This window comes from Primulina eburnea, chromosome 3, assembly GCF_022965805.1.
Source record: "Primulina eburnea isolate SZY01 chromosome 3, ASM2296580v1, whole genome shotgun sequence".
Taxonomy (NCBI): domain Eukaryota; kingdom Viridiplantae; phylum Streptophyta; class Magnoliopsida; order Lamiales; family Gesneriaceae; genus Primulina; species Primulina eburnea.
The window spans coordinates 47,780,971-47,853,059 of record NC_133103.1 but is presented as its reverse complement, the minus strand read 5'-3'; the positions used below and the strand labels follow the sequence as shown (position 1 = coordinate 47,853,059).

General features: G+C 33.7%; 2 protein-coding genes across 3 annotated transcripts; both read right to left on the bottom strand.

The window, feature by feature from the left end:
• Positions 1-15,051: 15,051 nt before the first annotated feature.
• On the bottom strand, positions 15,052-30,777 carry LOC140827737 (aspartic proteinase 36). Of its 2 annotated transcripts, none has more exons than XM_073190539.1 (10): positions 30,481-30,777; positions 27,782-27,911; positions 27,408-27,655; positions 26,049-26,273; positions 25,151-25,313; positions 24,988-25,061; positions 19,613-19,700; positions 17,975-18,038; positions 17,183-17,270; positions 15,052-15,455 (listed from the first exon to the last, which is right to left on the bottom strand). In XM_073190539.1, the coding sequence occupies exons 1-9, from the start codon at positions 30,714-30,716 to the stop codon at positions 17,188-17,190; spliced, it is 1,311 nt and encodes a 436-aa protein (XP_073046640.1). In that variant the 5' UTR covers positions 30,717-30,777; the 3' UTR covers positions 15,052-15,455; positions 17,183-17,187. The 2 variants fall into 2 exon arrangements, with proteins under 2 accessions (XP_073046640.1, XP_073046639.1); XM_073190538.1 differs by having other exon boundaries at positions 17,199-17,270.
• Positions 30,778-31,675: 898 nt separating this feature from the next.
• On the bottom strand, positions 31,676-35,324 carry LOC140827736 (putative disease resistance protein At1g50180). The gene is given in 6 exon segments (XM_073190537.1): positions 31,676-32,080; positions 32,082-33,446; positions 33,448-33,498; positions 33,500-33,585; positions 34,230-34,325; positions 34,328-35,324. Coding segments are annotated over 6 exon segments (2,790 nt in total). The 5' UTR covers positions 35,283-35,324; the 3' UTR covers positions 31,676-31,843.
• Between the last annotated feature and the right edge of the window lie 36,765 nt (positions 35,325-72,089).

Sequence of the window (72,089 nt, the reverse complement as noted above, 5' to 3'; positions counted from 1 at the left end):
GTATACGATGGGTGTTAAGCATATCAAAACTGATTATATATATGTGTGTGCAATTTTATATATATATTTAAGTAGTTGGATGGTAGTATTTTTTTAATTAATTATTGTTAGTTAGTTGATTTTTATTAATTCTTAGAACTTTCCATAATTCTCATGATTATGATTCACATTAAATGTGAGAATGTTAAGAGAATGAATCAAATATCTAAAATATAATAAAAATAATAATTTCAAGTAATTCAAAATTTTAAATATGACAACAGTTTTAGTAACTTTGAAGTAACATACTACTAAAATATTTTTTTTATTAATATTATTGATAGATTATGTTTTGATGTAAAAAAAAACACATAATCTATACTATCTATAAATATGTGAGTTTGAATTGTGAATTTACTTAGTTATTCTTTCACTCATAATTACTTCATTAATGTTTTACTTAGTTACCCTTTCACTCGCCATTACTTCATTGATGTTTTATTTATTTATTTAGGTGAGATATGACTTTGAATTGTTAATTTACTTAGTTTTCATTTCACTAATCATTAATTCATTAATGTTTTACAAATGATCCATTCTGATATAAAATTAACTATCTATAATATGTATTTTTAAAAAAACAAAGAAAGTTAAACAAAATCCGCAAGGGGTTAAAAGTTAGCATATCTATATACCTATAAATATATGAATTTGATTTGTGAATTTTCTTAGTTACACTTTTACACAAACATTACTTAATTATTGTTTCATTTATCTATTTTGGTGAATTTTTAATTTTCCGATTTAAGAGTTGAGATAGAAAATGAGAATAACATTATTTCATTATTTTAGTTGAATTGACGAAAAATATTACAAATACATTAGTATAATACTTTTTTATATTTTTAATTTAATAAATTGTGATATTAATTAATGTCTCAATATATATCTCAAGCTTACACTTTTCTACAAGTGTTATAAAAACTATGCGAGAAAAAATCATTTTTCTTATTGTTTTTTTCCAATTAAAATGGATATTGAGAGCATGCAAATTCTATATGCTCTTTTGCAAAATTTTCTAATATTTTATTTGCAATATAATTTAATTATTTTGATTTATTTCAACTTTATTCATAGAAAAAGAAATTAGTGAGAAATTATAAAGAATGAAAATTACTTTATACTTTTGTATTAAATTTATGAGATAATCTTTATAATTTTTTTAATTAAGATAATCCTTAGGGCATCCACAATGGTGGATATAATTCAATCCACGTCATCCAAATATCCGTTCCATCTAAATATTCACTACTGCACAGCATTGAATGGTGTGCCACGACAATATCCGGTTACAAATTTGTAACCGGGTATTGCTATTTTTTTTAAATTTTATTTTTTGGGTCGTGGTGGGTCGAGGTGGGTCGAGTGTCGTGTTTTTTTTTTGCCTAGCACGACCCAATCACGACCCAAGCACAAAAGCGAGACCCAAACTCTTCACTATTTTTAGTGAAGAGTTTGCTCGACCCAAGCTCTTCACTGTGAAGAGCTTGGGTCGAGTAGGGTAGTTTTTTATTTTTTATTTTTTTTTCACTTTTATTTAATATTTATTTAATTATATATAATTATTAAACTTTTAATTTTACATTTCAATAAAAAAATATAATATTAAATAATAGATAAAAATAATTAAAGTGGTGAAATGATTTTATTTAAATCAAAATAAAATATTAATTAAATTGATAGTGGGACCCATAAATATTTGGTTGGTGTGAGATATTTGATTGTGAAATATGAAATATTTGAGTAGAGAAATATTTGATTGATGATGTGGAGTAGGGGGTCCACAAATATTTGTAGGAAATATCTTTATTATTGTGGATGGCCTTATAATAAATATGAATTATAGTACTAATTTATTATCATTTTTTAGAAATTAAATTTTTTATATATTATATTTTAAAACTAAATGTTACATATATATATGTTTTACTACACATATTTATTTGATTGATGCTATTTTAAAATTTTATTTAACGTGAAATTATTAATCATCATTATTAATTTTCAAATGATCTATTATGATATAAATTAACTATGTACAATATATATTTTAAAAAAATGAGAGAGTTAAACAAAATTCGCAAGGAATTAAAGTTAGAAAAAACAAAATTGTTATTTAATTTAATAACAAGTTTAGGGGTTTTATTTTAATATCATTATGATAATTTAGTTGATTAAGAGAATTTTATTTGACAATCACTATATGCACTTCATTTAAAAATATTGTGATTTTGGTTTTAGTAATATTCATTATTCTATTAATTTTATTTTTATTGTTTTCCATTGTGAATAATATTTGGATGAAAAATATCTTTGTTAATTTGATAGAGCTATCATTATGTTATAATCACACGAACTGAAAAATGTTATATAAATAAATGAATATATTTGATTTATCGTCAGCATGTATTTTTATTTATTGTGTTTTGATATATTTAGATTAATAAATACTTATAAACAAGATGTTATTCAAATGATTTTAAAAATTATGTAATCTTTATTTTTCATTATTAGTCACCTACGTGCATCGCACGTGATCATTCTTAGTAAATCATAAATATGTCAAAGACAAGTCATTGGGTTCCAAGTTAAATAACAAAATCATTTATTGCGGCTACAATCCAAGGAGAAAGGGTATCATCTTTTAACAGACAACAATAGAAAGTCTTGAGAAGATAAAATAATAGTTGAAAGCGATTGTTATGAAAGAGATGAATCATGAAGAAAAAAAGGGTGATCGAGAACAAAAAAAAACTTATCTACATGATCAGGAATGCATCAACGTTCTCGAATCACATCGTTTTCTTAGAAATGGCTATGAATCCGCAACTTATCAATAAAGAAAAAACAGGGGCCATGCAAATATGGAAGGAGATCTCGTTATGGAAGAGGGAATTCATTGACTCGGCACCAAAAATTTCCATGCGAAATAAAGGACACCTGCCCAAATAACAAATACGCCGAAAAAACCCTGAACAAATAGGTCCTTCGATTGCAAGCTGCACATTTGCCTTTTCCCTTGCTGTACCAAAATAGTGGGGATAATCTCTCAAGCAAAAAGCATCCACATATATGCTCATACCTCATCGCCATATCTACTCAACCAAAGATCACATTCGAGCGTTAGAGCACAAATTCAATGTCTATATCAAATCATAAAGTATCAATGTGCTCTCTCTACAACTTCTTGTTGCACCCAGACTCAAATTTCAAGACCGGCTCTATTTAAAAAGAGAACAAGAACGGTTGAAGAAGCTAAATTCGATCACCAATATTGTCATCTGATTGATTGGTAACAGATCACTAGTCATTCTGATTCACTGAGTATACTAGAAGTTCTAACTAATAATGTGACTTCAATCTGAGTGGACATACTTGTATAAATCAAAATCTTCTAGTGGAACTTTCCAAGAAGAGGAATGGGTTCATCGAACTTCCAGCAACAAATTCATGTATTCATTTATCTGGTTTTACACAATCATTTATGATACATACACGTTTAAATCTAATTCTATGTTCTATTATTAGTTTGACCAAAATATGCATTCTATCAACTCGAATTATTTATACACTTTAACTTAAAATATGAAACATCGTTGTTATTTAATAAATGAGAGACCTCTTATCAACACACGCATAAATAATTTAGGCAAAAACTTGTGCGATACGGTATCACATGTCGTATTTTGTGAGACGGATATCTTATTTGGGTCCTCCATGAAAAACAAAAACATTACTTTTTATGTTAAGAGTATTACTTTTTATTGTGAATATCGATAGGGTTGCAACCCGTCTCATATATAAATATTCGTGAACTCATCTCACAATAGACTTACTCAATAATTTATTGGCTCGACACTTGTAAACAAGATAAATCAGTCCTATCTAATCATCAATACCCAAATGTCATAAAACTAGTTATGTCGATAATATTTTTTAAAAAAACAAAACAAAACAAAACAAAAACAAAACGATAGTTATATCTCGACAAATGCATGCATACTATGCGACAAGAACTTGAAATCATCATACACCACCAAACGTTACCAAATCCATAATTTCGAATTCTTTACAATATTTTAATATTATTTTGTTAATCTTTAAATGGTTTTTCTATTTAGCAAATTCTGGTTCAAAACTACTCAAATGGATTATTTCGAATCGATTAATTGGACCCGCAAATAAGGCAAGACACGAGCAACATAATGCTCTCTCCATCCCAATTTTAATATCAATAAAGCAGCCATAATCAACCAAATAATTTAGTCAATTTTCAAAATATAATTTTAAAAAACTGAGTTAAATATTATTATAATTCTAAATTATTAAATTATATTATTACATATAAATATATAAGATTTGAAACAGAGTTCTGTAAAAAAATTCCAAATAACCACATAAACATTATGATATCATTTGATTCGTGAAATAAAACATAATGAATCTTGATATAAGGATAATAATTTAAAATATATATGATAGTAGAAAGATGTATAACTTCATTCATTATAAAACTCGAGCAAAATGTTGAAAAAAAAAACAAAGATACATGCATACATACATAGAAGATTAACACTGCAGAGATGACACCGATTGGAAATAAATTTTATTTATAATTAATTTAGAGATACAACTTTCTTCTCCCTTTTTTTGTGCCTAAAGATTTCATTCAACAATAACAAGTTATTACAATCCAATCGAGCATGTATCATAGTCAATAAAGGAGTGTACAAGAATGGCAACCTATAAAAACAAAGTGATTTTTAGATTATTTTTTAAAAAAAAATTGCAAAGAAAAATCAAATAATTTTTTTAGAGGTTGTAAATATTCTATAAGAAACCATGTATGATCCACATATCCACTTACATATAAATATATCACTTCCGGTTGTCAATTTTCATGTTCGTCATTCTCTATTTATTTAAATTAGCAGGTTTTTTTTTATATATATAGGTTAACCTGTAATTTCTTTGTTTTATCTTAAATAGTTAATAACTAATTATTAATATATGAGCATTAATATTCATTGAATTGAAATTATTCCTACTTCCCTTCTTGCAGTTCTACATGTGTGGGGACCCGGACGCTAATCAAGTTCTTAATCATAATTGAGACTAATTACTCAATTAAAAACAGGGTCTAAATTTTTTTTTAAAATGCGGAACGTAGTGAAATAAAACTCATATACATATCAGTATAAAATACAATACAAGTCCTGTACTGCATGCATTCAAAATAAACTAAGGTTTAACAACTAATGTCAAGTGTCCAACCCTATCTCTAATCCAAGTCCCGAGCCTCCACTCTAATCACGATCTTTCCTCATCTCCTGGACCCTGATCCTGTCCCACCTGTTGTCATGTACACATACAGACAAGACAACAGCCGGATAACTCCGGTGAGAATATAATCCCAGTATAAATCAACGAAACATGCAATCATATAAAACAATATAAAGCATGTAATCAGGTAACAGATATATGTATCCAAATCTGAAACATAATCAATATCAATCTGTCGACATGATTCTATAATTCAGACTAGACTCAATCATAGTCTAGGGATCCCGGTTTCCAGATGTGGTATTCCTATATCGAATTCCGTAAAGGATGGAACCATAATCTCTATTACTCGATATAACCAGTGCCCTGATATTCCTATATCGAATTCCGTAATAGAAGAATTCCAATACCCTTTACTCGATATAACCAAATATGGTGTTCCTATATCGAATTCCGTAATAGATTCCATTACTCGATATAACCAAATATGGTGTTCCTATATCGAATTCCGTAATAGATTCCATTACTCGATATAACCAAACATCCGGTGTCCTGACCTATCCGTCATGGACTGCAGTTCTATCTTTAATATCCTATCTTGAGACATCGTGCAATGTGCCGTGGCGATACCACCACTATCCGGCACTTATGTCACAAGATAAATCGTCTAATACCTGTCATCTAAAATCAAGAGAACAAGTATATCATCAATTCAATGCAAATATCAATGCAATAAAGTAAAGTATGTGATTTAGGGAAACCCAAGTCCAAACCGACTCAAGTCCATCTCCCAATACCACATTGACTTATACCTTTGCCTTCTCCGTCTGACGAAGACGATGATCTGTCCATATCAAATGTTCAGTTGTAGCCTGTGTTGATAGGAACACAGAACTAAAGTCGGATTCAAAATCAGACGGGCGGATTTCTCACAAAAGGCGTAAGGATTTTCAACCCTATTCCGGAAACTTTCTCGAATCCTTCGTTCTTCTTTCTCAAGAAATCTCGAAGTATACATATATATATATATATATATATACACACACACATACGATGCATGCAAGAAGGCAAGTGGCGAAATCTCGTTTTGCATGATTCGCGCTTGAGCGGTCAATCTTTACCGCTCGAGCGCGGAGCCTTCTGTCCAAGCCTCGGCGATGTACACACTGGCGCTCGAGCGGTAACTTTCTGCCGCTCGAGCGCCAGACATTCTGTCCGAACAATACTTTGCGATGCATTGGCGCTCGATCTCGGCATAATGGTTCATTTGAGTTCTTATAACCTTAATCATGCCAATTAATCACGTCTGATTATAATCATTAAATCTCGGGCATTACATTTCTCTCCCTCTTAGATCTGAGTTCGTCCTCGAACTCTAAGCAATCAATTCAGATATCTCAGAAGAAATGTATATTAGAGTTTAAACCAAAGTCATCTCAATGAACCCGTTCTGAAATCTCTTTCTTGTATCAACCTCTGATTTCAAATCTGGAATGAAACTTCATAAAGTATACTATTCTAATACTTCTTACACTAACTCTGACAGAATCCATCTTGCCATGTTGGTTATACAACATCCGTATAAACCAATCACAGTTCATAACAAAACAATACTAGCAGTTGTTATCAAACATGTTAATCCCAATCAAGGACATATGAAATCTTCAGTTTCAAATACCAAGCATCATCATCCGATGTTGGTTTATTAATTCTATCCATTCTGAATTATCTTACTAGCTATTGTCATGCAGTAAGTCATACAGTGACAATAAATCATAGCAACTAGTGCTAACATCCAGCACCAAAATTCTACCCATATCTGGATAATACCCTCTGACTATCTGTCAATCTGTGAAAAATCTGCGAAAGAGCTCATGATATCTTCTATCACAAGTACAAACTCAATCAAAATCACAATCTGGTATAATCTACTTAAATTTTCTGTTCCATCTGAACATTTCTTTGACATCGATCTACGTCATCTAGTTCTGTTTGTACGTAGTCTGGTACAAACTGATAGATATGGATTGAGTAATTTGTCAATCATAATCATATCATATCTCAATCTGGAGAAAATGACGGTACTTTCATTACGAAAGCCATAGAAATGTACTCCCATTTCTATTCAGAAATATACAAAATCTGTAATAATCTTCTGATTTCTATCTTTCTGTCTTTTCTGTTAGCGATTCAGACATATCAGTACAATTTCTGCCAACATTTCAAGACAAATTCTGTTACGACTGATCTAATTTGTCTATATCAAACCTATCGGTTCGAATACAATACATTCTCAGACGTCAGAATGAAAACTGAATCCACTACTGTGCATTTCTGACACTATCTGTGATTTCAGATTCGAACCATTCGACATAAACAATTCAGTTCATAACATAAAGTAAAGAAGAAACACCTACCTGGTATTCGGCTCTGACTATCGATATCAATTCTGTTATACAATTCTGAAACATTCTGATACCACCAAATAATCAGTTTCACACAAAACACAGAATCACATATTTATTATTCTGACTGAGGCTTTGTTCTGATTATCAAAATACAGTTCTGAACATTCTGGTCATATTTCTGAACCACTGTAACTCTCGAAATCAACTCTGATACAACTGTACCGTATACAATCTCAACGGTTCACCACAATCTGTATCACATACGGATTCAAAACAACAGTAATAACAAATCAGAAACGAAATATCAATATCCTATACAGATCTAGTGAGTTCAATGAACTCATAAAATAAGGATTTCTGGTAAATATCTTTATGTCCTTCTGATCAACTGCTATATCTCATATGAAATTAAAAGATGCTCCCAACACAATATAAGATGTCTCAAATACTGATTTAGAACAATAATAATACTCAGCAGATATGAAGCAACAGTCGAATAAAATAATCTGCCAAATCAGACAATAAATTCCTGACAATTCTGACATTTCTGATCTTTCTGACATCGATATCATTTTCTGTCACTGATCCTACTTTCAACTGTATCGCAGTCAATTTGTATACTAACTTCAGATATAATCTGAATACCATCTGTTTCAAGCAAAATTCTTATCTGAACAATTTCTGTATACACTAATCATAGTTCTCAGAATATTCAATACAATCTTCTAATATTCTATTCAGTCAATCATATGCTGCAAATATATCAAAATTTCATAGATATAATGAGCATATAATTCATCAGAATATCTCTGAATATACTGATACGTGCCAAAGAGTATCACAAAATCAGATGTACTCCTGGTCGGTACTCTTTTACTGATCTTTCAATTTATTCTGTATCATTCTGTACATTTAGTATAATTATGTACTGAATTCTAACATACAATCAATGTCTGATCTTAATTCAATTCTGCAATCTATCTTTCTGATATAAAGCAATCTGAAATCTTATCTGGCAATATTAGCCAACTCGTACAATACTGGCAGATCTGCCAATATTAGGCTCGATTTCAGTATATCTACTGAATACATAAGGATACCATCTGTTCCTTTCTGTATCAATCGATTCATAAACAACACAGGTATCAAAGGAATTCTAAATCTAGAATCCTTATCGTGGTATCTCCACGGATCAGTCATCTCTGGTCTGACTCTTACCATTTCTGGAAAAATTCTACAATATGTCTGTACTTATTCAGCATATGCTTATCAATAATGCGTTCAAATCAGGAACACAAATACATCATAAGCTATTTCTATTTCATTCTCATCTTACTGTAGTATACAATATATACAGAAATCTCTGATATCAACACTTCCTCAACAAGCAAGGACATCAATACTACAGTACATACAAACCCAACAGATACAGCATATCTCCATGCAACTCAGTCAAAGATATTCTTAACAAATGCATTAGTATATATCAATACATATGCAATAGAATCATAAAGAATAGTACCTGTTGTGAATTCTGAATCTGTGGTTTCAAGTGAACTCTGTTCCCTACGATCTTCGGGAACGCTTCTGGGGACAAACTTTAGCAAAGTGTCCCGGCTGTCCACAAATATTGCATCTACCAGTTACTCCCTGGCATTGTTCAGTGGAATGTCTTCCTCCGCAACTTCTGCAATACACTCCAGTATAACTTGGACCAGAAACACTAGAGCTAGATGAATCGCTTCCTAGCTTCTTGAATGGCTTCTTTCGAGCTTTCAGCACATCTTGCTTCCCACTCGTACTGCCGTGATCATATCGAAGAGGGGATTGCTGTGTCTGAAGTGGCTTCACACACAACCTTGTCAATTGTCTAATCAGACTCGCCTCAGCTCTCTTCGCTCTACTCAGGATGTCAGCAAAATGGTAAGGTCGCTGCAAATTCATAAGTGCAACTACCTCTGAGTTCAACCCTCTGATGAACTGATTTACTATAGCTTCATCATTTCCAGCTAAATGAGGAGCAAAATGCAGTAGAGTAGAGAATTTAGCAATATATTGGTCAATATTCAGCGGCCCTTGGCTCAAATTCTCAAACTCTAATTTCTTGTCCTCTCGGTACAAAGCTGAGAAAAATCTTCGATAGAATTCAGTTTTGAATATTTCCCACGACATCACTGTACCTCTCTGTGCCCACATTCTTCTACTGGTAATCCACCAACTCCTGGCGGCTTCTCGTAACTGATAAGGCACCATTTGAACCCTCTGTTCATCTGTACAGTCATGTAAATCGAACAAGATTTCTATATCATCAAACAAGTTCTGACAATCTTAAGATGTCTCGGTACCATTCAGAACCGGTGGCTGTAATAACTCAAATTCCTTCATCTTTTCTTCTAACTGAGTTTCTGATACATCTCTCTGTTCAGACGAAGTACTGCCCTTTTCTGAAATTCTTCGAGGCGGTATATCTGAATATCAAACAGATTAGTACACCATCTATACAATCTGTCTCAGCCCTCCTCTGATCATATACCTCTGATTCAGACTCGGTTCTGATCCAGGCTTAGTAATTACATGCTGCAAACAACTCAGATAACAAGCAACATGTAATAGGGAAAGCAATAAATCATGCTAGCACACACAATGTAGTCAACATTGAAATAAATCTCATGCTAGCAATCACATGCAAGGAAGACAGTTCAATCTACCCCGCTCATTCTTTACTATCTCAGTCTAAAAGATCTATCAACTCTGACTATCTCAATCTAAAGGATCTATCGCTCTGATACCACCTGTTGTGGGGACCCGGACGCTAATCAAGTTCTTAATCATAATTGGGACTAATTACTCAATTAAAAACAGAGTCTAATTTTTTTTTTAAAATGCGGAACGTAGTGAAATAAAACTCATATACATATCAATATAAAATACAATACAAGTCCTGTACTGCATGCATTCAAAATAAACTAAGATTTAACAACTAATGTCAAGTGTCCAACCCTATCTCTAATCCAAGTCCGGAGCCTCCACTCTAATCACGATCTTTCCTCATCTCCTGGACCCTGATCCTGTCCCACCTGTTGTCATGTACACATACAGACAAGACAACAGCCGGATAACTCCGGTGAGAATATAATCCCAGTATAAATCAACGAAACATGCAATCATATAAAACAATATAAAGCATGTAATCAGGTAACAGATATATGTATCCAAATCTGAAACATAATCAATATCAATCTGTAGACATGATTCTATAATTCAGACTAGACTCAATCCTAGTCTAGGGATCCCGGTTTCCAGATGTGGTATTCCTATATCGAATTCCGTAAAGGATGGAACCATAATCTCTATTACTCGATATAACCAGTGCCCTGGTATTCCTATATCGAATTCCGTAATAGAAGAATTCCAATACCCTTTACTCGATATAAGCAAATATGGTGTTCCTATATCGAATTCCGTAATAGATTCCATTACTCGATATAACCACCCTTTACTCGATATAACCAAATATGGTGTTCCTATATCGAATTCCGTAATAGATTCCATTACTCGATATAACCAAACATCCGGTGTCCTGACCTATCCGTCATGGACTGCAGTTCTATCTTTAATATCCTATCTTGAGACATCGTGCAATGTGCCGTGGCGATACCACCACTATCCGGCACTTCTGTCACAAGATAAATCGTCTAATACCTGTCATCTAAAATCAATTCAATGCAAATATCAATGCAATAAAGTAAAGTATGTGATTTAGGGAAACCCAAGTCCAAACCGACTCAAGTCCATCTCCCAATACCACATTGACTTGTACCTTTGCCTTCTCCGTCTGACGAAGACGATGATCTGTCCATATCAAATGTCCAGTTGTAGCCTGTGTTGATAGGAACACAGAACTAAAGTCGGATTCAAAATCAGACGGGCGGATTTCTCACAAAAGGCGTAAGGATTTTCAACCCTATTCCGGAACCTTTCTCGAATCCTTCGTTCTTCTTTCTCAAGAAATCTCGAAGTATACATATATATATATATATATACACACACATACGATGCATGCAAGAAGGCAAGTGGCGAAATCTCGTTTTGCATGATTCGCCTGTCCAAGCCTCGGCGATTTACACACTGGCGCTCGAGCGGTAACTTTCTGCCGCTCGAGCGCCAGACATTCTGTCCGAACAATACTTTGTGATGCATTGGCGCTCGATCTCGGCATAATGGTTCATTTGAGTTCTTATAACCTTAATCATGCCAATTAATCACGTCTGATTATAATCATTAAATCTCGGGCATTACAACATGCTTCTTCTTGTTTTTTCTTCCGGAGTTTGATTATTTAATTAGTAAAATATATTTATTAATTTTCACAAAATTTGAAGATCACGTCTATGTCTCTAATGATTTATTTTTATGGTTATTTTGAATTCCACTCGTCTAAACTATATTTTAGTTTATATTTATTTTAGTTTTATTACATTAATTTGTTTAATACATTGGATCTTTTAGGGCTTCATTTTATTTTTGTGATTATCTATTTTTATTTTTTATTTAACTATTTGACGTTACGTTGGTTTTATTTAATTATTTAATTTAATTTATCGATGGTTCGTGTTTTGTTTCCATTTATTTTTCTTAATCTTTTTTTATGGTTCGTTTAATCTATATAAAATACTTATCATTTTCAAAAAAAAATTATGAGATTAAATTAGTTTTCAAAAATTTATTTTGATAGTCATTTTGGTTTTCTCATCTTCCAAATTTATATATATGAGCAGTAATATTCATTGAATACATATAATTTATTCTTACTTTTTCCCACCTTGCGGTTCTACATGGGTTCTTCTTCTTTTTTTAAGAGTTTAGTTAATTAATTAGTAAAATATATTTGACACTTTTCACAAAATTTGAACACTACATCTCGATCTCTAAGGATTTATTTTGATGTTTATTTTGAACTCCCCTCATACAAACTATATACTAGTCTATATTTATTTTATTTTTATTACATTAATTTTTTTACTGCATTGGATCTTTTAGGGGTTCATTTTATTTTAGTGATTATCTATTTATCTCCTTCTATGAGCTTTTTACTTAATTATTTGGTGTTACGTTGGTTTCCTTGATTTAACTAGTTTAATTTATCGTTGGTAAGTGTTTTGAATCTATTTATTTTTTAATCGATTTTTACGGGTCAGTTAATATATATAATATATTTCACATTTTCACAAAATCTCATAAAAAAATTTGTGTTATTTTATTTATATATGTGTTTTACTATACATATATATTTGAGTGATATTATTTTAAAATTTTATTTCACAAAAAATTATTAATAATCAGTATTAATTTTCAAACGATTCATTCTGAATTAAAATTAACTATGTATAAAATGTATTCTAAAAACAAACAGAGAAAGATAAACAAAATCCGTAAAAGATTAAAAGTTAGCAAAATCACAGTTGATATTTAATCTAATAACAAGATTGGTGCTTTTATTTAATATTATTATGATAATTTAGTTAATTAAGATAATGATATTTGACAATCATTTTTCTAAATATACTTTATTTTAGTACATTGTGGTTTTGATTATTATTCTGTTATTTTTATTTTTATTGCTTTTCATTGTGAATTATATTTGAATGAAAGATATATTTGTTAATTTGAAAGACTGTCATTATATTATAATCATACGTACATATAGAAAAATGCCATATGAACAAGTGAATATATGATTTATGATATATTTTATCTATTATGTTTTGATATATTTAGATTCACTAGCAAAGTGCATGTTCGTTATACGTGGTTGACTAACGATCGAAACATAATTACGAAATATAGATACTATTTAAATTCGTTTGAATAACATCATGCTGACAAAAACTTGTGTGAGACGGTTTCACAAATCGTATTTGTGAGACGGATCTCTTATTTGGGTCATTCATAAAAAAATATTACTTTTTATGCTAAGAGTATTACTTTTTACTTTGAATATAGGTAGAGTTGACCCGTCTCACAGATTAAGATCCGTAAGACGGTCTCACATGAGACCCACTCCATCATGTTTAAGTGTATTTGTCAATCTAAACAGATCAAAACACAATAGATAAAATAGCATAATGACCATAAACATTTATGTCCACTAGTTCATATGACAACCTTTTCAATCAACGTGATTAAGACATAATAACAACTCTATCAAAGCAAAAAAGATTTTTTTTATCCAAATATCATTCATAAAAGAAAAACAATAAAAATAAATTAACAGAGTAATGGATTTTACCAAGGCTCAAACCACAATGTATTTAAATTAAGTACACAAAAGATAATACTAAAGGTTACAAGAATATAATAAACACACAATAAATAAATGCATAAGACGTCAAATTCTACCAACATAAATACAATTGAATGATAACTACTAAAATGAATTAAATCCTATTAACTTTAACATGGACAATTACTCAAATAACCCCATCAACTATGTCAAAATGCAAAACAAGATGTCATACTAGTGATCACAAATAGAACTCATATATTTATAGATATAGGTATGTATAGATAAATTCTGATAAACAAGATGTTTTTCAAACTATTTTAAACATTATCTAAATCTAGTAATTAAATTTTTTTTATTATTAGTCACCCACGTGTATCGCACGTGAACATTCCTAATTGGTAGAAATACATAAGATGCAACATAATGGTCACGATAAAATCCACAAGCCAAAACACTGACAAACCAAATGAAACACACGGCGGAAAAAATAAAACGAGAAGCCGAAAAACAAAGGTATTAGCCTCCAGTATCACCATGCAATTATACCACACGACAAACAAGATCTAGACATACCATACAAACCAGAAATCACATACAAACAATAATGGTAGCTTCTGATACTCGGATTTACTAATTTTATGATTTATTTTGGCTTTACACAGAAGAAAGAAAAACGAAAAGAAGACAAAGACTCATCCTCTTTGCCCGTGGCTATGAATTCACCAACCTATGCAGGGTACGGAAGATTTCAGAACAAAATGACAGAAATTCAAGCCAGAAAGTGAATATGAAATTTAAAAAAATATGTTGAAGTTTATACTAACTTGTTCTGGAGTAATATTTGGTCCACCAAGTATCATACATTCGACTACACTGGTAAGATATTCTCTACGTGCACCACAACCATTATCCGGCTCGAATAGGTGTGTTAGGCTAACACTCAACAAATGATTTGAACTGTCCTTGATTACCCCGAAAAAATCAAATACACATAATGTAAAACTAGAAAAATTGAAATATGCAGCAGCCAATGGATGATGCGAAAACGTGCCTTTTGACAGTATGTGAGAGTGAATATATATACAAGGAACTATCTATATCATCCCATTGTAGAGATTCCTACAAAACTGGAAACTGTATGAAGTTTGAAATGAGTTATGATACTGTGAGCTTTACCAGTTGTGAAATTATGCACATCTTAATGTAATCTAAGGATTATATTCATCATGAATTCCTTCCTCTTCAATAGCTTTTATACAACGAGCTACTTTAAGTCGATTATGACTATAATATCGGAGGAAAGAGCAAACTGTGTAGCAGAGCCATCAGCAAGAAGAATAAAACTCGCACGCTGAGACTGCTACTGTGAGATATAGAGTGAGCCCCCACCAGGTGCACTGATCCAGTAAGCTCATCCTTCAGTTTAATAGTGGAAGAGCCTGCCAAAAAACTCAGATGGAATAAGTAGACAGTACAAAAAATCAAATAACTAAAAAACATATCATTCCTAAGAATTTCGGTTTTGTAGCATATAAGATCAAAAAGTTGGATGAAATAAATATAAAGGAAAATTTAAATTTAAAATATAGTCACAAATGATATGAAGATCCTAATATCTAAAGTTCACGATCAAACCATAATTCTTAGTAGCAAAGTTTAGAGCTCTGTTGCAATTTAAACTTAAAACAACTAAAATAACAGAAAGTTCATCAAGCACGAACTATGCACGTATTATCAGTCGATACGTAAGTGACATAGAGCATTCACTAATGCCTAATGAGTGGTCTTTAAGAAAATAAGCCACCAGTATTCACCATTTTGGATTCATAAATTGAATATTACGATCGTTGCAAGATCAATTTATAACTTCGGGCCTGGTGCTATATTTTGCTACTCTGCTTTTAAAGCACTAACCAACAAATTATATCGATCCATATTCAATCAATGAAAAACAACAACAAAAATAAAATAAAAAATTCCCATATCAGTAGACAACTTCAAAGAACATCATTCATGCTAAATAGAGACCTGAAAATTATTTGTTGCATCCCAACAAAACATCAGGAAGGTAATCCGGTTGATGGAGGGATTTCAATGTTTAACTGTAAATTTTTTAGAAATTTTGCAAAGGATAGGAAAAGCTCCATACGAGCAACAATAGTTCAATCCCATACAACTCCAGCAGAGTAATGGTTGTCTCATGCGCTGTCTCAACATCATGGAGACCAGCTTTTAATTTTCCTCGTGCTTCAAAGTAATAGCTAATAAAAATACTTATGGGGCCAACGAGTAGTCAATCACTAGTGATTTTTCATGAAGAATATACATTCAGAGTTAATCATGCATATGCATGTACATAGGGACATTGGACCTGAAAAATAAGTACATGAACAAACGAAAAGATAACAGTGTGTCCATTGTATTTGTTCATTGTAGAGAAGGGAAATTGAAAAGGGGAACTTTGACCACTGCAGGAATCAAATCGAATCTATACTCCAAATATTTATGTCACTGGTATCCCTAGCTGCCCACTTAAATAGTCGGATGTTGCAGTCATTAGGGATCTCTCAGATTTACATTTCACAAAATACTTGTATTGCGTAGAAAAAAGATCGATATTTGATGTTTTATGAGTCCATTCCTTTAACATTTCATGTTGGCACCAGTGCAGTCCTTCACAAAAGAAGTAGCACCACCATTCTTAATAAATGGATGCTAAATCGTTTGAGGTTCATGGAGCAAAAACAAACGTTCAAAATGCCTCCACATTAGCAGTCAAACAACAAGAAAATATCTGCGATGTTTCAAGGCCTTGTTTCCTCTATAACTTGGTCATAAATGATCATACTTGCATTCATTCTGTGTAATTATCATCATGTAACATAATGTTACATAGCACTGCACAGAAATTAGGTGCACCCAAGAAAAATATGAAAATATACATCTGTCTGAATGAGCGATTCATAAGTATCGGATGGTTGTACCAAATCTGTATTCAGTTTTAGAGTGAATCAACTTTGTACCATCACTGCTACTAGGATCCAGCAGAAAAGAAAAGGTAAATTAACATTACGACAATTACGTTCAGTCATCAACTAAGCTTGGAGTGACCTGTAGCTCAGTCAAGAGTCCAAACCACAATCAACTAGGGATCAAGTGTACATACATGCATCAATACTTACAGTTATATTCAGTCCATCCAATCGCTTGATTTTCAAGATCATAAAGGATCAGCTTATTTGAGAGAACCAAGTCTGCCAACATTGAACAATAAGAAGTTCAAAAAATAAAATATAAAGTTAAACATCTCAACATCATGCCCTAGAATAAGTGATGAATAGATGATAAACTGACACTCAGTAACAATTGCTTCTTTTCAACTCTCCCAATGTAGAGGAATGTAGGCCCCAATTCAAATAATCCGGTATTAAGGATAATTAAGCAAAACCCCGATAACTTCAACATGTGTACATATTTATATATCGGAACAATACATCAAATATACCGATACATATACCAATATATATATATATATATTGGTGACAGGAAGGAAGAAAGGCAGAAAAGCAGAGCATGCTATTGGGAAAGGGGGTGAACAACTTAGGCACAAATTGCATCAGCATCCCTGTTAAAATTCGAAAAACGAAAAACTCCCTATGTAAATTTAATTGCATTTAAACCTTATAAAAATCAGGCACAACACTCTTTTCAAATGAAGTAATTGTGTTTTTAAAAAATGGAGGATAAATTAGCATATTAATATTTTTTAGGGGGTTTTATTTCTTTTAGACTTTACGCCGAGTGGGCTGGTACAATTAGCCCAACAACTTAGCTCAAGACAAGTCTTTGATTAATATGAATGCAGAAAATCATGCAAAGAGAATTACTATTTAATTCCATTAAAGTACTTGAACAATTTCAGATTCAACTTGAAAAATAGTCAAAATAAGCACCATACCTCCCAAAAGCGTAATATTACTTTTCTCACGACTGTTTTGCCAACCAATACAGGTCAAATCTTCCTGTCAGAAAATAAAATAAATTAAATTCATTTCCCGAGCCTAATAAAAATAGGTAACACAGAACAAAAGACTTGAACAAAGACATATGTCAAATGAAAGAAACAATAGAATGCTTTGAAATGTTTTGTTCTCAAATTCACTTCTGCCTTTGAAAGGAAGTGGTAAAACTGGCATTGCTTCAAAACTATCAACACTGATGCTGAAGTATTAAAAAAAAAGTAACTACTCCATTATATCATGTCTTCCAGGTTCCTAATTTTTCCTATAAAAGTTCTTCTCTGTGACCACTGAAGGGTTCACATTTTGTTGTACTCACAGTTAACCTAACATACAGAAAATTTATTAAAAGCTCAGCTACCACCACTACCAAGGCCCCGTTACATTAGTAATGTGATTAGAAAATGTTTGATTTCATTATCCTTTCACATCATCCCTTAACAAACTTGGAACAAAGCACTAAATGTAAGCTTTGGCCCTCAAGCTTATGCTAAGAAAAGGCAACCACCATTTGAGTCCTCGTCGTGATTTTACCTGTCTTCTGTCTGAATCAGCTCCTCTATCTTGCTGTCACATTTCCCAGAGGCAAGTACACAAGGAATTGGGAAATGAGGATATTAAGCTATGATCAATTACAAGTCTAAGTTCATTATTTTGGCAGCTTGATAATATGTATTTACCAAGCGTAAGACAGTCAAACGATAGGGCAATGTTTGTTTATCTTTCCAGGGAATATTTTCATTTCCCAGAAGTTAGAACAAAAATAAATCAATTATGCTAAAATTCTTTGTTTAAAGTACACGTAAAACTCAATTTTACATTTGCCGATACAATTATTATTTCAAATTCACCTTTTCATCACTCCCAAGCATGATTCTATCATTATAGTATATTATAATGCAGTAAATTATATTTTTAAATTTTGAAATAACTGCATTATATATTACAATCTAAACAACCCAATATAGACTTGTCGCAACATCCAGAATATAAAATGTGTTACTTTGACACAACCAAACATATTGTACATTTCTCAATTTAATTACCAGATACATTTCCAATCAACCATTTCCAGAAATAATGTAAGTATGATCAAACATACCTAGTATTTCAGGATTTGCAATATTTGTAACTCGTGATTTCGTAAACTAACATTGTCACTATCGTTGGTTTTTTTCGTTTTAAAAATCCATTTTGTTAAGCTAGATTGTAATGCATTAGTCTGACCAATCATCATCTGGCCCTTGAAAAATTAAATATGTGTCGCCACAAAATGCTGGCAAGCACCATGGCTGCTCATGCAAAGTAAACAAGGAGCTGCTTCTGCAGGGCACACCAAATATCAAATACTCTAAAGATGGCATAAGCGAAAGTTGAAAATTGGTCTAATTTTAATAGCAAACTATTAAAAGCAAGGAACGTCATGTACTAGACATAGCATTTGTCTTTCTCAACAGCACAAGAACTTCAGGAAAATAAATAATTTTTTTCCCGAATGTTAATAAAGATTTTAGAGCAGAAACAGATTGTGCAAAATAATTATGCTAAACCAGACATGGGTAACAGAATATACTTACAAAAGTAAATAGGTATTCATGAGGATAAACCTTCAGCAAAAGCGAATTTTCAAAGTGGAAAACGACAGGGGGAAAATCGTCATCAAGGCTGCAACAGACAGAGACGAGGTTATAAAGGTTTAGAAAACTTCTACGAAAAAACAGAAAATTCTGTACAAACGCGAGTCATAAAATGAGGCAGATTACTGAAATAACTAATGAACTCCTCAAGAATTAGACAACCAGGACGTCAAACAAGACTATTAAAACAACACAATTTTTAAAACTAAAACTATGAACCATCTTCCAGCAATAAAATCATAGTAAAATTTACTAATTCCAAATACATAAATGTCAAATAAACAGCAAAATCATAATATAGTACTGCAGGATATCTCATGCACAATAAATCATAAAGGCTAATATTGCCAAACAGAGAACAGAAAAATTATTGTTTCTCAAAAACTTTAGAATTCCAGAATTGAAAATAAAATCTTAGAATTTTGTCATTCAGAACATACAATATGACGAAGAGAGAGAGATAAATTATATTTGATACCCCATAAAACGAGATCAGCTCAATCTCGACAGCTTAGATAATGAAATGTTATCCGTCAATTGGCTTTCATCCGTTAATTGGCCCACTAACTAGATCACATCTAAAAGTCATCCTAGAGCTCACCTCGGACCCAATAAACAGGTTTCATCAGGTAATCATCTGGGAGCTCATACCCAAGCCCAAGCGGCCGACCTCCCAAATACTAGTTACTAGGGCGACTATGCAACTCATGGCCAACCTCCCCGCCGATGTCCCCACCACCTCCTAATATCTAGTATGAGGGCGACTAAGCAAGTTGTGGCCGAGGTCCCAACCGACCTAATTATACATTCTCATTAATCGAATAGGGTTTCATGTGCGGACCTCCCGAGCCTAGCTATAGGGAAGGCGAACGTGAGCTCACTACATGCTAACAGAGTTCGGTTACAAATGAACCCATAGTTAGATGTACAAATATCATGTCTAAGAAAGAGTATCACAAAGATTTGATCCAATCACATCTAAGATTATGATAATCTAAAGTCCAACAAAGAAAGAATTCGGCGAGATATAGAACCCTATCAAGACTATTAGTCATGAGAAAACTCTATTCATACGGTAACTCTTCTACTATTAATACTAGGTTCGATGGTGTTATTTATCCATTCACTCATATTGCTTACTTCCAGTTTTCTCTCTATTTTCCTGTTCTCTGATTTGAGCATTAGGACTACACCAGAAAAACCTCTTACCCCTTTCTAACGACCTTGCTTGTGTTTTCAGGCGACCATCAGATGAATCGAGCTGACCTCCCGAAACATATTCCCGACCCTTCGACAGGTATCATTATTTTATCAACATCAATTGACATCGTTTGTGGAAACATTTGAGCAAAGATGTAGATATAACTGGTAGAAACACAATATTGTGGAGTAGCGCCTAAAGGTCATCCACATATCTTCCATGGAAGCTCATCCTTATCATTGTAGTTGGAGGTTGTCTTCAGCTCCTCAGGCAGATATCGTCACCAACTCTTCTATAACAGGGCACACTTGGCTCATCAACAGGAGCTCTTCAGAGAGATAAGTTCATTCTCAACCACTTCTTTGGCTATAGGCCATCTCCCAGCACTTCAGCGAGGGCCAATCATCGACAAGCTCTTTAGCAAGCCGTCATCTACGACCAACTCTTATCCTAGAGGTCATCCGCTAGATCTCAGGTCATCAAGGGTCATGTTTTACGATGAAATGAATGAGGAAATACGAGCAGATGATCTGCAATTGGTAGAAGAGAAAAGATATATTGCAGGCTGGATGGATAACTCGGTCCTACAACCGGAGGGTCATGCATAAAAAAGGTACAAGAGGTGGAGGTCAGGAAGTTGGATCCAAAGTGGGAAGGCGCGTTCAAGGTATTGGAGAAGCTCAGCTCATGTGTATATTATCTAGCAGACCTAAGGGCAAGAAGCTGAAGAGTCCATGGGATTCATATCACCTTCGCAAATATTATGCTTAGTTTATCTCTCAATACTTTTATTTTAATTTTATCAGAGCATTGCACTTTGGTTTTTGGACAAGTTATTTTCTTGTTTCTATAATATTACATATTTTGTCTTGAATTGTTGCAACCTGGAATACTTAGGCTTTCACCTGACCTCAGCTCAGGAGCCCGATCACGTCAGGCTCACCTCGCCTCGGTTACGCCAGGCCATAAGGGTTTTCACTTGACCTCAGCTCAAGAGTCCTGATCACGTCAGGCTCATCTCATCTCGGTTACACCGGGCCATAAGGGTTTTCAACCGACCTCAGCTCAAAAACACTGGTCACGTCAGGCTCACCTTGCCTAGGTTACGTCGGGCCTTAACGGTTTTTACTCGAACTTAGCTCAGGAACCCTGATCACATCAGACTCACCTTGCCTCGGTTACGCCGGACCATAAGGGTTTTCACCCGACCTCAGCTCAGGAACCCTGATCAAGTTAGACTCGCCTCACCTCACCTCACCTCGCTTACGTCAGGCTAAAGAGTTTTCAACCGATCTCAACTCAGGAGTCCTGATCAGTTAGGCTCGTCTCGTCTCGCTTACGCCAAGCTCTGAGGGTTTTCACCCGACCTCAGCTCAAGAGCCATGAACAAGTCAAGCTCATTTCGCCTCGGTTATGTCTAGCTTTAAGGGACTTAGGGAAGGAATCCCGGGCTGAGCTTAAAACAAGTCCTCAATACTTAAGTCAAAATGAGTATAGCCCATCTCTCCGCAATAGGTGTATATGGCCGACCTCCCTCAAATTAGCCTTCACGAGGTTATTATTTATTGTGATAAACCAAACTCCCTGAGCTCAGCCGACCTCTCTCAGATTAGCCTTCACGAGGTCATTATTTATTGTGTTGGGCCGAGCTCCCCAAGCTCAGCCGACCTCTCTCAGATTAGCCTTCACAATGGTATTATTTATTGTGTTGGACCGAGCTCCACGAGCCTAACTGAACTCTCTCAGATTAACCTTCAAGAGGTTATAATTTATTAAATGTTGGACCGAGCTTCTTGGCTCGACCACTCACTCAAATTAGCCTTCACAAGGTTATTATTTATTGTGTTAAACAGAGCTCCCAAGCCCGGTCAACCTTTCTCAGATTAACCTTCAGGAGGTTATTATTTATTAAGTGTTGGACCGAGCCCCCCGTCTCGGCCGACATCTAGAATTTGCTTCATGAGGTTATTATTTATTGTGTTGGACCGAGCTCCTAGAGCCAGCGACCTCTCTCAGATTAACCTTCATGAGGTTGTTATTTGTTGTGTTGGACCGAGCTTCCCGAGCATGGCCGACCTCTCTCAGATTAACCTTCACGAGATTATTACTTATTGTGTTGGACAGAGATCCCCGAGCCCAGCCGATATCCCTCAGATTAACCTTCACGAGGTTATTATTTATTGTGTTGGACCGAATTCTCCGAGCCCGGCCGACCTCTGATGGTTCAACTATTTGGCCGAGTTCCCCGATCCCCGTTGACCTCTCTCAGATCAACCTTCATCAAGTTGATGGTTCAACTATTTGACCAAGCTCCCCAAGTCTGGCCTATCTCTCTCAGATCAACCTTCACGTAGCATGGATTCACATACCTCTTTTTACAACCAAGTAGCATAGAACACTTGTCAGCTTTTAAGTCAACCATGCCTAATATTGTTGTTGATGATGATATTTCCATTTCCTTTTCTCGCAAGCCTCATGTGCCACCATCACCTTTCTAGTTTTTGGCCTCCAATTCACTCATACCATTCAAACGAGAAAGATAATGCACTAAGCTGCAATATAAAATAGTGATTATCAAATTTAGCATAATTGATATGTGAATCCGGTAGTCCTCTTTTTTACAACCAAGTAGCATGGAACACTAGTTAGCCTTTTAAGTCAAAAGTGAAAGTTTTGATGGAGTAACAAGAAGTTTTTGTGGTGTAGTAGCATCTTCCAAGACGAATATCAATCAAACATTTCATCATGTGTCCAGGCTTGAAGCATACGATACTTTTGCAAAAAAAAGATTATCCACTAGTCTACCCAATGCCCCAAAGAATAATGACAAGATAAATCATCAATAAGATCAATTGGATCCTTCAAAATAATATTATTAGTTGATGAAAACGAAGAATCGCTAAACGAAGATTGTCCTACTGTCGTTTGAAAGATGACGAAAGAGCCTCGTATTCAGCAATTCCAAAGATTGCCAAAAGTAACTCGCAGACTTGTGTTTGATCCAGTTCTAATCCAATGGGTCATGCAAAATCCATGAAGGCAAAATCCATGAAGGCTAATGACTTTCTTTAGGAATGTTTTAACATCATACTTTAGAACATTGAACAATTGTCACATCTAGAATAGCAATGTACCATGACAAAGGTAAATTTTTTGCATCAAAGTATTATTTGCCATTATTCTCAAATCTTGTCCAGGCTCACAACACATGGACAATGCAATAGAAACCTAAGTTTCTTTCTTTCTTGCTCCAGTTAACAAATATGGCATTCAAGGAAAAGTATCATCACACAGATACTTATTTTATAATGTATAAAAAACATCTCAACTAAAAAGGGCTTAAGAAGCTTCTGTGGGTCTCTCTAATGTACCAAGTAGTTTCATGAGCATTCATGACCATGGGATTCTAGCCTTTCTTGCAATGAATTGTATGATTTCCTGATTACAGCAAGACTTTTTTATGTGAGAAATGATATTCTATTAATAATTTAAAAGATGTTAATTACAATCAATAGACCAGTGATCCACTGTCAACAAAAACTACCTAAGATCGTTGCTCTATCAATGATACACAAAAGTCCAATCTCTCAATACATCTGTGATTGACACATTAACTAATAGATAAGCTTTTCCAGCAAGAAATGAGAATTCAACACCACGAGTCAAAGATCCATTGCTTCATTATGAAAATGTTTTTGTTTGCTTAAGGATTTCAAATTGATCCACAAACAGTTTGAAACAATTTCCCAGTATGGCCACCCTAGCAGTAATAACCAAATAAATTTGCTGGCTTCAGAACTGTAATGATCATAACTAGCCAATAACATTAGAATCAGAAATCCCCATACCCATAGGTAGTATCATCAACCATCATAATGCCATGAGATCTACCAGACAGGACCACTAGAACAATACATAAGTGAACAAGGTGGAAATATCAGAAGACTGAAATCAAATTCAAACGGAGGATATTGCCAAAAAAAGCAAGTTAAATAAGATATTACCCCCAAGTCTACAAATAATCTCTAAATCATTAATGAGAAGTTATTGCAATAATAACGAACAGCCTCAGCTGAGATCAACTCATTCGAAAAGCATCAAAGAGGAGTCATACCTTCCTGAATGGTCAAAGCAAGTGTACTGGTCATGAAGTATTTGTAAGTTCAAATCCGGCTGCCAGGAGAGTATCTAATAAATATAATGCCCATAGAACGTTAAATTTCCAGCTCTCAACACAAAAAATTAATAAAGTCAATTAAAACAATTGTAAATGATACCTGTTTCACTAGTGGCACATAAATCTCCTGTGGAAGATATGCCAGTGTAGTACCACTATCAATAATTGCCCCTTTCTTATCATTAATCATATGGACATCAGTGGTAAGATTCAGAATATCAAGCCCTACTTGAATTGCTGTCATATTGACACTGTAATGGGGCCTGCAATTTTAATGAAAAAAGATAAGGGTTCAAGGGCTTGAGGTTGAAATTAATATAGGTAAAGCAATTATACAAAATACCAATTTTGAAATATCTATTTGTGGGAAACCGGAAGAACAAAGTAGAAAGGAAACTGAATCTATGGAGTAGTTTCTCTCGCATGCACTGAGCATGAGCTGTACTTGATCTTTCAGCGATAAACTTGTCTTTTTCTCTAAAAGTACCACGTGGTTCAAAGGTTTTTAACTAGCACAATGATCCTCTGCTAAAATTTGAGATATTTCCCTCACAATCCAGCAGATGCTACCTGCTTATTTTAATTGCATACGTAGAACTTTTCATCTCATTTAGCTTACAGCTATGGGGAAAACCATAAAGACAGTCAAGAACTCTGCGGCATCTCTTATGAATCAACATGAGGAAGAAAAATAACTCAATTTATCAATCACAAGATGTTCATGCATCATATTGAAACTTCAAGAAGATTAAAGTAAAACATACTTCTAAATTTTAAACTCAATCAAATAAAAGAAATGATCATTTGTCAAACTACGCTGACTCCATAGCCTTATAGGCATTCTGCAAGGTATTGGCGGATAAGAGACAAATATCTAGTTTCTCTTTGATAAAGAAAAATTCAGGTAAAGACAAGAATCAGCATTCTAACCGAATGAAAATAATGTGATTCAAGACAAATAGCAAAGTGGCACATTAGAATTTGAAGATCTGGCTTACTGGTTTGGCACCAGAGGTGTTGTATTCACTTGTGGTTGAACAACATGGCCAATGGCAAAGATGCCTCCACCATTCACGCCATCTAAACAATGTGCAAACATCTTTTTTACTCTTCTGGATGCAGCTAGCTGTGAAATCATTGAGGAATTGGACTTTCCAAAACCCAATATCCCATCAAGTGCATCATCTGAAGATCCTAGATCCCCAGATTGTCTAGCACCACATCTGCCCAAAAACATTGCACTTAATGATAGGCTAAAGAAAATTAGTACTCACCAATTAGAATTTCCAAAACTTTTACTAGACAAAAATGAAAAGAACTCAAATCTTATGTTAATAGCTCAAATTACATAAATAATGTGAGAATTTTAGAGGTTAAATGATCCGTTATGGATATTTTGTTGAAGACCGAGAATAATAAGTTTGGCCAACAAGATGCTGGCCAAAAATGTTAAGAAAAGACTTAATTAGAACTATCAACGTTGATTCAAAATAGTGTATCCTAAGGAAAAGGTCAGCAAAAAACCATAGACGGATTGTATGAGAGAAGATAGGGGGCCGCTTCTGGTTCAATATATGAAAAGGTTATTGAGATACGTAATAAAACCCGGAACAATATTTGAACTCTCAGATATCTAGCAGCCTTACAAGTTCAAATTTGGCACCTTTAAAGCAATCTTGACTTTGCATGTGCTTGTACTAATAATGTACAATTGCGGGCAACATTGAGTTAAAGTAAGTGGGACATAGTATACCAAAGTTTAAGCTCTCCAGCAGTAAAGTCAACAGAAAATTGAGTGTGTTACGAAATTTAAACTGTCTATTGAAAAATAATGTGCAAATGCCAATCTGCATCGCAATATCGTGAAACTTGATTCGAATGATAAATTTCTACCTTTTCCAATTCAAAATAGATGCTTCATGGAAAAACAAACATTTGCTAATAATTTCAAGTTGTCGAACCAACTAGGCCGCTTGGATAAGCTTGTGTCTCTTTGCTTCGCAGGAGTCATTTGTTTTCTGGACAGATTCGTGGTTGTTTTAAATCATTTTGCCTCCGCAGGTTAAACTTGACCAACCTATATATCATTTTTTTTATTTCTAAAGGTCGGGTATGGCACGTACACCGTCGTCTGGAGGTTTGTTATCACAATAGATTATTTATATAGCAAAAATTTGCAAGGTTTCATACTATTATGACTCTGGACTATATACAAACATGATTTGTAACCAAGAAATCTGTTTGATATTAGCTAACCCACATGATATGTGTGCAAAAAATAGCAAAAGTTAGTCTTTTGCATAAAATATACCTCAGAAGCACTTAAAATAATAAAGAAGGAAATAAAATTAACATACCCAAAAATAACACTCCCATTTGCTGACGTTGTTTGTAGATCGCCAGAGACTCGATCATAAATGACAACATCCTCTACAAAGTATCCCATACTATAACTTCCGTCTCCATAAACCTCGGTATAGAAACATGACGCATTTTTAGTGCAACCAGAGAAGGAACCTCCTCCTATCTCTTTACAAAAATCATTATCACATGATACCAGTTTCCCAGTCGAAGAGCCATTGGGATTGTAAAGGGTAAGTTCTATCTGCCAAAATATAAAAACTTCATAAACATAAGATGAGAAAGCCAAAGGATACGCCAATTTTTCTAGCATTCTAAACCTCGTCCAAAAGACAAAAGATGTAAGCAACAAAAATTATGAAGATCATACGCCATGGTAGCCTCTTCGGGGGCACTCGTGGCACTGAATGCAATTAACCCATGTTATATCACTTCCAGTATCAACTTGAACATAATAATCCTTTGAAGGCGTTCCTATCCCTATTTTAGCGTAGTAAAGCCTGTATGATCAAACCCAACACAATAGTAAGAGAAATGCAAATGTGATGAAACAGATAAATCAGCTCACGAGTTTGGTACAATACATTTTCTTATCATTAAGAATGAACAAACAGGTGTAAGGTTCAATTCATGCATTCTAAATCATATCTAGAGCTCTATTGTATAGTCAAGTTAGCAGTAAAAAGATGAAAAAAATGGATAACCACACACGACTATGCAAGGTTGCGCCTTTTCAGTGTGTCTACCATAGCAGTAAGTCCTTTGTGTAAACTGGATGAAAGATAAACTGACACAAACATAAGCCAATAAGACACTTTGTTTTACTTTTTTAACAAAACTCGCTTGTGCCTAGGTGGTGCTTTGGCACAGTTCCTTGCCAGTGAATAGATTAAAAATTTAAAAATGACAAACTATACAACAGACAAATAGGCCAAAGCCACCAAAAGAAATAAAGAAGACCTTACAATAGCGCGTAACTATTATGTAATTAGTCTAGTTGGTACATGCACAGATGTCAACTTTTTACTAAATGATCCCTAACAGAATTCACATAAAGATCAATGGAGCACTAGATTTTTCAGAAGATAAATAAATTATTTTCCGCAACCATCCTGTATTTTTGATGAGGCTAAATATAGAAAAAAATTGTGACTTGGCATTCGCCAATTAGTGCATTTATTTTTTAGACTTTCAATCCACTGTTTAATGCAACACTGTACCCCAGCACGCACAACATAATTCATCCATACCTTATTTGTTTCCAATTGTTTTCGCTAGTTATTAATGCAACGCAACTCATATGTTATTTCCGCCCCAAGATTTGGCATCTCTTGAAGGTTCTAGAATTATGAAAATGAAATCTGGTCGTTGAATTTCTAGTGAAAAAATTATTCAACCACTACATTACAGTCCTTGATTTGATAATTATGTGTTTATTCCAACGTTAATCCATCCAAATACTGCTATTTAATTTCAAAAGAAGAAATCATCACTGATTCGATAGAAGAGAAACACCTAACTCCTTATACAGCATGCCTTCACAATTCACAATCATAAAGTCATAAAGTTTTCAGACAACAATACGAAAACCGAGCATAGTCAGAACTCAGACGACCAACAAAATAAAGAAAAATTGGCAAGATTGCTAAACAACTCCGTTGTGGACCTAATATTGAAATAACCATCACCGTAAAAGATTCTTTATCTAATAATTGATTCATTAAATTCATTAAACAAGAATGAATTTAGTTGTATATGCATTCACAATGAATTAGCTAATTTAGTTGTCTAATGCATTCACAATGATTCGCTAATCATTAGCGCTGACTGAAACTATGAGCACTTTAAGCGAGATTGATTTGGTCTCCTAATATTTGAAAGTAACTATAAACCCTGTCAGAAAATAATTGGTACAGAACGCACTCTAATTTTGAGCATGTTGCTAAAAACCTCTAATCTCAAATTTTGGGTGTGCATGCATATTTTTGCGTCTCTTTCCTTTATTAATTTTAACTCTTTTTACTCGCTTCTAACGACAAACAAACCTCAACAGCTCATTCAAATTGAAGGTTTTTTTTCATAATTATACATATAACCAAAGATGATCTATTAACTTGTTACATTTTAATTTTTTCTTTTCCACATACTATATTAAACAAAGAATAATAAAGGAACATTCAATTTTAATATGATAAATAGGTGCATTTGAGTCATTATGAGAGCAAGTAAAGAATGTAGAAAAACATAGAAGGGCTCCAAAAATGCAAATGCATGAACATCATTTGAGTATAGGGGGTTTAAGTAAAATATTTATTGTATGGGCCTTGTACCTATTTATTCCTCAAAGTTTTAACTTCTCAGTTACTTTCAATATTATCGGGAAATACATCTACCTAAAATAACAAATTCCTAAAACCAAAAATCAGAAAGAAAAAAAAAATTAAACCGCAAAAATCTGCATACTTTTGAATGTTAGCATTCTCAAAGAACATTGTATCCTATATATCCACCATATCTTAAGCACAATCAATCTAGCATAAAAATTACGACTTTTTGTACAAGCACCATGATATATCAATCACTACCTGCAGGATAAACATTCGCCCATAGATTTAAGTATATGATCCCTCGGTTGAATACTTACTTGTTCAAACAAATAATTGTTTGTTTTAGAAACTAAGATTAATAAGAAAGGTGTACACCACCATTGTTGATCATCGCACAACCAATATGTTTAAGCACGTAGAATCAACAAATTATTCATTCAAGCTAATATTTGGCACAGCATCAAAAGCGTCATTTCGTGATAGCATTTTATATGATCACAGAAGAGATATATTCACTACTACATGTAATCAAACAAAATATCACAATTACTGGTTTATCCAAACATTAATGCATATCCCCGGCATCTGTAGAAATTCGGAAATGACAACTCTACAAAACCACCAGTCCGATCATCCAAAGGAACACCCAAAACTACGCCGGATTTCCTAATCATCGATTCGTTCTACCACAATCCGTACCGAAAACACCAAAAACAGCAAAGAAAAGCAAAAAACAGCATACCCAATGGAGTCGGGACGGCCGGTTCCTCCAAGCGGAATATCAACGCCGGCTAGAATTGCGAGGTGGCGAACGACGTCGTGTGCTCTTAGGGCACTGAGGCTCCGATCAGAGCCGGGAAATTTGTAAGTCACTTCAATCACCCCCACTCCACCGCCACCAACGCCGCCTCCGTATGCAGACGCGAGGAAATCGACGACTGCCAGAAAGAGAAGTATCGAGTGGAGGCGCGAATCCATTTTCCGGCGCTGATGAATGCTGATTGGCGCTATTTAATCAAATTCCTAATGAAAATTGTAATTATTTATTATTTGATCGGTGATTAAAATAGTAATCCATTTTCCACTTCTAACAAAGAAAAGTCGTCTTATACTTATAATTGGTCTAATTAAGTATACTTCTTTTATATAAAATATAATTGGCCTAATTAGGTATCATTTTTATATATAAAATATTAATAATAACATCTCTCGCATCTTATTCGGAAAACAAATCAACTCTAGTATTCATAAGTTTTAACAAAAAATAATATTTTTTTAAAAAAATATAATACTTTTTCAAAAATGATTCAAATAAATATTTGTATCACAAAATTAAAACGTGATATCATCTCATATAAATTTTTGTGTATGTGTGAAGATTGGGTGTAAAGATTGACTATTTATAGGGATGTAATCGAGTCGAGCCGACCGAACTCTTGAATGTTTGAGTTTGGTTTGTTTATAATCGAACCGAACTCGAGCTTTATTTAACGAATATATACATAGCTCACGAGCTTATTCAAACTTTTATCGAGCCTAAACAAACTTAATAAATATGAATTATACATTTAAATTTTCATTAAATTAATTAAAAAATAATTATATATTTAAAGAAAAATATATTATTCTTATTAAAATTTGTAAATTTATTATAATAAATAAATTTAATAAATTTTTCTATATATTTCATAAATAATATACAAAATCAATAAATAAAATATCAAAACTATTATTTTTTCATCTAAAAGATTACTCATGAACTTACCAACGAACATATTCACGTGCTAACGAGCCGAATAATGTAAAACTTGATTTTGATTTGTTAATCTTAACGAGCCTCATCAAACGAGCTTTTATCGAATCGAGCTTCGAATAGCTCACAAACGATTTGGTTCATTTTCATCCACGTCTATTTAAAATTAAAGTAGTCTATACACACTTCACGAAAATTATTTATTAGACAACTCTTACAACAAGACTTAAACATAAGTAAATAATAAACACCACTTGGGCACCTCACTTCATAGCATCAAGCTATAAATCAGGAGCTAAATATCAAATACATTACACACACTAAATTTCTTCAACATCAAGAGATAAATGATTCAATCAAGTTTGACATGGGGAACATGACGAACTTTATAGGAATCTCCTTCATCACCATCCACAGCTCGGAGCCGATCCTTGAACTCCTCCGGCATCATACGAAGGTTCACCTTTTGGAGTGTTGTGACGAATCTCAGTCCATCAGGAAGCATTTGCAGGTTTTCAGCATAAGCAACAACCAATCGATTGAGCTTTGGCATTGCTCCTTCATCAATCCTCCATTTTTGCAAATTCGGGTAAACCCCACAGCTTTAGATACAAAAGCTGAGGAAAGCCTTTGGCTGAACACACCATTTCCTCTCCCACGTAGGAGGAATCATACAATGTCAGACTACTTAACTTTGGTAGCTTTTCGAGTGTTGCCATGGGATCTTCCTCGAGTGCTGAAGCCTTGAATGAGATTTTAGAAATGCTTGAAGAGAAATGGTAGTGTTCTGGAAGCTTAGCTATATAGCCCCGTAGAGATAACTTGTACAGCCGGTGGCAATCCAGCAGCGTTCTCAACAGACTTAACTCTGAGTCTGAACAAAACTGTGAACAGGAAATAGAAAGTGAAGTCCGTTTAAGATTATTCTGAGTGAAGCTTATGTATTTGATAATGTTAGGAAGGTCATCAAGTTCATCCTTTATTGAAGCTCTTAGTTTCCGAAGATTAGTCAATTTGTCAAGATCTTTTACATCACACAAGCTGGTGGTGAAGTTCACTAGCATCTCAAGTTCATTCAATCCTTCCAATCTCAACTTTGCACCATCTCGAGTACGAAAGGTACCCGGGAGATATAAATGTTGTAGTCTTTCCAGTTTCCAGAGGATGTTCGGGATTTCCAGCGTAGTATCAACTTCCAAATTAAGTGTCTGCAAGAAAATTAACTTTTCCAACGACGATGGCAACTTCTTGAACATAGAATAGCTCAAATTCAAGTACCTCAGGTGTATCAAATCTCCAATACTTTTAGGCAACTCGTCAACATTGTGAAATCCTTGAAGTTCCAGAACTCTGAGAAATTTGAAGCTTCCGAGGTGGGATTTCATTTCATCTCGTAAGAACTCTTTGCTACAATCATGGGCGTAAAAGAATGCCGACCTTAATTGACGATTTTCGCACCAAGAAACCGGATTATGCTTACCATTTGGATTGAAATACACAGAAACTCTTCGTGTTTCACAACCAGATGAATATGATTCCAGTGGTTTCTTATCGCGTCTGAAATCGACGATCTTTGCGAAGTTTTCATCTTTTGCTTTAGATATACAAAGATCCCGCATAAGATCATGAAGACGACAATTCTTGAACCCGCCAGCCGTTTCCTTCACGCTGACTTGCACCATACACCTTTGAGCCAGTTCAGCTAAGTACCGTTCAGCAACATCCATCATTGTTTCTTCTTCGGCCCTCTCCGCTGGTGATATAATACCTTCGGCCAGCCATAATTGGTATAACTTCTCAGCTTCTATCTCGAAATCCTCGGGGAAATTTGCCAAGTAAAGAAAGCATTGCTTGAATGGGTAAGGCAAGTCGTGGTAACTGAAGCCTAAAACCTCCGAGACGGCTTTTTGTTGTCCGTGACTTTTGCCCCTAGCCAAATACCAGTTGATATTCTCAGTATACCATTTGCCAGTCTCTTGACGTATGCTTCATAATGAGAAGTCCACCTGAGTACAAGAATAGCTAAAGGCAAACCACAACACTTCCCCACCATCTCCTTCCCTAATGTCTCCATGTCTGGATCCGTTCTAAATCCTGAAAAATGAGAAGAAACAAATCATGGTCTCATCCATAGTAATGGTCTCATCCATAGTATTTTCTCATGGAATAATAGGTAATCGGGTTTTGCAGCAACCAAAAAGTAGCTAATTGGTTTTATTGCAGTAACAGAAACAAATTCTAAGACATTATCTGAAAACGGTGTCAGCAAAAGCATAATAACTTTTCCACTAAGCTTGAATATCTTTCAAGTATGTCTCTTTGTCAAACACTCTGTTAAAGAATAAGTGATATGTATAGCTTCTAAAGGATAGAATCAAGTTATTATGTTAATAATGCCTGACCAAGACTGAAGTAGTTCTTCTGCCGTAGATACAGGTGTTAAACCAGATAAAAAAGGAACATTATGCATTACAAGAGCACCTCCAAGTAGGACCACTGAATGGAAACTATAACAGTCAGTATTCTGCAACTATGGCCTAACATGTAAGAGGAAACTAAGCTAGCTTAAGCCTACGAAATATTCCAGCAAATCAATTAAAGCAACCAAGACTGACTTAAACCACAAGGTTGCTACAACAAGCATCAAAGTTAAATCTTTAGAACAAAGACCTGCAACCTGAGCAGCATTTTCAAAGGTATGAAACACACCAAATAGTGCACCCAAATTATAAACTCACCATCAGCATCATCTTGCCTTCTAGGAAACACTTTCCTGGAAAGCAACTCCCAACTTTCATCCAAGGTTAAAAATCTAGGTTCATGCAAATAACCACTGGACAGACATAAGTAGCAACATCTCTAATGCGAGATGTGAGAAGTATTTTGCTACCGGCACCCACTCTCGAGTTCGGAAAGGCGGGTTTCAAGCTGTCCCAAGCTTGGCTGGACCAAATGTCATCAAGTACCACTAAACATCTCTTCTTCATCTGCACATCATGTAGCTGCCTCACTAGCTCCTCATCCCTCATACCAAGAATCTCATTTCTCTTCTCAGGCACAAGTTTTATCAATAATCCCTGCAAAATATCCTTCTTATCCCACTGCTGAGATACACAAACCCAAGAAAATCCATCGAAATGCCGCCTCACAATCCTATGATTATACAACTTCCTAGCTATTGTTGTTTTCCCCAAACCCCCCATCCCATAAATAGATACCACTCCATCTTTTTCCTCATCGATCAAATGAGCAACCAACACATTTATATCTTCCTCTAACCCCACAAAATCTTCTTCCACTACATGTGAATAAGCCCTCCTAAATTCATCATTTCTTGCATTTCTAACACCAAACCCGTCTCCCCGATCACCCATGGACTGTATCCCAAAAGTATGCAAACTCTCTCTTAGACCGACAATCTTGCTCTTAATATCAGCAATCTTGTATCCAACCATGTGAGTGGTAACAAATTCCTTGAAGAAAAAACTCATTTTCTTGAAAACATTGAATCTCGACTTTCTTGAGTAATTTCGTGACGCAATCTTAGAGGCAAAGAAAATAAGAACGTTGTCTTCAATATCGTAAGCAGCTTCCCGAACTTCAGCGACCCAGTTGCGGACTCGCTCGTCGGTTTCTTGCTTCGTATCCGCATCTTTCAAGAAAGATCGCATGCGCTGCAGCTCTAACTGGATCTCCTCGACCTGAGACCTCACTCCGTAGTAGAACTTCACTTCTTGTACGAGGAGACTGCGGATTGTTTCGAGGGTAATGGAAACTACAGGCTCCGCCATTTGGAGCTCGGCGCAGCCGCGACGGGGAAAAGTATGACTTCGTTCGTTGAATACAAATCCTTATATGAAAAGATTATGGTACGGGATGAGAAAATTGCAGCCGGCCCCTTGAGCTATTGAATTTTATAAAAACCTCTGTTTAGTCTTGAAAATATAAAAAAAAGCCCATAGATGTTAAAATATATATAAAAAAAAAAGCCCAAATTTTTAAAAATAATTGTATTTTAAGCAAATCATATTTGGTAATTTGCTTAAAATGACACTAACTCTTTATTAACAATACATATGAATTGACAATTGTGTGCAAATGACTTGTGGCTAAACGAATACATGGTATGGTATGAGTCAACCACATGTTTGGTAAATTAGACGAGAACAGGGGGTATTATGCAATTTAAATCCAACAATTCCAAGGACTTTAATTTCACGTGAAACTGAGAGAGACTTGATTTATCTTTTATTTTGGCTCGAGTTCGACTTTCTCTCTTTTCTATATATAGGATATAAAAAAAATAAAAATTTGTGAAAGATGATTTCATGGGTCGTTTTTTGTGAGACGGATTTCTTACTTGGACCATCCATGAAAAAATATTACTTTTTATGTTAAGAGTATTATTTTTTATTGTGAATATCGGTATGATTGACCCGTCTCACATATAAATATTCGTAAAACCGTATCACAAAATACATTCTCACAAGAGACATACTCATTAAAAAAACACTTGAATATACATGAAAATAGTTGCCAAATTACAAATCTCCCCTTCATCTACCAAACACATTCAAATAATTGGTAGGAACCACATGGAAAACAAGAAGATGTTATGTCAGATTCTTAATAAATAGATGTACCTTGTAATATTGGAATTTGCGTAAGAACAAAAAACTAAGGGAGAATTGTGGATCAGTCCCCAAACCAAATTACTTTTCCTTTCAACTCCCTGGAGAGAGAAGCTTTGTTTTTAAATACCAAAAATACCCATAGACACCCTTATTCTTATTAAAAATTTATTGATCTTCCGCGCTTCAGAAATGGTATCAGTGCATGGTTAATTTATTTCAAACACAAAAATTTTATTATTACTAGTAACTAAATGTATGAGAAGGAGAATTTCGAAAAAATTATGAATCCGAACTTTAGTTCGAGAAGAATAATTTACAAGAACTATTCCAATATTTTGGAATATACACAAGTTTATCTAACTATTGTTAGATATCAGAAACATGAGAACAAAGGTATGTTCCAATGGTGACCACCAAGTTATGGTATAGATATGATGGAAACATCAGACATATGACGGTATATGTCATATATCAAGAAATGAAAGGATTTAGGTATCTCCGAAATCATTTCAATCTCTATTCCAGAAACATTAGTTTCCGAATAGAGCTATTCAGATGTTCTATAAAGCATCTGAAACAACTCATTGAATCAGGAAATTTATCTCCTGATGAAAGACAGCAGTGTTTGCAAAACCTTGCATACACAAAAGGTAGACTCTTACAGGCCGAAAAGACCAGATCTTCAATGATCTGTTAAATATGCCAGGGACTACCATCCAGTTCGAAATTGAACTTATTTCCCTGGAAATAATTCAATTAGAACAAGAATTACAGCGAAGTACATGCTTCACTGAACTCAGAACGAAAGGTATGCGTTTACAAGGTCTAAAGAACCGTAAAAACATACTTCAAAATCTACTCAGAAGAAATTCTTCAGAGAACAACGGATCTGTATAGACAGAAGATCTACGAAGGGAAGCAACAGCACCCTCAGGTAAAAATTTATGATTCAGAATAATAAATTTCTGGAAATAGTACCAGACTCCTCTAAGCTCTCTCTGGATCTTAGAGAAATACAGAAAACGGTACAAAATTATGGCAATGTGCTATATTATGTACCTCAAAGGGTTGAAAAGGTCCTAGAGAAACAAGAAGAAATTCTTGAGATCTTAAAGGATATTCAAACAAGGATACAGAAACTAGAACAACAACCAAGTTCTAGTAGAAGAACTTCAGGAGGTTGGTTACCACCATCCTTTGGTACCGAACCTTTGTTACATCAACAAGGGAAGGCCAGAGTGGTGTCAAAACCTTTAACTGAAGAAGAAAAGATGATCAATCTAATCAAGTCTGTCTCAGAAAAGAAATTGATCTGATGACAACTCTAGAAAGGATTGGTTTGGAGGATCTACAAGAGCTTGCGGAATCTTTCGCAAATCTCAAAGTAGTAGATCTAAAGATGAATACAGCAGTAGGTGAAACACCACCTGCAATAACCTGGTCATCTTCTCAGGAACCACCAAGGGAAAGTATGGGATCTCATAATGTAAATATGAGAGAATCTCAGACTGATTTCCATACTGGTGGAGGATCACACCCAGCGGGAACAAGGGCAAGGAGAACTCAAATTCCTTTGCACCAAACACCCTATGGAAAAACTGTTTTAGATCCTATACATCCTTACGGGGTTATGCTTAACCTTGATGTATTGGACTTCAAAAACAGAGAAGATCTCATAGACGATTGGACATCTGCTATGAGGATTGCAGCAGGAACACTTGATCTCAACAAAGAAGGATTCATTAAACTTTTGGAAATGAGTCTTATGGGATCAGTAAAAATTGCTTGGGACATGACTTCAGCAGACATGAAAGAGTCAGTCCTAGTTGGGGAATCTCTTAGTGAGATCGCTGGAAAAATGGCTACCCTATTCAAAGCACACTTTATAGGGGTAGACTATTTCAACAGTCAAGATACAGAGAAGAAGAAAAAATATACTCAAGCTCTGTATAGTCTTGAATTACATGATATATGTTTGGTAGATGAATACATTATGTTATTCACCAAATATAGATGGAATTCAGGAGTCGAAGAAGATATAGCTATGCAGCTTTTCTTCGCAAAAATGCCAAGTCCTTGGAGAGAAATGCTCATAAGGGAATACGTACCTGGTAATCCAGATACATTGGCAAGAAGAGCCTCTTTCCTCAAAGGAAAATTGGCAGAATGGTGTCACATGGCAGCATTACAAAAGAATTACAAACGACTAAGGGGTATCAACAAAAGGACTCCTTTGTGTTGTAAGGAAAATGATCTTCCAACAATTATTGGAAGTAAACCACAGAAGCATAAAAGGAAAAGTTTTAGGACTCATCCTTATGCACAAAGTAGAAGAAGTTCTTGGAAACCAAGAACCATATGGTCTAGACAGAAAGCCAGATCTTATAAATCTGGACAAAGAAGCGGACCATCAAGAAGTAGAATATCATCCCAGACATCGAGTTCATCTCGAAGCACAGGAAGAACACCTACAAAGAAAACTTTCAGAAGAGCTCATACTAGAGCCAATGAAAGTTTCAAGGATTGTAATTGCTGGACATGTGGAGCAAGAGGTCATATCTCGACCAACTGTCCAGAAAATGAGAAAAGAGGTATTAAACGCTTCGATCCTACTCCGGATATAGAAGATGCAGTTTATTACCAAGATCTCATTCAAGTATACCGATTTGAGGACATTGCCTCAGATGAGAGTATATATGAAGAAGAAGAAGTCTTAAGTCAGGAAGAATCTGATGGAACAGAATCGGAATCTGACTGAAGACGAGGTGTTTCGACACGAAACACATGAAGATCTGTCTGGGTTTTTTAGCCAGACAACAATATCTCATAACATGGTTCAAAGAATCATGAGAGAAAATCCAAGTCTACAGAGATACCAAGGTTTCTCTGCAGGACAGGTAGAAATGTTCTTAGGAAGTCTTGGCCTAAGAAACAGAAAGCATCACCTAATCTATAAAGTTTCTAGAAGGGAAATGGCAATCCCGATGGAACTTACAGGAAATAGAATGGAGATGCAGTTAATTCCTTCCGAAGAAATTAAGGAGGAATTACAAAAACTCAAGATAGAAGTAGCAAGGACTATGTCCTGGATTCATATCGGAGCAATCCAAATTATGATAAAGGCTACTTTCAAAGAAGGAATAGATTCACCTATCGATATTGCTATTTGCGATAAAAGAATGGGGAATCTACAAGATTCAGTACTGGGAACAATCTCAGGAAACCTCTGTGCAGGAAAAATTGTAGGGGTAATCTATCCAAGGATAGCCTACAACCTGGCAGATCGAGATTTCAGCCGAGCCTTGACACTACATCAGAACTTCAAGGAAAAAAGGCTGATGAAAGAAGGTAATAGGCCATATTCTATTACCTATCAAATTTCATATGCTCTATCTAATACACATAATTCTGAATTGTTTATTAGAAACGAGTTTATAGAAATCCCTGAAATATTCGGAAAAGTTGCTCAGGCAATTTATCCAGAAAGAGTTGAGTTTCCTTTAATACAGGAAACAGATATCCAGATCCAAGACAAACCGATTCTACAGAGGAATCAAAGTCTTAGATTGGAATCAAGAAGACTATCTTTTCAAGGAGATAGAATTACAAGTTATAGATGGGATAAAAGGCCTGTCATAGAAACCCAACAGGAGCTGAAAAGTTTTTCTACAATAGGAAAACTTAGATGCCCAGAAGGGTGGAAGGAAGTAGAAATAGTATTTGACATTACAAAGCAAAGGAATCAATTTCCTTGTAATTCAATATACTATTTGGAACAACCGATGATAGGAACTTACCAAGGACTGATTAATATCGGAGAATTGGAGGTTCATATTCAAGGAATTTCAGGAAAAGAATCAGATCGACTGATTCTTGGACTAGAGTTTCTCGAGGAACATAAACCTTGGAAACGTCTAGAGTATGGAATGGAGTTTATGGCAGATGATAAAATGTGGAAAATCCAATGACCACAAGTCCATTCTCCATATACATTCCAGTAGGAATGTTGTATGAACAATATAAGGCAGAATACTTTGCTGCATATATTGATTCAGGTGCTGGAATATGTACAGCAAAACGAGGAGTTTTTCCAAATAATTTGGAAGAAGAGTTACCCAAGATTGCTGGAAGAGATTTTTCCAGAAGAATCTTAATCTTATGTAAAGGAATTAAGATGACTGAAATCATGATTGACGGTGCTGGACAAACACCTTGGTACAAGGTAAAGACACCACCAATTTATTTTCATGATACAGGAGCTGACATATTGTTAGGAAATAATTTCCTACAAATGTTCAAGTCCTATACACAAGAAAATGAGACTAGAAGATTAGTGTTCACAACACCATGTGCTCACAAAATCATAGTTCAGAGACTTAGGGAGGCATTTTACAGAAAATTGTCAATCCAGTTTCGCAGCAAGCGTGGTGATTCAGGAAAACTTCTGAACCCAAAAATGAAGGATTCAAGACGGTTTGGAGAAACAATGCTCCAGTTAAGAGCAGATAAGGAACTCCAACCAGAAGATATAGAATGTCTTAAGATAACTCTACATACAAATGAAGTAGAGTTTGAATCTAAGGTATCACTGGAAGATGTCAAGAAAAGGATCAAAGAAAATTACAATGAAGATCCCTTGGCATGGTGGGACAGAAATCAACTCAGAGCTTGCCTTAAGATTAAGGAAGGCAAAGAGTATGAATTTGTCCGTTGTAAACCCATCCCAATGAACATCATTGATCAGAGGGATATGCAGATTATAATCAAGGAACATTTGGACCTTGGATTAATCAAAGCAGGTATGTCACCATATAGCAGTCCAGGTTTTCTGGTAAGAAATCATGGTGAGATTAAACGAGGAAAACCCAGATTGGTTATTAATTATCAAGAAATTAATAAGATTCTGGAGTTTGATGGGTATTTTATACCTAGTAGAGAACACTTGATTAGTTGCATTCGCAATGCCAAGATATTCTCTAAATTTGATTGCAAGTCTGGATTCTATCAAATACGGATGCAGGAAGAAAGCAAGAAATTCACAGCTTTCTCCACACCTCAAGGACATTATATTTGGGAAGTATTACCAATGGGATTGGCTAACTCACCCCAAATATTTCAAAGAAAGATGGATAATCTTTTCAAAGATTATTTCAAGTTTATGTTCGTTTACATCGACGATGTTTTAATAGCATCCAAAGATATGAATGAACATGTTAAACATTTGGAGATTTTCTCTAATGTTTGCAAGAAAGAAGGACTGGTTTTATCTGAAAAGAAAGCAGTCATTGCTACAAGAAAGATTGAATTCCTCGGAATTGAAATCGATGAGTCAGGAATAATTCTGCAAGAACACATAGTAGAAAAAGTGCAGAATTTTCCAGAAAATCTCAAAGACAAGAAGCAACTTCAAAGTTTTTTAGGGGTTGTTAATTTTGCTGGGATTTTTATTAAAAACCTAGCAAAACACAGGAGGGTGTTCAGTCCATTATTGAAAAAGGATGCTAGATTTATATGGACAGACGAACACATAAAAGGACTTATCCATTTAAAGAAGGTTTGCAAAAATCTTCCAAAGATGGCTATTCCTCAAGACGAGGATGATCTGGTATTATATACCGATGCCAGTGATCATTGGTGGGCTGCAGTACTAACAAAGCTCACACCAGATGGAGAACAACCATGCAGATATTGTAGTGGGTTATTCTCAGATGCAGAAGCCATAAGATGGCATATCAACGAAAAGGAATTTTATGCAGTAAAGAGGGCTTTTGAAAAATGGCCGTTATTTTTACTTGCAAAGAAATTCACTTTGAAAGTTGATAATACTCAAGTTAAAGCTTTTTTGAGGAATAGAATTGAATCTAAACCGGAGAAGGCTAGATTATTACGATGGCAAGCTTTATGTCAAAATTATATTTTTGATATTATGATAATAAAATCTCATGAAAATATTCTTGCAGATTTTTTAACAAGAGATGGACAGCATTGACATTGATGCTATTATCAAGATGCAGAGGCATTTGAGGGAACACCTTGAAATGCTTCAAACCGAGTTCAACAAGTTAGCTGTTAACGCAGAAGTTGCGGGAAGGCTACAACAAGCTGATAAGAGAATTGTCTCTGATCGAATTACAGGATGTTTACAGGCATATACTCAGTTATGGTCTGTAACGCAAAGGCCTATCCTCCAGGGCATTGAGAGACCACTGGTTTCTCAAATGGAGAGTTTTCGAGTACAGGGCTCTATACCTGTAGCGGGGGATTCAAATACCCCTTGCACAAGTGTTAAGTCGGGATCATCACGAGATGAGTCGGCTGAAACAAAAATTGAGACTCCTGATCCTTATCTTGAGTCCTCAAGTCAACCCTTCACCTCGGGGATTGAAGAGGGAGAGATCAACCTTAGGCCTCGTATTGACAAAGGCAAAGCTAAGGTTGGTACTAATGAAGGTGTAATTTCTCCATTTCAGGATTATCAGCAGAATTGGGAGAAATTAAAAACACGTATTGGCATTAACCCAGCTACAAATAGGGTTGATGTTTCAGGAAAATATCCAAGGGTATGGATGAAACCTAATTCATATCCCAAGGAGGTTAAAGCTTGGTATGAATTTGGGGCTCTTGCCTCAGTTTATACTACATCACCCAGCTTTCCGGAGATTTCATGTTTACCAAAATGGATCCAGGAAGCTGTTCACGAAACTTGGGCGAATAATGATTATTTGTCCAAAGGAGATATTCTGGAGTTGTATTTTTTCAGTGCAGCACCAGAACCAGCAGGGAAAGGCACACATGAAGCCTTTCATTTCATCAAGCTAAGGAGGCCAGATTTAAACGTCCAGAAATTCATCAAGGACCCTCCGACAGAAGAAACACCCCTGGTGTCTTCAATTAACGAAGATGATATTTCTACCAGAAGAGCTTGGGGTATTTGGGTCTGTCTCACTGAGATGGACAAAGTTAAGTTTCCGTTCAAATTCTACAATCATTCAGTGAACGGATCATTCTTGTTAAATACCATGACAGGAAAGACAACAAGTTTTGCAGAAGATCTATTTGAGAAGAAAAGAAATCTTTTGTGGAACAGCAAGCTACCGGCAAGCAAAGAGACTCGCCGAAAGTTCTGCAATATGGCACACATAGGAAGATGGTCGGAGAACATCTGTCCTGAATGCCAAATTCAGAAAGAGCCAGAGTTCGGTAAAGGTTTCAAACCAAGATCTGATCGGAAACATTTTACCGAAGCAAGAACAAGTGGGGAAAAACCATATGCACATTTTCCTCGGGGAAACAAAAAGCCTAAGATTCCTCGACAAAATTGATAGAGGACATGTGACTCACCCACTAACCAAAAGCAGGACCACTACCATGTGAGTGGCAGAAACAAGACAACCACTAATTAGTGGAAAAGGACAAATGAACCACCAATAACAAATGGTGGATGACTCAGAAAGCATTGGATACCAATCTAAAAGGAATCCAATGAATAAAAAGTAAATTAACTGGTCCCGAAAATTCATCTATAAATAAGGACAAGATGAAAACCAGTTAAACACACCAGAATCAAAACTTAAAAATGTATCGAGTATATTTAAAAGTTTTGAAAAGGAGGATAACATACAAGAGGAAAGAGGCAGAAGCTCTTAAATGGTTAGTAAATCATTTCAAAGAGTATAAAAAAGATGAAATTACTGCCGATATCCTGGAAACTCATCGTCATTGGTATCTAAAAGAGATAAAGGAGGATGAGAAGTTGATGTCCAGATTAATAATCTAGACAGGGACCCTTCAACCACTACATGGTCCCCTAGCAAGCTGTAAAGGCTAATGAAGATTTGAAATCCGAGTTTCAAATCCGAAGAAGCCTTCTATAAATAAAGACGGAAGAAGGAAGTGAAGATCATCAAATATTTTCTCCATTTCTTTCATATAAGGTTGTAATATTTTCTTTCAAGTTTTATGTGTGTTAAGAGTTCAGCTACGATAAGTAGCTAAACAAGTTTCTCCTCCTCTACAGGAGGTTACTATGTAATAAATAAATGTTTGTGTTTGAATAAAAGAGATCTTTGCTCTTAGTCCCTCTCATGTATTATTTTCAAAATTTGATCTTTTGCTGTACGCTCTAAGGTAGGAAACGAATTAGAGCTGTGCCAAGTATTGCTGAAGGAATCTGCTTAGTAACCATCGGTTGCGATCGTGTGGTTGGACTGTGAGGAGCAGTTCGTAAAATACGGCGGATATAACCCGGTGATACGCTGGTCAAAAAGGTAAAAGATTTAATTTATTTTACGGAAGCATGATGGACAGTTATATTCAAAAAGAAAAGTCAATTATTTTAAATAATGATTTAAGGGTATTGTGGGAAATGGGGAGTTAGAAGAAAGATGGTGGGGCTCTAGGTACTGATTTACAATTTCCCCAAAAACTAAATGGAATTGGTTAAAAAGTCTTCCATTCACACTTAAATTTTTGAATTCCTTCAATGGTTTCGAGGGTGACCAAGACTTGCGGTGTGAACTTGTGGAGAACATAATTGTGGTTTCTTAAACTATTGACTTCTTTTTTCACCGCCTTTTTCATTACATATTATTCCAAAAAAGCCTTCAATTATTCCAAAAATGTCATTAATGTTTAAAAAATAATATTTAAAATACGTGTATTGAATATTTGAATGTTGAATATTTGAATGTTGAAAATAAGAGTTGTAAATATTGGAATTAGTGTGTGATGATGTAGGTAATGATGTATTTTATTTTTGGATTATTTGTAAAGAAATTCTATAAATAGCCTCACCATTTGTGAAGAAATTCACAATTGAGTAAAGAGAAAAATATTATAAAGTGTGTAGTTTGGTAAATTTTGAGAGTTTGAGATTTTTCCTTTTTACCATAAATTTTTACTTTTTCACAACACGTTATCAGCACGAAGCTCTAAAAGTCCTCCATACTTTTCCAAGTTCCAAACAGAAGAAAAAGGTAACAAAAGTAATACTATTTATTTTACTGTTATTTATTATTGTGAATATATTTAATATATAATATAATGTTATTATATAATAAAAATAAATTTTTCAAAAACTTGTTATAAATCCTGGGAGGATGTTAAGACGACATCTCACACTCCCGGTAAGGGATACGACAAGTATAAAAGCCTATAAGGTTTTCAACAGAATAAATTATGACACCTCATTATAATAATGTGATATGATATAATAATTATTTAAACATGTCTAATATTATATATATCATATTATTACCATAAAATTATACAAATACTTACATTTATTTTTTTGTACACCAACGGTCATAAACAGTAACAAAACGGCTAGTTTTTGTCCTATAAATATGATCTCGCAAACACATTCAATCACTACAACTTTCTCTTCTTCTCTAAAAAATATTCTTCATCAAATTTTTCGAAGAAAAAAAGAAGATGGCTTTCTCAAGGTTATTTTTAATTATTTTGGTTATCATACTCACGAGTCTTTTACTTATCGAAGAATATCCTCCTCGTATGTTTTCATTATTTTTACAAATGCGTGTACTTGTTGTTTATCCATTACTTTGTATTGCAATATTCATTAACTAATAAAATGCATCGTAATTTTTTTAGTACCACCATGTCAAATTTGACAAAGCTCGAATTTGTTGCGCTCGACATCACGGGAAAAAAATTTATATGCCATGGACTCTCGATGTAGAAATGCATCTTGAGTCATTGGGTCTAATCGAGACCATTAAAGAAAATTGTATATCGACATCCCAAGAAAAGGCAAAAGCCATGATATTTTTGCGTCGACATCTCGACGATGGATTGAAATGTGAATATCTAATTGAAAAAGATCACATGGCTTTGTGGAAGGGATTAAAAGAAAGATTCGAACATATAAGGAAAGTTGTACTTCCGACCGCCCGGGATGAATGGAATATGTTAAGATTTCAAGATTTTAAAAAAGTCATTGATTATAACTCGGCGATGTATAAAATAATCTCGCAATTGAAATTCTGTGGGCATGAGATTACTGAAATGGAAATGCTTGAAAAAATATTTTCTACTTTTCACGCATCGAATATTACTCTACAACAACAATATAGAGTTCGTGGATTTTCGAGATATTCTGAACTTATCGTCTGTCTCCTGGTGGCGGAAAAGAATAATGAGCTGCTCGTGAGAAATTATCAGGCACGACCCATTGGTTCAACGGCATTTCCTGAAGTAAATGTCGTAAACAAAAATGAATTTAAATCTGGAAACTAAAATCAAAGTTATAGACATGATTTTGGTCGAGGACGGAATCGAGGTCGTGATCGTGGACGTGATCGTGGACGCGGCCGTGGTTTTGAAAATAATCGAGATAGTTATTTTTATAACTCATCTCAAAAGAACGTCCCAAACCATCCACAGAAAAGGCATCATGAAAATATGAGTGTTAATGAGAATCACTCAAAAAGATTTGAAAGTTCTTGTTTCAGATGTGGTACTCCAGGACATTGGTCCCGTATTTGTCGAGCCCCTGAACACCTTTGTAAACTTTATAAATAATCAATAAAGGGGAAAGAAAAGGAGACCAACTTCACTGAACAAAGTAAACATTTGACTGATTCAACTCATTTTGATGCTGGAGATTTTCTGATTGATTTCTCAGACAATGATCAATTTGCTGGTGGAATAAATATGTAAAATATGTTATGTACCCGTATGATAATATTTTATCATTTACTATATTTTTTTACATATGTATTGTATTTTATTTTTATAAATGTATTGTCAGTAATTTTATTTCATTGCATATTTTTTTGAAGTTCAAACATGGAAAATGCTATGAACAAAGCTGAATTTGCATACCCGATAGTGGTACAACCCACACTATCCTCCGAGATAAAAGATATTTCTTGGAACTAAAACCAACAAAAACAATGGTGAATACAATATCAGGTCCTGTATACTTGATTAAAGGATGTGGTAAAGCACAATTTTTGTTACCTAATGGTACAAAATTTTTGATCCATGATGCTTTATATTCACCACAATCCAAAAGAAATTTGTTGAGTTTTAATGATATATATTCCCATGGTTATGATACCCAAACAATGAATGAAGGGAATGAGAAGTATATGTGTCTTATCACATATAAATCAGGAAAGAAATACGTGATTGAAAAATTACCAATGCTCTCTACTGGATTGCATTATACACATATAAGTCCCATTGAATCAAACATGGTAGTTGATAATTCTTCAATATTAACCAATTGGCATGATCGATTAGGACATCCTGGTTCAACAATGATGCGAAGAATTATAGAAAATACACATGGTCATCCGCTGAAAGATCAGAAGATCTTTCAGAATAATAAGTTTCAATGTAAAGCATGTTCTCTTGGAAAACTTATTATAAGATCATCACCAGCCAAAATCCAAACTGATGCACCAATGTTTCTTGAAGTATTCTGGGTGATATTTGTGGACCAATCCATCCACCATGAGGACCATTCAGATACTTTATGGTATTGATTGATGCCTCCAGCAGATGGTCACATGTATGTTTATTGTCAACTCGAAATGTTGCATTTGCAAGATTACTTGCTCAAATAATAAAATTGAGGAATCAATTTCTCGATTATACAATCCAAAAATTAGTCTTGATAATACTGATGAATTTACTTCCTAGACTTTCAATGATTATTGTATGTCTATGGGAATCATTGTTGAATATCATGTTGCTCATGTACATACACAGAATAGATTGGCTGAATTATTGATTAAACGTCTGCAAATGATTGCTAGACCAATGATTATGAAAACAAAGCTCCCTATTTCTATATGAGGACATGCAATTTTACATGCTGCTTCATTAATTCGCATCAGACCAAGTGCATATCATAAATACTCCCCATTGCAGCTTGCATTTGGTAAAGAACCAGACATTTCTCATCTGAGAATTTTTGGACGTATGGTGTACGTGCCTATTGCACCACCGGAACGAAAGAAAATGGGACCTCAAAGAAAGGTTGGAATTTATATCGGTTATGATAGTCCATCAATCATTCGATATCTTGAACCTCAGACAGGCGACGTGTTCACAACACATTTTGTTGATTGTCATTTTAATGAGGAAATCTTCCCAATGTTAGGGGGAGAACAGAAACATACCGAAAAGAAAATTACATGGTATGTATCATCATTGTTACATCTGGATCCAAGAACAACACAATGTGAAAAAGATGTACAGCAAATTATGCACTTGCAAAAAATAGCAAATCAAATACCAGATGCATTTGCAGACACAAAAGGGGTAACTAAATCATATATACATGCTGCAAATGCCCCTGCTCGAATTGAAATTCCGAAGAAACAAATTGAAGATACTCATGATGTCATTAAACGCCTGATCACAAAATAGAGAATGATGTTTCTGAAGAAACACATGATGATCACAAAATAGAGAATAGTGTTCCTGAAGAAACACATGATGATGAAAATGTTCTGTCAGGACCACAAACTGACGAGAATCATGAAATCTCTATCAATTATATTAATGATGGAAAAATATGGAACCGAAAAAATATAGAAGAAATTGATGATATATTTTCTTATAATGTGGCAATCGAAATCATAAATGATAATGAAGATCATGAACCAAAATCTTTTGGTGAATGTAAAAATCGGCAGGATTGGATAAAATGGAAAGAAGCCATCCAGGTTGAATTGGATTCGCTAAATAAACGTAATGTTTTTGGACCTATAGTCCTTACACCTGAAGGTGTAAAACCTGTTGGATACAAATGGGTTTTTATTCGAAAGCGAAATGAGAAAAATGAAATAGTAAGATATAAAGCTCGGCTTGTTGCACAAGGTTTTTCTCAAAGGTCTGGAATTGATTATGAAGAAACGTATTCTCCCGTGATGGATGCAATTACGTTTCGGTATTTGATTAGCTTGACGGTATCTGAAAATTTAGAAATGCATCTTATAGATGTTGTTACAGCTTACTTATATGGATCACTTGATAGTAATATATATATATATATATATATATATATATATATATATATATATATATATATATATATATATATATATATATATATATATATATATATGAAAATCCCTGAAGGATTTAAGATGGCCTAAAGCACTAAGTTCAAAACCCAGAGAATGTTATTCTGTGAAATTACAAAGATCATTATATGGGTTAAAGCAATCCGGTCGAATGTGGTACAATCGACTAAGTGATCACTTGATGAAAAAGGGATATGTAAATAATTCAATATGTCCTTGTGTTTTCATTAAGAAAAAAACATCCGGATGCGTAATTATTGATGTATATGTTGATGATTTAAACATCATTGGAACAAATAAGGAAATTCAAGAAGTTGTGTCATACTTGAATGAAGAATTTGAAATGAAGGATCTTGAAAAAATCAAGTATTGTCTGGGTTTACAAATTGAACAAAAAGAATGTGGAATGTTTGTTCACCAGACAAATTATACAGAAAAGATCCTTAAACGTTTTAATATGGATAAATCAAATCCTTTAAGTACTCCAATAGTTGTTAGATCATTAAACATAGAAAAAGATCCATTCCGTCCATGTGAAGATGATGAAGATATTCTTGGTCCAGAAGTACCATATCTAAGTGTTATCGGTGCCATTATGTATCTTACAAATTGTACAAAGCCTGATATATCTTTTGCCGTAAATTTGTTGGCAAGATTTAGCACATATCCAACAAAGAGACACTGGAACAGAATTAAACATATATTCTGTTATCTACGAGGAACGACAGACTTGGGACTTTTGTATTCAAAAGATGCTAATCCAAGTATAATTGGTTATGCCGATGCTGGATACTTATTTGATTCACACAAGGCACGCTCCAAAACTGAATATGTATTTACTCGTGGATGCACTGCAATTTCTTGGCGTTAACATAAACAAACACTCGTAACAACTTCATCAAATCATGCCGAGATTATTGCACTACATGAAGCAAGTCGTGAATGTGTGTGGTTAAAATCAATGACCCAACATATCCATATCTCATGTGGAATATCATTCGACGAGAAGCCTGTGATACTATATGAAGATAATGCTGCATGTGTTGCTCAAATGAAAGAAGGATACATAAAAAGCGACAAAACTAAACATATTCCTCCTAAGTTTTTGCATTCACCAAGGAGCTTGAGCAGAATAAATGTATTGATGTTCGTCACATTCAATCAAGTGAAAACTCATCAGATCTCTTCACAAAGGCACTTCCTATGACAATATTCAGAAAGTACATATGTAATATTGGGATGCGCAATCTACGAAATTTGTGAAGAATTGTTTATGTCAACATCAGGAGGAGTTTATGTGACTGCACTCTTTTTCCCTTACCATGGTTTTTATCCCAATGGGTTTTTCCTAGTAAGGTTTTTAACAAGGCAGTATAAAAACACGTAATGAAGACAATCATTATGATCATCATCACAAGGGGGAGTGTTGAAAAATAATATTTAAAATGTGTATATTGAATATTTGAATGTTGAATATTTGAATGTTGAAAATAAGAGTTGTAAATATTGAAAATTAGTGTGTGATGATGTAGGTAATGATGTATTTTATTTTTGGATTATTTGTAAAGAAATTCTATAAATAGGCTTACCATTTGTGAAGAAATTCACAATTGAGTAGAGAGAAAAATATTTAAAGTGTGTAGTTTGGTAAATTTTGAGAGTTTGAGATTTTTACTTTTTACCATAAATTTTTACTTTTTCACAACAATTAAATAGTTTTGAATATATCATATTTCTATTATGAAAAAGAAAACATTGTATCAAATAAGTATCCAGCATCGGCATAACTAATTATACTTTGATTAGCATCTTTTAAATACAAAAGTCCCAAGTATGTCGTTCCTTGTAGATAACGGAATATATGTTTAATTCCGTTCCAGTGTCTCTTTGTTGGATATGTGCTAAATCTTGCCAACAAATTTACGGCAAAAGATATATCAGGCTTTGTACAATTTGTAAGATACATAATGACACCGATACAACTTAGATATGGTACTTCTGGACCAAGAATATCTTCATCATCTTCACATGGACGGAATTGATTATTTCTATGTTTAATGATCTAACAACTATTGGAGTACTTAAAAGATTTGATTTATCCATATTAAAATGTTTAAGGATCTTTTCTGTATAATTTGTCTGGTGAACAAACATTCCACATTCTTCTTGTTCAATCGGTAAACCCAGACAATACTTGGTTTTTTAAAGATCCTTCATTTCAAATTCTTCATTCAAGTATGACACAACTTCTTGAATTTCCTTATTTGTTCCAATGATTTTAAATCATCAACATATACATCAATAATTATGCATCCGGATGTTGTTTTCTTAATGAAAACATAAGAGCATATTGAATTATTTACATATCTATTTTTCATCAAGTGATCACTTAGCCGAATATATCACATTCGGCCGAATTGCTTTAACTCATATAATGATCTTTGTAATTTCACAGAATAACATTATCTGGGTTTTGAACTTTGTGCTTCAGGCATCTAAAATCCTTCAGGGATTTTCATATAAATATATTACTATCAAGTGATCCATATAAGTAAGCTGTAACAACATCTATAAGATGCATTTCTAAATTTTCAGATACCGTCAAACTAATCAAATACTGAAACGTAATTCCATCCATCACGGGAGAATACATTTCTTCATAATCAATTACATGCCTTTGAGAAAACCTCGTGTAACAAGTCAATCTTTATATCTTACTATTTCATTTTTCTCATTTCGCTTTCGAATAAAAACACATTTGTATCCAACAAGTTTTACACCTTCAGGTGTAAGGACTATATGTCCAAAAACATTACGTTTATTTAACGAATCCAATTCAACCTGGTTGGCATCTTTCCATTTTATCCAATCATGTCAATTTTTACATTCCCAAAAGATTTTGTTTCATGATCTTCTTTATCATTTATGATGTCGATTGCTACATTATAAGAAAATATATAATTTTCTTCTTTATATTTTTTTTCCATATTTTTCCAGTATTAATATAATTGATAGAGATTTCACGATTCTCGTCAGTTTGTGGTTGTGACAGAACATTTTCATCATCATGTGTTTCTTTAGGAACATCATTCTCTATTTTGTGATCATCATGTGTTTATTCATTAATATTATTCTCTATTTTGTGATCATCGTGTTTCTTTATGAATTTTCTTTTTCGAGGATTTTTATCCTTGGAACCGACTGGCCTTCCACGCTTCAGGCGTTTTAGGACATCATGAGTTTTTTCAATTTGTTTCTTTGGAATTTCAATTCGAGCAGGAGCATTTACAACATGTATATATGATTTAGTTACCTCTTTCACATATGTAAATGCATCTAGTATTTGATTTGCTATTCTTTGCAAGTGCACAATTTGTTGTACATCTTTTTCACATTGTTTTGTTTTGGGATACAGATGTAACAATGATGATACATACCATGTAATTTCCTTTTCGATATATTTCTTTTCTCCCCCTAACATTGGGAAGACTTCCTCATTAATATGACAATCAGTAAAACGTGTTGTGAACACGTCGCCTGTTTGAGGTTTAAGATATCGAATGATTGATGGACTATCATAACCGATATAAATTCAAGTTTTTCTCTGAGGTCCCATTTTCTTTCGTTGAGGTGGTGCAATAAGCACATACAGCATACATCCAAAAATTCTCAGATGAGAAATGGCTGGTTATTTACCAAATGCAAGCTGCAATGAGGAGTATTTATGATATACACTTGGTTTGATGCGAATTAATGCAGTAGCATGTAAAATTGCATGTCTCTATATAGAAATAGGTAGCTTTGTTTTCATAATCATTGATCTAGTAATCAGTTGCAGACGTTTAATCAATGATTCAGCCAATCCATTACATTTATGCACATGAGCAACAAGATGCTCAACAGTGATTCCCATAGACATACAATAATCATTGAAAGTATGAGAAGTGAATTCACCAGCATTATCAAGTCTAATTTTCTTTATTGTATAATCAGGAAATTAATTCCTCCATTTTATTATTTGAGCAAGTAATCTTGCAAATGAAACATTTCGATTTGACAATAAACATACAGGTGACCATCTGCTGGAGGCATCAATCAATACCATAAAGTATCTAAATAGTCTACATGGTGGATGAATTGGTTTACAAATATCACCCTGTTGGTGATTCATTTTGGATTTTGGCTGAGGATGGTCTTATAAGAAGTTTGGATAACATGTTTTACATTGAAACTAATTATTTTGAAAGATCTTCTGGTCTCTCAGCGGATGACCATGTGTATTTTCTATAATTCTTCGCATCATTGTTGAATTAGGATGTCCTAATCGATCATGCCAATTGGTTAATATTGAAGAATTATCAACTACCATGTTTGATTCGATGGGACTTATATGTGTATAATGCAATCCAATAGGGAGCATTGATAGTTTTTCAATCACATATTTCTTTCCTGATTTATATGTGGTAGACACATATATTTTTAATTCCCTTCATTCATTGTTTGAGTAACATACCATGGGAATATATATATCATTAAAACTCAACAAAATTCTTTTCGATTGTGGTGAATACAAAACATCATGGATCATAAATTTTGTACCATTAGATAACAAAAATTGTGTTTTACCACAACCTTTAATCAAGTATACAAGACCTGAAGTATTCACCATTATTTTTGTTGGTTTTAGTTCCAAGAAATATCTTTTACCTCGGAGGATAGTGTAAGTTGCACCACTATCAAGTATGCAAACTTCAGCTTTGTTCATAGCATTTTCCATATTTGAACTTCAAAAAAAAATGCAATGAAATAAAATTACTGACAATACATTTATAAAAATAAAATACAATACAATGCATATGTAAAAATATAGCACACGATAAAACATTATAATACGAGTACATGGAAAAATAAAATATTTTACATATTTATTCCACCAGCAAATTGATCATTGTCTGATAAATCAATAAGAAAATCTCCAGCATCAAAATGAGTTGAATCACTCAAAGGTTCACTATGTTTAGTAAAGTTGGTCTCTTTTTCTTTCCCCTTTTGATTCTTTATAAAGTTTACAAAGGTGCTCAGGGGCTCGACAAATACGGGACCAATGTCCTGGAGTACCACATCTAAAACAAGAACTTAAAATCTTTTTGAGTGATTCTCATTCACACTCATATTCTCATGATGTCTTTTCAGTGGATAATTTGGGACGCTATTTTGAGATGAGTTATAGAAATAACTATTTCGATTATTTTCAAAACCAAGGCCGCGTCCACGACTACGACCACTTCCACGTCCACGTCCACGTCCACGACCTCGATTTCGTACTCGACCAAAATATTTTCTATAATTTTGATTTTGGTTTCTAGATTTAAATTCATTTTTGCTTACGACATTTACTTCAAGAAATGCCGTTAAACCAGTGGGTCGTGCCTGATGATTTCTCATTAACAGCTCGTTATATTTTCCGCCACAAGGAGACATGCGATAAGTTCAGAATATCTCGAAAATCTACTCACTCTATAGTGTTGTTGTAGAGTTATATTCGATGCGTGAAAAGTGAAAAATGTTTTTTCAAGAATTTCCAATTCAATGATCTCGTGCTTGTGATGTGGATATACAATTTTCTTTTATGGTCTCATTTAGACCCAATGACTCAAGATGCATTTCTACATCGAGAGTCCATGACATATAATTTTTCTCCGTAATATCAACAGCAATGAATTCAAGCTTTGCCAAGTTTGACATGGTGGTACTAAAAAAATTAAGATGCATTTTATTAGTTAATGAATATTGCAATACAAAGTAATTGATAAACAACAAGTACAAGTATTCGTAAAAATAAAGAAAACACACGAGGAGGATATTCTCCGATAAATACAAGACTCGTGAGTATGATAACCAAAATAATTAAAAATAACCTTGAGAAAGCCATATTATTTTTTCTTCGAAAATTTGATGAAGAATAATTGTTTAGAGAAAAAGAGAAAATTGGAGTGATTGAATTTGTTTGTGAAATCATATTTATAGGGCAAAAACTAGCCGTTTTGTTACCGTTTATGACCGTTGGTGTACAAAAAAATAAATGTATGTATTTGTATAATTTTATGGTAATAATATGATGTATATAATATTAGTCATGTTTAAATAATTATGTATATTATATCACATTATTATAATGTGGTGTCATAAGTTATTTTGTTTAAAAACTTTATAGGCTTTTATACTTGTCGTATCCCTTACCGGGAGTGTGAGATGTCGTCTTAACATCCTCCCAGTATTTATAACAATTTTTTAAAAAATTTATTTTTATTATTTCTGATCTTTATTATATAATAACATTATGTTATATATTAAATATACACACAATAAATAAATAAACTGTAAAATAAATATTATTACTTTTGTTACTTTTTCCTTCTGTTTTAGAGTTTAGAAAAATATGGAGGACTTTTAAAGTTTCGTGCTGATAACGTATTATGAAAAATAAAAATTATGATTAAAAAGTAAAAATATCAAACTTTCAAAATTATCAAACTACACACTTTATAATATTTTTCTCTCAACTCAATTGTGATTTTCTTCACAAATGAGAGATCTATTTATAGAATTTCTTTACAAAAATCCAAAAATAAATTCATCATTACATACATCATCACACACTAATTTTCAATATTTATAACTCTTATTTTCAAAATTCAAATATTCAACTATTATTTTTAACATTCAAAACATATTTTTCAACAATTTCCATAATATTATTATACTCCCATAAATTATATCTCATACATGTCATAGTGTATTCAACCCGAGTCATCACATACCCGAGTCCACTCAGTAAGATTATGATGTGACGAGACACGAGTAAAGGCCCAAGTGAAATGCGAGCTAACTTATGCTCGGGAGAAACCCTACGTAAGGGCACTGTCCGAGCAGCCGAACTAAAAATATACCGACCCGAGTTCAAGTTAGTGTGGCGGTGGGTAAAGTAATTTTCATATATAACTCTTGAACTAAATCATGTGTAATGCCCGTAAATTTAATCCTGGTAATCTGTAATTATTGAGTTATATATTTGATATGATTATGAAAGGATTAATCGGGACACGAAATAAGATGTTATGTGAAGGGTGCGAATTGTTGGACAGAACAAGTGGTGCCCGAGCGGTAAGAAATGACCGCTCGAGCGCCAAAGTTCAATAGCAACACGTCTTGGACAGAAGATGTGGCGCCCGGGCGGTAGTTTGTGACCGCCCGAGCGCCAAAGTGCATTCGGAGAATTCTTGGACAGAGAGTGCCGCGCTCGAGCGGTATTTTCTTACCCCCCGAGCGCCGACCAAAATGCATGAAAACAAGCCATGTTTCTTTAACCGAGCAAATTGATATATATACGTATATATATTTGCTAAATCCCTCAGAATTTATAAAGAAGGAAACCGAGAAAAGGGTCAGGGAAAAGAGTGAAAAATCCTTACGCCTTTTGTGAGAAATCCGTCCGTCTGATTTTAAATCCGACTTCAGTACCGAATTCCTATCAACGTAGGCTACAACTGGACGTAAGTTTTGCTACGTTTTGACATGTTTTGAAATTAGACTATTGTCAGAATTGAATAGGATTCATGTATGATGTTCTTGTCATGTTAGATATCATAGAATCGAAGTCAGATTAAAGAACGGACTGTTTATGTAATTGTTATGATTTTGGAGTCGATTTGACTTGGAATTCATATCAGATATGTATTGTTATTGAGATTATGACTGGTATCGACATTGATTATGAGTTCTGATATTATATCTGTGATGTTTGGACTGACGGGGTTATCAAGACTGTATTGTTATGCCGTCGAAACATCAGTTGGTTGATATTGAACAGATTCGATAGTGATTTTGATTATATCGTGATATCGTCGATATGGATTATATCGTATCTCAATTGACATTGATCAGATTTTATTGTGATTTGAATATTTATCAGAACAGGTATTGAATTGAATTGAATATTGATATTATATCTGTTCGGTATTGTTATTACCAGATTGGGAATGGACAGAGATAGAGTCGGGACTTCTTCTTCTTCTTCTGAGCGAGAAGATAAATGTATAAATTAATGTTGAGTTGGGATTGCACAACTCGAGTGAGGTTTGACTCGAGTTTCCCTAAATCACATACCTTACTTATTGCATTGATATTTGCATTGAGTTGATTGATATACTTGTTCTCTTGAATTATAGATAACAGGTGTTAGACGAGTAATCTTGTGACAGAAGTGCCTGATAGTGGTAGGAGTACCACGGGCACATTGCACGATGTCATAAGATATTGTATTGGCGGAAGTGCCATAGTCTGCTACTGGATAATTGGCTATCGATGTGGATAGGATTATAGCTCATTCTATTACTGGTGATCAGTATTGTATCGATGTGGATAGAATTATAACTTCTTCTATTACTGTTGATCGATGTTATATCGATGTGGATAGAATCGGAGTTTCTTCTATTACCGGTGATCGATACTATACTGATGTGGATAGAAACAGAGCTTCTCTATTACTGGTGATCGATACGATATCGACGTGGATAGAACTGGAGTCTTTTCTATTACTGTTGGTCGATATGTCTGGAAACCGGGATCCCTAGGCTAGGATTGAGTCTAGTCTAAAATGTAGAGTCACTGGACTGAGTGACAGTTATATCTTATTGTATTGATTAATATTGATTTATGTTCCTGAATATGGTTCATGTTCCTTGCTGTTCCTGATATTGGTACAGGTTTAGAATAGGAATTATTCTTGATATTGATTATGTTCCTGAATAGGGTACATGTTTAGAATATGATTTATTCTTATTATTATTTCATGTCATGATTTTGATATGGGATATGATTTTCTGTTATATGCTTTTATATGGTTCATATGATTGCATGTATACATGATTTATACTGGGATATTTATATCTCACCGGAGTTATCCGACTGTTGTCTTGTTTTGTATGTGTGCATGGCAACAGGTGGGCTAGGATCAGGGTCAAGAAGAGAACGAGGCTGGACTAGATAGCGTGGAGATCCGGGCTTTGAAGCAACTTAGGATTCAGCACTGACTTGTAGTTGAACCTAGTCGGATTATTGTAGATTATACAATAATTGTATGTTATGTTTAATATGTAATTTGAATTTAATTACATGACGTTTTCGCTGTATAATTTAAAAAAAAAAATTTAGACCATGTCTATACTAATTGATTAATTAGTTCCAATGACGATTAAGGACTGTATTAACGTCCGGGTCCCCACATCATGTGTGATAAGAAAAGAATCCCAAAAAAATCTGGATATGCCATTCAAATTTACAAACTACCAAAGATAAATAAGATCATCACAAATCTGATATTTTAGGAAACTTAATCTGTCAGAGTCATTTGCATATGGAAAGCGATCTCTTGCTAAAGTTCTTCTCATACAATGTACTTAGTCTCAACTCTATAAATATCTTGTAGTCTCAACGGTTTAATTGATTTACTCATTGCTTATACAAGCGCTACTATATTATTGCACAATTAAATTTACTCTCTGGACTCACTTAAGCATTCGAAGAAGCTACGCCAGAAAAACTTCTGGCACCCTCTAACATTGGTTCGTCTACGTGGGATTCAACTCGACCCATTTTCTACCAAGAAGTTCTGCTCGGATCGCCTAGTATCAACAAGTGCATAAATCAAGCATCAATCAAAATCAGCAAGTGGCGAGTAACGTGGAAATGACCGTTTCAATGTTAGAAAATGTATAAAATCTTTCTAAATGATCATATTTTTGTATCTAACATTGATATCACTTTTGGATGCTATAAATACGTCTTGAAAATCAAATAGATTTTTATGGGATTCAAAGAGTGAACAACTTAATTGAAAAAAACTAGCAAGAATGAGAGCAAGCCCAAAGTATGATGATATATTTGAGGGATAAATACATTATGAAAGATTAAATCATCACGCAAAAAATACTCACATAAAAAGAATTAAGCTTTGATTAATAGTTAGTGATAGTTTGTACATAAATACATTAAAAATTGTGTTAGTAGTCTTAGTATAAGAGACACTAAACATTATGCGAATTGTAAAATTGTGGGCAACAATCGAGAGTCTGCTAGAATTTTTTATTAGGCAATGAATAAGTCCTAAGTTGAACTGGGTTTGTACAATATGTTGTATAAATCAAAGTCCTATAATGCATCATCCTTTAGTGCAATAAGGGATGACGTAGAAGTTATTAATATCCGAACATCCATAAATAAATTTATGTATACTTGCTTTAATATTGCATTTATTATTGATGTTGTTTATAAATGGATTGTTAAACCATCTTACGTGTTTTTCAAATATCAAAATATTGCATAAAAGTGTTTGATAAAATATTTCAATTAAATCATTTTTATGCATCCAATTTGCATATCTTTTAAATGTTTTTCAAAATATTTAATAAGTTTTTACGAGATATTATTTTGAATGTGTCTTCCGCTTATTTTAAAAACCAAACTCGATTTAATTTTTCAGAATTCAATATTTCAAGAACCGACTATTGTACCTCAATGCATGTTCCCCAATCGATCCCATCAGAAACCTAAATTTTTAATTTTCTATTTTTTTTCGAGGCATAATTTTTATTTTTTGAATTGAATAATATTCATTTTTGTCTATCAAAATAGTTGTTTTTACTGTGAAGTTATGGAAAATGTGAACCCGACCTAGCGTAACCATAAAGTTTATAAGTTTAAGTTGGTTAAATATGCGATCAAACCAGAAAAGCATTTTTAGTTTTTATTATATTATATTTTAATTATAACAAGTCGATTGATATATTAAAAAACACATAAATATATAAGTTTTAAGAATCAATGCATAAATTTATAAGTTATTATTAAAGATTTATTATTTAAAATAAAATTTTATAGTTGAGATTCATAAAAATTAAAAATTAAGTTAAATTTTATGAAAAATAGGCCACTGCCACAGGCCCACAGCAACCACCGTGACCATCTCAGACGTCAACAAATGCCCCGCCGGAGCCCAACCCATATGCATGCCTATGGTGGAGAATACCACGGCTAGGTTGTCGTGGAGGGCCGTGGAGGGAGATGGTGTAGGAGATGAGGGGCATGAAAATCTCCATGCAAATGAAGGATTCGGCGAGGATTCTTCCCTTCTTTTCGAAATGCGTGGTGGCCGATGTCTTCCGTAGTCTTTTGATTTAGGGTTCTTCTGCAGCCATCTGCCGAAGAGGTGGGAGGTGTAGGAGCAGGCTGCGCAGAGGGAGACGAGGAGAATGAAGAACTCCATCCTCCGTTTTGCAAGGCATATGGAGAAATACGTATATGTTAGCTACAACTTCATCCAGTTTATGCATGGTGGGATAAATATTAGATTCGAGTTTTTAGAGTTTCTAAAATCGACCATTTTGATCTTTATATATATATATATATATATATATATATATATATATATAGATATATATTGTCTGTTGGATCCCGTTTTCTACACGCCCAAACGTAGCGGAAGTTTTAAAAATTTTAGATCTTGACATTCAAGATGTGTTTGGACGCTCGTATGATTTAACAAAACATTCATAAGGTGTTATAATTATACCTTTGTGAATTAATCACTGGACACCAACCGATCCGGTATTACAGATCTGGCTCTTGTTGTAAATCCCTATGAACATTCTTCGATCTCCTAATCCGGTCCACGACTGGAATATTTGTTCCTCTTCTAAATTGCACTAGAAATTTAGAAGAACTTTTGCGTAGAGATATATCACGAAAAATTCGACTCAATAATTTAAGCCAAATTTTTCTTTCAAAAATGAGAAGAGAAATTTCGAGAGAAGCACCCTTGAAATTGGAAGAGCCGAAAAACCTTGAATCACCTTTTCAACTTTCGGATGCCTCATTTTATTATTCTCGAAAATTTCATTCCTTTAGAATAAAAATATTCTAATTATATATCTAATCCATTATTTACTTAATTAATCCAATTAATTAAGTAAATTTAAGATTCTATAATGCATGCCTTTCGTGAATCACCAAAAAAATTGGAATGAAGATGGAGGCTAGGTCAATCTATATTTAATTCTTTAAAAACAATAATCTTGACCTAAATTCCATAATTAACCTTAATGAGCTTGATTAATTAATTGGGTTAGTCCAACTAGTTTAATTAATTAATCAAAGTCCATTAATGACTTTAATTATTTAATATGTTGGACTTGTACTCCTACAAGTCCATTAAACACATTATCCACCATATTTAATTTATTAATTAATCAACTCAACTCTTGAGCTTAATAAATTAAATACATTATAAATTCAACATTTGAATTTATTATTTAAATTATAAATTCAACTCCTTGAATTTATATCACCTCCAAAATTTAATATTTAATAAACCCAACATTTGAGTTTAATAAATTAAATTCTCAAATTTTATAAATTCAACTCCTTGAATTTATTATCTCCAAATTTCATAAATTCAACTCTTGAATTTACTATCTTATAAATTCAACTCCTTGAATTTATTTTCTCAAAATTTAATTATCATAAATTCAACTCCTTGAATTTGCTATATCATAATATAAATTCAACTCCTTGAATTTATTTTCTCAACGGGAACAAACGATCCAGTGCTTGTGTGACCCTCAATGGTTCAGGGATACAGCTAGCCGTGGGTTCACAACTTCTTGTGATTCAGAATTTAACATTTATTCTTATTCGGGCTTACCCTAGTTAGCCCCATTCTTTTCATCAACACCTTGATCAAGAATGTCAGAACTCATTTCTGATTGCACCCATCGGATCATGGTAAGAGCGTCTAGTAGCATCGCCCCATGATCCCCTAGGTATCACTGATAGTGCCTGCAAGAACCAGTAGATTATGATTAGCGTACAGTACGGTCCCTTCATCTCATATATCCCGATCGAATCTGCAACAATTGGTTCATCGAGGGTTGCATATTTATTCGATAACTATGTGATAACTATAATAGTGGCATCGCGTGTACTATTTGAGAACTCCTTCTCTAACGTACATCTCATACTCTGGCCAGAGATTCCATGCACTATTATTTCATTAGACCACACAGGATATCCACACCCGTAGGTGAGCGGTGAATCCCCGACTACAATGCACTGGCTCCTATATATGTCGCAACTGTACCCAACCTCGCCACCTGATGACTCTCCTGGAGCCGGTAAACGAGTCAAATCACAGCCCTAGCATATAGAGCCTCAGTGTTGTCTCGGGTCGTAAGGACTAATGGTGTACAATCATAACCACGGACTTATCCTCTCGATGAATGATAACCACTTAGAAAGTCCGAGGGAGGGTTGTTCAGTATAATCATCATATGACTACCCATCTGTATGTTTGGACATCTCTATGCCCTTACCAAGAAACGCAGTACACAACATCACAGATGTTAGTCTCGAGCTCAAGCGACCTTTATCCATGTTTTAGGCGGCTGAATCGACTAGGAACGAATTTAGAATATGCAGTGTTTACAAATGAGTTTAACATCGAATTACGATTCATTTGTATTAAAGCATAATCAAGGACTTTATCTATGCTGTTTGCATGGGTATACAGATAAAGTATAACAAGACCATAAAAAGTTAAATTATATTAAAATAAAGATTGTTTATTTCACTTGAGTCAATAAATTCCCTAGCCAACCGTTGGCTTGCAGGGCATCTACTCTAACATTGTACACACACATTTTATCCGTATGTATGTATTTATATATCATAATACTATTGTAAAGATTTAATATATAATCAATGATGATTTAACATGAACTTTTAGGCTATATATGCATGAGATGATATAAGTATCCAAAAATAAGATAAATAGAGAGTTACAAATAAGAATCCCAGTTCATGTAGATGACCAAGTCAAGAAAATAGCTGTTGGTTTTTATATCACACTTGATGAATATAAAATTTCTTATTAACATTTCCTAAACTTTCCAAGTCTTTTGAGCTCTCAACATTGCATGATGGATATAATATTTGACGTTTTTCCAAAAGTTATAGTTTATAGCAATGGTCCAATTCATTGCAATATTTTTATTGATAATGATAGATACAACCAGGGGCGGAGCCACCCTTGTGCTAGGGTGGGATCCAGCCCCACCTATTTCTTTTTTTTGAAAAAAATTAGTATTTTGAAATTTTAAATTATTTTCAGCCCCATATTAAAAGTAGAACAAATTTATCAATTTTTTTTTATTCATGTTTATAAACTAAAAATAAAACAACTCTCATAAATCATAATTCATTACTGTATATTGGTTAGTTTATTGTCGTATGTTCTGAAATTATGCGACTTTGAGATAAAAATTCGATGACTCTAAATTATGTTAAATATTTAGTTGTGATTATTTGAGTTGCAATAATATTGTCTTATGATGTATATGAATTTTGGAGTTTAAATTTTCACCATAAAAATCTATTGTTGAATATTTTTAGAATAAGAATTAGTTGGTTGAAATGTATGATGATTATTGATGAGCGATTATTGTTGGACTTGTTTTGTGATTTTTCTATTTATAATAACCGAAAATTGAATTATAAGTATGAAATTTGAAAAATAATTCGTTGTTGTAAATTTTTGGGAATATTGAATATTTCTAGTTAAATAACTCAGGGAATGAAGAAAATAAAAACTGTAAATTTATTTTTAAATCAAAAGAGTATATATATCAACAAATAACGAGCAAACATTAATTACAAACTCAGGGAATGAAGAAAATAAAAAAAATTTCAAGTTATATTGGATTTTTTTTTTAATTTAAAACACGATTATTTAAAAAAATTATAAAATTTCGATTAATTGTGTTACTGACCGAAATAATTGATTTTTCAATTTGATTTGTTAGATATTCATAATAAATTTTGTCGAAATAAAAGTTCAGTTAATTCGATTTTAGAAAATTCGGTTCGATTTTAATCGAACATATTACTGTCTAATACAAGACGGAGCCAGTCCCACGTACTCATGAATCCTGGCTCCGCCCCTGGATACAACAATATGACGTGGGAATATGTTATGTTTATGTAGGAACAAATTTAACAGATTTGTTATCATTCTTAACTTTTCAATTTCAATGCTCCTAAAATTGATACATTTGGACGGATCCACGTCCATCTCAAAATTGACCATAGCTTTTTAAGGCTCATGCCTCATTGTGGGTCAAGAGCCCAGACGTCCGAGCCTAAAAGTCTGAGTCCATGAATTTTTAGTCAGGCCAATCTCCTCAACATTGTTCCTCAGAAGCCTGAGCCCATCGGTGTGGTCGGGAAGTTCGAGCTCTAACGGTTAGGGAATACGAGAAGCTCCGATAAATACGAGATTCGATCAAATTTCATCGATATAAGACAAGAATCATAGCTATCATGGTTAAGGAGTCGTATTATCTGATGTTTCATATCTCAAATAGGATTCTAGTCGAGCAAGAATCTTACTCCAACAAAGTAAGTAGCATCTCCTACTTCTATAAATATCATTTATTAGTCTCCTACTTCTATAAATATCATTTATGAGTCACGATTTTGATGCATTCTCTTGTTCACTTAGTATTATTGTATATCTCTTTTAAGTTTTGCTCATCATACTGAATTAAGTATCGGAGAGGTCACGCCGAGAAACTCTCTTGCGCCCCTAACCTTATTTATGTATGTGCAGAACTCATAGCCCCGACCTGAATCACTCAACTGTGAAGATTTGAAGATCCGCTTTCAGACCAAACTTGAAATAAAATTTTGGTATCATCAAATTTAATTTTAACAATATATTGTCCAATCTGTATGAATTTTAAGTTTTGATTCTTAAACATAATCAAGGGACCGTTTTGATTTCAAATGTTCGATTTTGTCAACGTGTTACTCATAAAAGTAATTTAATTAGCGTTTTCCCATGTGTTTTCTATGCAAAGATATTCTGCGGGGAGATGACCATACCCGTGATGATTCTGAATAGGGGTGGGTTTGGTTGCCTTTGGGACAGTTTCTTCTTCGAGATCTTTGTTTCAAAGTTTGCTGAGAGGCCGTTCAGCCTACCTGATAATTACGCAAGCGATATTATGCATGTTTCATTTTTGTACTTTTAAAAATATGTACACTGTCGATTTGTCGTGATATCAAAGTTTCAAGTTTTAGAAAAGTATTGGATCGAGTAAAATATGAAAAAATGTACGTAGTTGGGTCCTTGAATTTTGGAGATCGACCATGGTCGGACAAATGATATTGAGTCCGTTTGGTATAAGAAGCTACAATTAAAAAAGTATTTTTTTTATAAAAAAAGTGATTTTCTAATTTTTAACTTGTTTGGGTGGGTTTTTAGTGCTTAAAGAAGCACTTATTTAAGATTTCACATTATACAGTTATAAATTATTCTAACACAAGCACGGAATATCTCACTATTTTATGCGCTTTAAAACCTAGTTGCAATTACGAAACTAGGCCAATAATTTTCTCCCAATTACTTAATTATAGGATTAATACTTAAAATCTCTCACTCTGTGTTTTTTTTAAAAGGAAAAGTTTGTTAAAATTAAATCTCGAACTTGAGATATGATTTCAGTCTCGGAACTTTGATACGAGATAATTATAAGTCATCACATTAGTTTTTAATGTTCACGGTGCATCGGGGATTGTAAAATTAAAATCTCAAACTAATTAAAGTTCAAGCCCTTGTAGTAACTAGTTTTTGCTTTGTTGTGAAAGTTTTTTCTTTTAAAAAAAAAAATCCAAGAAGTTTCTTTCTAGAGTAAGTCTCTTGTGAGATGGTTTCACAAATCTTTATCTGTGAGACGGGTCAACCCTACCGATATTCACAATAAAAAGTAATACTCTTAGCATAAAAGGTAATAATTTTTAATGAATGATCCAAATAAGATATTTGTCTCACAAAATACGATCTGTGAGACCGTCTCACACAAGTTTTTGCATTCTTTTTCTACGACTAATTACAACAATCAGATTTATTTTAAAATGGTTGGACACAACATTATAGTTTCATTGGTTTAGCGCTAACAAATAGAAAATTTGAAAACAATGGAGAAAATCAAATTCACAAATGACTTGAAATTAATTGTACCACTTCAAATAGAATTAAACATTTCTACAACTAGGACATGAAATGAAAGTTGAACGACGGAATAAAAAATAATTAGGGAATAAAGCTAAGTTTATGTTTGAATAAGTATTTAATATGTTTTAAGTGTTTTATAAAAAAAAATTATAAGTAGAAAAAAAAATTAAATATGAGTTTGTATAAGATTTTTGTAAAATATTTATGAAAATGTTTTTAAAATATTTTATCCAAATATAATGTTTAAAAAATAGTTGAGAGGTGTTTTTTTGTGTTTTAGAACTTTCTAAAACTTTTTAAATGTAAAAACATTTTTATAGAATATTTGTTCAAGAGTAGGTGCATGACTGAACGCTCGTCGTTTTACCAAAAGTTATAGCTGGCGATAACTGTGCAATTCAAAATCTTTTAAACGTACAACGATGCAAGCACTAGGTTTTGATTGTTCTATCTAGTAAGCACAATTATTACACCCAACAATCTGCCTCTCAATAATTGCACTTTTTGATTTAATAAGAACTGAACCTATGACATCGGCTCTGATATTAATTGTAGGATTGAACAATTGCCGCTTCACCAAAATTTATAGATTGTGGTAACAATGTAATTCAAATATTTTAAACTTTAAAATTACTCAAACACCACGTTTCAATAGCTCTATCTAACATGTACAATTATTACACTCAACAATTGGTTTTTTTAAGACGGTCTCACGGGTCTATATCCGTGAGACCGGTCGACTCGACTTGTACACGTAATACTTTTGATATAAAAATAATATTTTTTCACGAATTGGATATGCTTATATAACCATATCACAAAATTGATCCGTGAGACCATCTGATCATACAGTTTTTGTGTATGTTCAAACACATATATATTATCATTAAAACAAAATTCCTTTCTAAAATTTTTATAGAGATCAATAAAACAATTTATGATAAACATTTTATAAGTAGTTATTCAAACATAACTTAAATCTTCAATGGATTGATAAGAATGTGAAATTTCTACCCAGTGAATGTTTACTTTTGTTCCTCATATTTGCCACCTTTTTTATGAGCTTGATAACACTTTTTTGCCCCCACTTTTGGGCCCAACAAGTTGTGGTTATTATTTAAAATTGTTTCATAATAATTACTATTTGAATGATTTCCATGTGTCAAATTTGTTTTGATAATAGTAATAAAAAAATCTTATAACACGAAACTTCATTATTATTATTATTATTATTATTATTATTATTATTATTATTCTCTAATCTATATACTTAAATATCCGAACAATTTATAAATAAAACCTTACGGCATATAAATTAATTCAGAAGCTTATAAATTGTATAAAAAGTTCAGCAGAATAAAATGTTAATGGATTAAAGAAAATATAATCAAATCAAAATTTCATTTTCAATTCATTTTTTAGTCGAAGGAGATTTTTACGCCCGACATCTAGGGGTGAGCATTCGGTCTGTTCGGTTATCGATCGAACCGAACCGAAATATTTTTCTATAACTAAACCGAACGAATTGTTTTTCATAACCGATGAAAACCGAACCGAATTAAATCGGTTAATTCGGTCGATTACCGAATTAATCGATTAGTTTTTTTTAAAAAAAAATTGTAATTTAACTTTAATTATATAGATAATTTTTCTTGAATACTCCAATCTACACAAATGCATGAAAATATAAAATCACACACATCACAAATGTATAAGTTTTGTTTGAACACAATTAATACATATTATATCGATTTTAAAATTAAAAATTAAAAAATATATAAAAATTGATAAATAATAAAAATTTATTAAATAATATTATTTGTTATATTGATTAATTCGATTAACCAATTTCAAAATTTTGAAAACCGTAACCGATATAACCGAATTTTTTAAATTTGAAAATCGAATTTCCGAAATAACCGAACCTAATTTCCGAATTGGCTCGGTTCAGTTGGTTAATTCGGTTTAACCGAAATCTTGCTCACCCCTACCGACATCTCATCTCAAACTCGAAATCACAATATGAGCCATATGACAAAAACTTTGTCTGAATTTCTTATTTGGATCATGAAAAATTATTAGTTCTTATGCTAACAGTATTACTTTTTATTGTGAATATCGGTAGGGATGACCCGTCTCACAAATAAAGATTTGTGAGACTGTCTCAAGAGACCTACTCTAAGCATAATTAATCCGTCTCGCGGATAAAAATTGGTGAGACGATTGATCTACTAATTTTTTCAAATTTTCAAGCTAAAACTATAATTTAGTTTTTGTTGTGAAAAAGTAAAAATTTATGGTAAAAAGTAAAAATCTCAAACTCTCAAAATTTACCAAACTACACACTTTATAATATTTTTCTCTCTACTCAATTGTGATTTTCTTCACAAATGAGAGATCTATTTATAGAGTTTCATTACACATAATCCAAAAAATAAAATACATCATTACCTACATCATCACACACAAATTTCTAACTTTACAACTCTTATTTTCAACATTCAAATATTCAACTATTACTTTTTCAATATTCAACTATATTATTTTCAACACTCCCCCTTGTGATGATGATCATGATACGATGATGTCTTCATTACGTGTTTTTGTACTGCCTCGTTAAAAACCTTACTTGGAAAAACCCATTGGGATAAAAACCATAGTAAGGGAAAAAGAGTGCAGTCACGTAAACTCCCCCTGATGTTGACATGAACAATTCTTCACAAATTTCGTAGATTGCGCATCCCAATATTATATATGTGCTTTCTGAATATTGACGTAGGAAGTGCCTTTGTGAAGAGATCTGACGAGTTTTCACTTGATTGAATGTGACGAACATCAATACATTTATTCTTCTCAAGTTCCTTGGTGAATGCGAAGAACTTAGGAGGAATATGTTTAGTTCTGTCGCTTTTTATGTATCCTTCTTTCATTTGAGCAACACATGCAGCATTATCTTCATATAGTATCACAGGTTTCTCATCGAATGATAATCCGCATGAGATTTGGATATGTTGGGTCATTGATTTTAACCACACACATTCACGACTTGCTTCATGTAGTGCAATAATCTCAGCATGATTTGATGAAGTAGTTACGAGCGTTTGTTTCTGTGAACGCCAAGAAATTGCAGTGCCTCCACGAGTAAATACATATCCAGTTTGAGAACGTGCCTTGTGTGGATCAGATAAGTATCCAGCATCAGCATAACCAATCATACTTGAATTAGCATCTTTTGAATACAAAAGTCCCAAGTCTGTCGTTCCTCGTAGATAACGGAATATATGTTTAATTCCGTTCCAGTGTCTCTTTGTTGGATATGTGCTAAATCTTGCCAACAGATTTACGGCAAAAGATATATCAGGCCTTGTACAATTTGTAAGGTACATAAGGGCACCGATGGCACTTAGATATGGTACTTCTGGACCAAGAATATCTTCATCATCTTCACATGGACGGAATGGATCCTTTTCTATGTTTAATGATCTAACAACCATTGGAGTACTTAAAGGATTTGCTTTATCCATATTAAAACGTTTAAGGATCTTTTCTGTATAATTTGTCTGGTGAAAAAACATTCCACATTCTTTTTGTTCAATTTGTAAACCCAGACAATACTTGGTTTTTCCAAGATCCTTCATTTCAAATTCTTCCTTCAAGTATGACACAACTTCTTGAATTTCCTTATTCGTTCCAATGATGTTTAAATCATCAACATATACAGCAATAATTACGCATCCGGATGTTGTTTTCTTAATGAAAACACAATGGCATATTGAATTATTTACATATCCCTTTTTCATCAAGTGATCACTTAGTCGATTATACCACATTCGACCTGATTGTTTTAACCCATATAATGATCTTTGTAATTTCACAGAATAACATTCTCTGGGTTTTGAACTTTGTGCTTCAGGCATCTTAAATCCTTCAGGGATTTTCATATATATATTACTATCAAGTGATCCATATAAGTAAGCTGTAACAACATCCATAAGACGCATTTCTAAATTTTCAGATACCGCCAAGCTAATCAAATACCGAAACGTAATTGCATCCATCACAGGAGAATACGTTTCTTCATAATCAATTCCAGGCCTTTGAGAAAAACCTTGTGCAACAAGTCGAGCTTTATATCTTACTATTTCATTTTTCTCATTTCGCTTTCGAATAAAAACCCATTTGTATCCAACAGGTTTTACACCTTCAGGTGTAAGGACTATAGGTCCAAAAACATTACGTTTATTTAGCGAATCTAATTCAACCTGGATGGCATCTTTCCATTTTATCCAATCCTGCCGATTTTTACATTCACCAAAAGATTTTGGTTCATGATCTTCGTTGTCATTTATGATGTCGATTGCCACATTATAAGAAAATATATCATCAATTTCATCTATATCTTTTCGGTTCCATATTTTTCCAGTATTAATGTAATTGATAGAGATTTCATGATTCTCGTCAGTTTGTGGTCCTGACAGAACATTTTCATCATCATGTGTTTCTTCAGGAACAACATTCTCTATTTTGTGATCATCATGTTTCTCTATGAATTTTCTTTTTCGAGGATTTTTATCCTTGGAACCGACTGGCCTTCCACGCTTCAGGCGTTTAATGACATCATGAGTATCTTCCATTTGTTTATTTGGAATTTCAATTCGAGCTGGGGCATTTGCAGCATGTATATATGATTTAGTTACCCTTTTTGTGTCTGCAAATGCATCTGGTATTTGATTTGCTATTCTTTGCAAGTGTACAATTTGTTGTACATCTTTTTCACATTGTTTTGTTCTTGGATCCAGATGTAACAATGATGATACATACCATGTAATTTCTTTTTCGGTATGTTTTTGTTCTCCCCCTAACATTGGGAAGATTTCCTCATTAAAATGACAATCAGCAAAACGTGCTGTGAACACATCTCCTGTCTGAGGTTCAAGATATCGAATGATTGATGGACTATCATAACCGATATAAATTCCAACCTTTCTTTGAGGTCCCATTTTCTTTCGTTGTGGTGGTGCAATAGGCACATACACCATACATCCAAAAATTCTCAGATGAGAAATGTCTGGTTCTTTACCAAATGCAAGCTGCAATGGGGAGTATTTATGATATGCACTTGGTCTGATGCGAATTAATGAAGCAGCATGTAAAATTGCATGTCCCCATATAGAAATAGGGAGCTTTGTTTTCATAATCATTGGTCTAGCAATCATTTGCAGACGTTTAATCAATGATTCAGCCAATCCATTCTGTGTATGTACATGAGCAACAGGATGCTCAACAATGATTCCCATAGACATACAATAATCATTGAAAGTCTGGGAAGTAAATTCACCAGCATTATCAAGTCTAATTTTCTTGATTGTATAATCGGAAAATTGATTCCTCAATTTTATTATTTGAGCAAGTAATCTTGCAAATGCAACATTTCGAGTTGACAATAAACATACATGTGACCATCTGCTGGAGGCATCAATCAATACCATAAAGTATCTGAATGGTCCACATGGTGGATGGATTGGTCCACAAATATCACCCTGAATACGTTCAAGAAACATTGGTGATTCAGTTTGGATTTTGACTGGTGATGGTCTTATAATAAGTTTTCCAAGAGAACATGCTTTACATTGAAACTTATTATTCTGAAAGATCTTCTGGTCTTTCAGTGGATGACCATGTGTATTTTCTATAATTCTTCGCATCATTGTTGAACCAGGATGTCCCAATCGATCATGCCAATTGGTTAATATCGAGGAATTATCAACTACCATG

Excerpts from the sequence above, each read along its gene's own strand:
- LOC140827737 (XM_073190538.1), bottom strand. The coding sequence starts at position 30,716 with ATGGATTCGCGCCTCCACTCGATACTTCTCTTTCTGGCAGTCGTCGAT. Across the intron at positions 26,274-27,407 it reads AATGGGAGTGTTATTTTTGG|ATGTGGTGCTAGACAATCTG; the intron begins GTATGTTAATTT and ends GTTTTTGGGCAG. Across the intron at positions 17,271-17,974 it reads TAATATTACGCTTTTGGGAG|ACTTGGTTCTCTCAAATAAG; the intron begins GTATGGTGCTTA and ends CAATGTTGGCAG.